Raw genomic sequence first — 70,757 nt, forward strand, 5'->3', positions numbered from 1 at the left:
AGATGGCGTCACTTTGGAAAAAGTTTCCAGATTTTACTGAGCTTCTTGTTTGTTTTCTTTCTTTCCTTTCCTTTTCTTTTCTTTCATTTTTTTTTTTTTTTGGGTGTATTTTTTTAAAGGGGGAGGGGGGTTGAACTATTCGTAACGCCAAGTGGGCGATGTGGCCGGGATCTAAATATACCCCTGTGCAAACAGAACCCCTGAGAGAGCGACACCGAGAGCTCAGGCTATTGTTAACTTTTGGGATTCCAATTAAAGCCTGCAATGTTAAATATTTATTTAATTACTGCAGAGAGAGCAGGAATTCTCTCTGATTACACTAATGGAGTCAGAATAGTGTGGTAAGGGAGAGATTTTCCTCCTGCCCCCCCTTTCCAAATCTAAATAGCTGTAGACAAGCACAGGCTGGAATATGAACATTAAAGGGGGGGAAAAGAATGTTTCAGCTTTGTTTTAGGGGTTATATTTCAGTCGGGTAAGCAAACTATATTGCATGTGTTTTTCCGTATCTACAGCTCACTCCAAACATAACATTCCAGAGGATAAAATCTGTTACAAAATAAAACTGACTTTGTGACAGCTGAACTTCTACGCCGAGTCTAAAAATTATCTAAAAGCGCCTCAAGAATCCTACATGTCATTCCCAAGATGTGGTGAATTGTAATTAGGGCTGTGAACTATTTTGGTGGCAGTGCCTTACATGGGGCCCAGCTGAGCAGCTGGAGCATTTATGATCTTAGTTTTTACCCTTTACTCTGTGACATATGAAGGTGTTTAGACAATAATAATAATAATAATGCTAATTTGTTTCAGATTTGAAAAAAATGAGACCAAGTTTGAAAATGTGTTGTTTGCCTTTTGATTTTTCCTTCCTGTGTTTCCTTTTAAAACATATGTCATAGGGCAGTGCTTAAACAGGGCAAGAAAACTCATTAACAACAGAATAATGAATGAGAAATACCATTATTATTACTGTATTACTATTTTGTGATTTTCTCATCTTACTGGTTTTTCCAAAAACTTTTCATTTTTGTTTTAGGAAATGACCTGGTTCCCTCTTCTCCTAACAAAAAGCAAAGAAAGGGGGAAAAAAAAAAACAACTTATGTGGAAATTTTGGGAAGAGAAAGCAAATAGCTTGCAACACACTGTCCAAAACCTGCACTCCACTATGCCCAAAAGCACTTTAATTTTACAATAGACATAATTATGCTTGTGTATACAGATCTTGATATGGGAGAGGACATTATTAAACCCAACTATTTGGTCATGAGGGTGGGAGAAAAAAAAAAAAAGTGTCCCTAAGTGTGCCACAACATTTAAATGCAAGTTCTAAAGGCCCAGCCTCCTGTAACTTGGTGAGTCTGCCAGAAATACATCCAGAAGGAGAAAGTCAGGTCCTGTGAGTTCCTGCCTGAGAAAGGCTCAGTGCTCTGCACTGCCATCTCTAATTGGTTTGTGTTGGGAAATCCTGGGGTGATAAAAGGGCTGTTAGAAAGTTGGCTTGTGAGTAATTAAGTGTAGGTCTGGCTATTAAAACCTGATTTGTTACTCAGAGGTTACACTCATCTGCTGTGTCTTCTCTCAAGATACAGATAAACTCTGTTCTTTTCACTGGTCTAAGCCAAAAGTATCTGCATAATGAATGGAGAGATGGCAGCTCTGGGTAGGTTCAGCCATACACAGCGGGAAGAATTACCTTTATTGTAACAGGTACAATTATTGCCGTAGAGCACTTCTGTTTCAGACCATTCCTTTTGCCTTCCCTTTTATTTATTTCCATAGGAAATGCTGGAGGATGTGGACCTTTCTTCATGTAAAGTTTCAAATACTGATTTTACCCATAAGCAAAAGCTTCTCTTTCTCAAAAAAACTGAATTTCTGTTTTGCAGCGTCTCTGTTTATTATACTCAACCTTCTCCATAGAGTGGGTGTAACCAGGAGAAGAATTTGGCCCATGATGTGAGCTAAATTTTCAGTGCTTCCACTATTTAGAGCTCCGTTGTGCTAAAAATAGCTTTCCTGTGGTTTTGGCCACGGAGCCACAAATGCAAGTTTTCAGAGCAGAGTTATTGTGGATGTTGGTCCCTACTGTTGCTGCAAGGAATGAAACTCCAGCTCATGACTGTCAGCAGATGGTTATGTGGAGTGTGAGGCTGAATGTTAGATCTCCTCACTGTCCCAAAGTGAGGATGTGTCCCACCCAAAGGCCTGACACATCCACAAGGGACCACGCTCAGAAGGCAGCATTTTGGCTGGGGGGTGAAGAACCCCAGGAAAAACTGGGTCTGTGCAGGAGATAACAGTGGAGAACTCACCCAGAAATCTCCATGTTTGGCTAACAGTGTGGGCTGTAGAACAAATGGAAGGGAAGGCGGAAACCTTTGAGTCAATAAGACACAAGTTTGTTCACGGCTCATTTGGAGCAGAGTTTTCATCGAAGGTAAAAAAGCTCCCGGTGCTCACGTGGTTATGGCACCGTGATGTCAGAGTCATCCTCTTTCTGTCCTGCATTTTCTGTCCCACTTCCATGGTCCAACCTCTCTGTTGTCCACAGGAAATTGGTCTGGTTGTTGCAGACAGCTTTTAGGAGGCAGGAGGTAACGTTTTTCTGAGCTTAGTAGTGGGTGTCAGACTCCAGAAAGTGTTCTCATAATGCGAGGTCATGTTCTGGAAATAGTCAAAACCCACTGATTTAGAGGAATGAGAGCATTCCATGTTTCTGTACTGCTGATGCAATGGGGAGGGCAAGCTGGGGGTGGTCCAGAAAAACAGCAAAGCTGGAGGAATATTCAAAGGCATTGTGCCAGTTAAAATTATTTTCTTTATCATTTCCTCTCTGAGAGCAGTGTAATACTTCGTGTTAATCAGCTGGGACATATTTTCCATTCCTCTGAGAAGGTTTCCACCCCCTGTTCCAAGGAGCAGATCCCATTTAGCAGAACTGTGCCCTGACTGGGCTCTGTCCACAGGTGTCATGGATGATGGTTCATACTCTGATGTGGGCTTTACAACAATTCTCAGGAAAAGGCTTGTCTTACTCATAACTTCACGCACATCTTCCTCTTCCTGCAGTCTCTTTTCCTTTCTTAAGATTTTGCCTTTTTTATATGCATTTCAGGCATTTTTTTCTTCAGCTGTGTGTTCAGTTTTGCATCCTTAGTTGACTCTCAGATCTGTCCAGCTGGATACACCATCCCCAGTATATTGACAATTCTATTCTGTAGAGTGTGAAAAGACATAGTGGAGCTGAACTTACAAAACCTTTTTATAATAATGTCTTTGTTTCCAGCATCCCACAGATGTACCATTATTTAGTTACATGTCTCATCCCATTTATTCTTCCAGTCTGGGAAGAAAAGCTTGCATCTTTAACCTTGCTGGGCATTATACCTTTGGCTTGCCTCCCCTCCCTCCCCTGGTCTAAATTTCACATTAACATCTTCTATCTGTAGCTTCAGGAAACAAGACTAATTCTTTCCTCTCTTTCTCTATACTACTCTGAGGTGCCACACAAGGTACCCAGAAGTGTGGCTGTAGCAATAACAATTTAATTTTAATTTAAACAATTTAATTTAATTTAAACAATTTAAATTTAATTTATTCTCTGAGAATTCAAAGGCTGTCACCAGTGAGTGTGACCTCACAGGAGCCTCCACCCCCGAGGGCCTTGTCCATAAGCACTCTCCATATCTTTCCTCCAGACACTAAACTTTATTTTTATTTTCTTACATATGTGATGCAAGGTACACAATGTTTGTGTTGCCTTCTTGCTGTGAGGCAGCCACTTACCACCCAGTGCTGCTCTCAGCCTGCTGTAAATTGTGGGCTCACTGCAGAGAACCAAATGGCCAGAGCACCTCCCTCTCCGCTTGCTGAACTCTGCTCCAACACAACACTCTTTTTCTGCCTCAAAAATAAATGTAAAGGTATGTATAGTATGTTAGCCCCTCCTTAGCCTTTCCCACCCTGAAACTTTTCAAACAGGGATGGCATGTTCCTCTCTTCACTGCCAAAAAAAAAAAAAAAAATAAAATTCCTTTTGCAGCATTTCCCCCTTCCCCCATTTCTTCTCAGCTGACAGCTGTGAGAGTGGAACTTTCTTCAGCTATCCTATCCATTGCCCCCAATTCTGTTTTTAAGCTAGATTTGGTTTAAATATCCAAGCCATCTTCCACACTACAGGATTTTTTTAACATAAAGTGGCTTTGTAAATGCTTAATGTGGGTAGAGACATGACAACTGTTTTCATATATATATATATATTTCTTTTTAAAATTACATTTCCCCCTCTTCCTCCAGCAATTGAGAAAGCTGATAGGGAACTACATTGAACAATACAGTCATTTTATAAGTCACAGGAAGGCCAAAGTTTCATAATAAAGCAACTTTTTTTCAAAACTGTCTCCTTATAACTGAAACTATCTATTCAGTTTTCAAACTGTTCACTTCTAACCAAACAGAAAATCTCATTAAGAAATATAGGGGTCATATTCAAAACCTGGAGAGTAAAGTGAAAATAGTGGAATTTAAGATACTTGTTGAACTTCCTGTTCTCAAGCATGCAAGGCCTGATACCTTTAGGTAGTTCTTCAGTTGGTTGTTCTGCACTTTGCTCAGACTGGGAGGTTTTCACTCCCTCTGACATAAACACCTACAGTACCTTTATGAGAACTTTACAGCTTTATGAGAAGGCAGTTTTCTGTCCTCATTGCCATCAGCCAGTGCACAAAGGAATGTAAGACAGGTACTTGTGCTTTAGTTGACTTTACAAGGCAGGACCCAAAGTATAAACATGTGCAGTTGCCTCTGCAGAACCCAAACACAATTTAATAATTAAAACATTCAGGGAAAAGGGGAAGGTTAGCTAGTCATTTTTCCATGGATTATCCCAGCTGCTTGTCCATGTGTTGGGAAATCTAGGTTTGATGCTGCTAAAATAGGATTGATGGTTCCATGACTTGTGAAATTTGTGAATTCACAAAATCACGTGATTTCTGGAAAATGTGTTCAGCATGCTTTGAATCTCCCTGTTCTGAACCCTTTTTTGAACCTGATATGCTATTAGAGTGGACCCACTGGAGCGTGGCACTAGAGATCCAAGGGATGGAAATCATGTGTGAACAGGTAGTGGTGAAAGTGGTGCTCATTTTCCTGTGACCTTACGGATAAACAGACCTGAATCAGCAGATAGCAAAGTTCTTCGTCCTTTATCTGTGCCATTGACTACAAGGAGATAACTTGACTTCAGACATTAGGGGTTTGCCCATTCAACATTAGTCTGTGACAAAATGGCATGAAAAAAAAAAGGAAGATTATTTTTTGGCTGGTGTATCGTAGTTCTTGCTATCACACTCCAAAATAGTCGTCTGTGTTTTGTGTTTAAGAATCAGTGGGTTCTGTGGAGGGTGTGCTGCAAGCACATCTAAATCGTTTTAAATCGAGAATGTTTTGGAAAACTTAGGTTTTTTTGGAAAACTTAAAGTTTTCCTTGTCCTCTCCCATACTCCTGCATGCACACCTTCAGCTTTCCTCATCCCTGGAACTCCAAGCCCTCTGCAGCAGGAAGCACATGGGAGCTCTGCGTTGTAGATTCACCCACAGTGCACAACTGTTTTGTAACTCCTCAATCAGAGAACATTTTGTTTTGCAGAGACATGATGGCTGGCACATGAACAACACCTAAAATGCCTGCTGCCAATTTGTTGTTTGTTACTTGGTTTATTAATTAAGTTACACAAAAGATTTGGAGAAAGGCCAACAGTTGTGTTTCTTTTTTTTTCTTTCTTTTTTTTTTTTTGGTCCCATATTTTGGACTGCCTGGCCAAAGCAGAACAATTGCTGGGGCAGAGATACAGAGGAGTCCTCAAAGGTTAGCTCTGTTCTGGGACTAAATTACACTAAATTACACCAAAGCCTTGCTCCTTCACTGCTGCCATGAACTTTAGTAGAGATATCCTGTTGGGCTATTAATTGACCTCCTAAGAACCTCTGTTTACATCAAAAATGATGAGCCACGTAGTTTTGAACCAGAAGAAAAAGCTCAAATATATTTGAAATTGAAATTTCAGCTTGGCTTACTGGATATTTTTCCATATTTCTCTCAACTCCACATTGCTTTTTCTTCATATATTTTTTTCTTTTTGGTAGATTTTTTTACCCTTAATTTACACAAATAAAAGATGGGATTTCATGTGGTTTCTTTTTAGCTTAATTATATACGTATTTGTATATATACATATATATCTATATATATATAAATCACTTTCCATTATGCTTTCTTGTTTCTATTTTTTCCAAAAGGAATGTGATAGCAAGATTCAGTTGGCATTCCAGATGCAATTGGCATGCCAGATTTCTAACTGCTACAAGATGGTGTGGTAACAGAGACACAAATTTATGTAGAAATGATGATTTTTGCCCCATATATCTGTTCCTACACAATTTTATTTTGCCAGAGGAAGAAACTCTTTTATAGGAATTTCAGTAGTGGATCAAACTAGGACCCAGCTTAATTCAGTAGCATGTCTGAAACCAGCTCTGATCAGCCTCCCCTGAGAAAAGCAGCCTTTGGGTCATGAAGTAATCTTCCTGTAGGAAAAGTTTCCTCTTAAAATCACTTTGTGGGCTGAAGTGTGAAATACTTTCCTCTAATTGTGGATGTTCCTGTTGCCCGTGTAAAGCTAAATTTCTCAAAGCCAGCGGAGTTCGGGCCTCAACAATACGTCGTGGTGAGCAATTCCACCTGGTCCTGAACTGAAGAGCAGAGCTGAGCGTGGTTCAGCCTTGCACATTTTGCTCTAAGGCACCTCATCTTTGTAAGGCAAACTAGACTTGGCCAGTCCTTCCTCACCATGAGAGGCCTTTGCATGGACAACTTTTTTTTATTACCGATTTCAATGGAAGTAAGCTCAGTATTCAGATTTAACAGAAATTCATGTGCTTGGAATTCCAAAAGTTGGTTGGATATTGAGGGCAATTTAAAAAAATTAAAACGTTCTGACATCAAGTCGTGGCGTGGAACCCAGTTCTTCTTTAATTTGCCCTCGAATCAATCAATTTACTCGGTTAAAAATGAGAAGAAACCCTGGTGCCTGCACTATGCTTAACCAAGGTCAGGCACTGCTGTTGGAGGTGGTTTTGGCATGGTATTTCTCTGAAATATTTCTTCTGTGCTCTTCAGAAATAACTTTGAGGAAACAGCGCTCTCTTCCACTTCACACGACGAGGACAATGAGAGTTTGTCCCATGCTGGCATTATATACAGTACGAAAATCCTCATCCATGCAATCCTTTCTAGAGCCATTCCTAATGCTGCTGACACATTTCCTTGAAGTTTTAAATGGGGTTTTAGTAACTTATTCTGATATGCAGCCCCCTGAAGGACCTCAGCTACACCAACCCAGTCCCACGAAAGAGGAGGCTCAGAGGGGACCTTATGACTCTTTACAATTCCAGGAAAGGAGGTCGTAGCCAGATGGGGCTCGGACTCTTCTCCCAGATAAAAGGTGACAAGACAGGAGGACATAGTCTTTAAGCTGCACCAGGGGAGGTTTAGGTTGGACATTAGGAGGAATTTCTTCACAGGAGGGGTGATTAGACATTGGAAAGGGCTGCCCAGGGAGGTGGTGGAGTCACCATCCCTGGAGGTGTCTGAGTGCTCAGTGCCATGGTCTATTTGACATGGTGGTGTTGGGTCACAGGTTGGACTGGGTGATTTCAGAGTTCTGTTCTAACCTAATTAATTCTGTGAAAACAACCCCCGAGCTGTGGGCCAGGGCCGGTTTGAGCCGCTGGTCGGGCAGCAGCGCCCGCCATCGCAGCGCGGCCTTGGGGGGCTTTTTTCCCCCTCCGCTGTGTGGTACGTTACTCTCTGGACGCCGAACCCCGCACGCTCATTTGTTTACTCATTTATTTATATCCATTTATTGACTTCGCTCCCTTTCACACCGCCCGGGCGCCCACTTCCCCACGGCCACCCCTCACTTTCCCCACACGGGGCCCGGGCCCGGCCCTTTTCCCGCTTCCTCCTCCCGCCGCCGCCGCGGCGCGCGCGCGGCCCCGCCCCGCGCGCACATCCGGGTCCCGGCGCTGGCCCCGCCGGCCCCGCCGCCGCCGCTCCCGGCCCCGCTCCCGGCCCGTCCCGTCCCGGCCCCGCGCACAAGTTCGGCCGCAGGAGCAGCGCCAGCGGCGGCCGCGGCCCAGCCCCTCACCGACACCGCGCCCGGGGAGGCCGCTGCTCCGCGCCCGGTGGGTCGGGGGCTTGAGGTGTGTGGGGGGGGGGTGCGGGCCGCGGGGTTCCGGAGCGGGGCGGGGGGAACGGGCCGGGCCTGTGGGGACGCGGGGCCGAGGCCTCGCCGCGGGGCCGCCGGGACAGGGTGGTGCGGGGGCGGGCAGGGGCAGCGAGGGGACGGTGAGCGGCGTGTGGGGGAAGGAGCAGCGCCGTGAGGGAGAGAGCGGAGCGCGGGGCCGCCCGCGGGGAGCGCGGACACGCGTGGGGACGGTGCGGGCACCGCGGGGCTTGTGCCTTAGTTTTTGCTGCTGGTTTTTTTTTGTTGTTTTTTTGTTATTATTATTATTTTATTTTATTTTATTTTTTTGAGACGAGAGCTAGCTCTTGGCTGAAGCCAGGCCTGGCCGAGCGAGAGGAGAGCAACAATCCCGCCCGGCTGGTAAAGGGGCGGGAGGCGATGTGAGGGCACACAAACACAGACTCCTCGCACTCACACACACGCACACTTGTCCACCGTGTCCCTCCTCGCCTGACAGATGCCTGACAACAGATGCGCAGCCTCCGTGATTTAGGACAGCGATTTTTATTTATATTATTTATTTTTTTTTTGTCTTCTGCGGGTTGTAAAACTTAATAGAGGAAATATGGTCTTGCGGTTAAAAGCACAAGACTGGAAATCAAGTGATCTGTGCCAGTTGTGGGGTTTCTCGTGTGACTTTAAGGTGATTGAATAGTATGTCACAGTAGATGAAGGGAAGAACTGATTTAGTAGTAGTGTGGAATATATTGTTGAATAGGTTCAGTAATAGTTGTTGAATCTTTTGGTGGAATCTGTAGGGATTTAGAGATTCTACTCAGTGAGTCACTGGGGCCCACTGCTTTAACAAAACCTCCAAGGAATAACTGTCAAAATTTGCATCAGCAAAATTTTGTCTGTCATGGGAAATTAGATTGTCAGTGTGTGATGGTTCTGCATGAAATCTCTTGCTGGTTTTCATTCCTGTATTAATTTCAGATAATTAACCTTCCATGGGTGGTTTTAAAATCCTGAAAACTGGAATGAGCATTGTTCTTACGTGTGTCAGTTATGGAAGTTCTGGACAGAATGTCCTCCTCCTGAGCAATCACAGAATTTGATTGAAGAGGAGTAAAGGAAAGGGTGCAAACAGTTGCAGTCATGTGCCTGTGCTCATCAAAAGCTGTAATGCTTTATGAAGTTGGCAGCTGGTGGTAGTGGAAGTTAATAGAAGCAGCAAATAACTTAATTGACGATGTTTCATAATTAGTGTGTTGTAACTTTTGAGAGTGCTCTGTCTGTGTTGGATTTAATGTCTTAATCCCTACCGTTTGATAGTGGTTTACTCCTACCTCTGATATTAAAATATTGTTCACTTGGCCTTGAAATTGCTGCTAAGGGCCTAATGCCACTTATATCTGCAAACCAAAACCCCAGCAAACCATGTGCTCACTGGGTTTGCCTTTGTCAAACCCTTCTTTTCCTTTCAGATGTGGAGGAAATACTTTTGAGGGAGGAATGTTCTTTTTTTTTTTTTTTTCCTAAAGAGAACTTTCCCAGTGGAAGCCCAGATGGACAGTGGTGATGGGGCTGAGAAACGGGAAAGGAGGAAGAGAGAAGCTTCCTCTGCATTTCTTTCTCTGGATGACAAAAGCTCCCAACGGCAGGGCAGGGCCTGCTGCTGTGTACAGCTGTGGTGGGTGGGGTTTTTATTTGGAGGTTTGGAGTTTTAACCTCTTATGGAACTTGAAGGAACTGTAACTGTGGACCCTCTGCTGTTTGGTACTTGTTATGAAGTCAGGTTTTTAGTCTTGCACCTAGAGTGGGTGGTCTGTGCAGAGTTCTGGTGATCACAGAATATTATTTGAGCTGGAAGAAGTTCTGTCTCCCAAGATGAAGTGCTTGTGCTCAGTTAAGCGACTTTTGGGGTTTATGTGAATGTTCTTTGCAAATTATGTTGTGGTCTTTATAATTTCAGAAGACACTTTTAATTCCAGAAAAATGTCATGTATATTTTCTTTTTAGTTGTCTTAAGAAAATGCTGAGAACTCTTTTGTTGTTGCTCTTGGCTGAATTACATACCTGCAGAAATACTGCTGTCCTATATCATCTTTTACTGCCAGTTAAGGCCTTGTTTTTCATTTTCTTTATGTTTGTTTGGGTTTTTTAATTAAAGGACAAGTTCTTGTAGTATCTCTGCTAGATTGACTGAAATGAATTTTAATCTGTTAATGTTTCTTTAAAGATCTTTATATGGTTTTTTGATATGAACAGGTAAGGAGCTCACGCCCAGAACGAAAAGATTTGTTCCCTTGTGAGCTGAGAGCACTTTAGATATCCCCATGGCTAATGATAAACAGCTCATTAAAACCAAGCTGAACAGTAATTTAAGACTTTTGCAGTTGCCTTTAGTCACAGTGCAAGTTCCTGCACAGTTTTCTGGAAGCCTTTTTAGCCCTGTTCCTGTGACCACGTCGAGAAGCTTGGCTGGCCCTGGAGCGTGGGTTGGCAGGGGCAGGACGGTGCCTGCCAAGGCTGTATCCCCACTGACCTACCACCAGGGCTGAGCCTGCCAGCACTGTCATCCCTGACAGAGGATCTTTGTCAGAGTCCCTGCTACTGATACAGCAGCTATGAAGTAGTGTCTCTGAATTCTGGGTCAGTGCATGTCACAAACTGACAAATTTAGAATACTTTGCCGTTCATTCATTCTGTGCACGGGGGGAAAAAAAACCTCGCTGAGTTACTATTGTCAGCGTTCCCTCCAATCCTGCAGCTTTTGTGAACTTGTCACAGGCTTGTTGCAATTCACTTGGAGTGGAATTGTACACACACACACACACACACACACACATCTTTATTTTTCTTCCTCTTTTAAAGCTTTATGAGAGTGTCCCTTCTTTCAGGTTATGCTTTTTGTTGCCAAGTTATAGTATGTAGGATCTTAGTCTTTAATGAGGGCCTTGCACACGAACATCAAGATTTATGGAAGGCTTTGTCCAGCTTATTAATTTTTTAGCATACTTTAGGGTTTGTGAAAAGTATAATTTTCCCATTTTTTTCCTCCAGCTGTAGTAGAGGTCGTTCTTAATCACCCACTTGCTTGTCCATGTGCACCAACCTCCCAGTGGAGGTGTAGGCTTTTGTTGCTGCGTTTGGTGAAAATTAGCAGTGCTCTTCTGTATAACTTTAATTAAGAAATGGATGATAACTTTTGGTTAAAGTAGGTCTTAAATAATCTTATAAACATGAGGCAGTTTCAGGGCTGACTGCTGTGGATGGTGGCATTTTCCAGCATAATGCTCCTGTTGGAAAGTGCCAGTTAGCTGAAACAGAAGTGTGAGAAAATGCACAGTTGTGACAAAACACTTAAGGGAGAGGGATTTTCGTTCAAAGACAGAATTTGTAGTTTTTGAGAACTTGTACAAAAGCTAATTGCTCAGTAATTAGAGCAGCTGCAGGGACCAGGGCCATGGGAGCGCTGGATCTTTGTGTTCTCAGCGGGGATGTTTGAAGAAATAGATACTAACTTTTTTTAGGCTTTGGAGGTTTTGGTGTTTTCTCCCTCCCCCTGTATCACAGTTAAACTCAAGTTTTGCCATGATGCAGAGCAAATTCAGAACTCTCTGTTCTTTGGATATAATTTTTCTGAGCTTTTCTTGGCATCAGATGGAAGTGAGGGTGCTTTGGAAATGCAGCGGAGCTTTATTTGTGAACTCTTTGACTGGACCTTGTCCTCTTTTGTGATATAAATCATTGTCACTGGGATTGTTTTTTTTAACAGTAATTTTTGAGAAGATGTTAAGAAAAACCAGAAACATCACTTTGCTATCTGAGCTACATGGCTTTTGTTTCCACTTCTTGCATGTATATTGTATCTCTTGCTGCTTTTGCTTGGCCTCAGAGTTTTGTTAGGTTTCTTGTAAGAGAGTGCTGGTTAAATACTTCTCAGCTGACAGAGCTAAATGCTTCAGGCTTTTGTTCTGTTATTTTTTTAAGCTGTGTTAGATGGTGGACAGATGTGGAAATGAAAAGAAAAAGTATTGTGTGAGAAAGGCCTGTCTGAAATTGTCATTATATTTTTCTGTTTGGAGGGCAGTCATGGTTAGTAAAAGTTTGGAAGATACCAGACAGTTCTTTTCTGTTCTTGTTTACATGTATTATTAGTTAGACCATATTGCCTTACAAGGCATGTTTGAAGCACAGAAATCTAGTGCTGGTATAAAAGCACTTACCATAGATTCTGGCCAACTGAATGTACATTTAGCTATGCAGGCCTAGTTCTGATGAAAATACCACAAGTTCCTTTTTGATATACTTTATAAAATCTCCTTTCATCTTTTACTTAGCCTTGAGGGGAGGAGGGAAATAAAAAAGCTGTATCATTGATGATATTCCTCATGGCTGAGATGTTGCAACTGAAGAAAACTCTTTTCTGTGGATTGGCTGGGGCATGTAGGCCCTTCAAGTTATTAACCAAGTTCTTTAACCAAAGTGTAATCTTAGGGTTTATTTTATCCTTGATGTGTTTGGAGAAACTGTGGAGTTAACTTTTCTTCTATATTTGTTCTCAAGAAAAGGCTCATTGCAGGGGACTGCAGTGTAAGAAACTGATAATAAAACCCAAGCACAGTCCTGCACAGTTCCTCTCAGGAAATCTGTAAGGAAAGAAGGATTTTTAATAAAACCAGGTGAAATTGATGTGTGAGGTTGTAGTTTTAAAGAAAGTATTTATAAGTGTATATGGCATAATGTGCTGTAACACACTGCAGTTGAGTTTCTGAGCTCTCTGGATGAATATGTAGTATGTAAATATGTGTATGGAGTCAAAGGACTTGAGCATTTCTGAGCTTGATGGGGCAATAAAGTTAAGCACAAGAGCTGAGTGCAGAACAGCTTTAGCTGCAGATCTGCAGCAGCTCTAATGAACTGCCAGTTGTGTTGCTGGTTATAAGTGGTGCTTTGTTTATGGGATGAAATCGAGTCTCAAAGCAGCTTCTAATCATCAGCAGCGAAGTTCCTTATTTCAGTTGGGTATGATGCTACAGGAGGCTTCCTGAATTTGCAAACAAGTCAATTAAGCAGGAAAAGAATAGAGCCTGTCGTTGTGCAGCACAAGCTGAGTCCTGGCAGTGGGAAGGGATGAGGACCATGCAGTTGTTACCCATTTATCCTTGGGGATAAACTGTGGGAGCATTGTTCATTGCCAGGCTGTTTGGGGTGATGGTTTGCTTGGTTAGTGGTACTTCAAATTTAAATTTTGCAGGTGGGAAATTAGTTTGGAATCAACGGCAGAACGTGTTACACAAAAAGTGCCTCTCATTAAAATAGTTACACCATATGTAATGTTACATTATTTGTTCTTGCTCTTTTAGCCAAAAGAAGATTCCTTGATACAGAATCAAATGAATCTATTAAACTTGCCAGTTTAATGGAGTTAGCTAAGAAAGTTTCACAAGAACCACCAAAAGGTAGTGGAGTTACTTAGTATTTGTGATGGCAGGCGAAAGGTGATATATTTGTCCTGTCTTCACAAATCAAATGCAACTTGTAAGTTCTGCTGTTGGCCAACTGTTTATATCTGGCTGGCTGAGGTATTAAGAAGGGGTTCAAACAATGGACTTGTTCACACAACTGGTTTCCTTCCATTTGCTGTAGTCATTAACAAGACCTTTCAATGTATAAATAATGCATGCCCCAAAGTCTCATTTTGATACAGTGATTACTTCCTTTTATACTTGCCCATTAAAAGCCCCCTCTTGCTACTCCGTGCAATTCATTACAGTCCCTCTTTAAAGAGTGTTTGTAACTATTTTTTTTAAAGTACCAGCATGTTTTTAGTTGATGTTCTCCCCTAGCTCAGCTGAAAAGTTATTTAATAAAAGAAGGTAATGCATAATGGGCCCTCTGCTTCTTAAGGAAATTTAAGAAAGCTTTTTTTTCCCCCCCTGAAAGTCGTTCCCAGCTGTGTGTAGAGGTGCAGCAATAGGAGTAATTTGTGCAGCACTGAATGAAAATGTGACTCTTTAAAGCATTTGTTTCTGTGCTCAGACCTTACAGTGATGCACTGTTGTGCTGCAATCACAGCTCATAACAGGGGCTTTTAAAGCCTCGGAAGAAATTGATTGTAAATATAGATATTCTGGGGAGGCTCTTCCTGGCAGATGGCAGGATTACTTAGAAACCTTTGGCAAATGAGATGCTGAAATTACAGCAAATGCAAGTAAATGTTCTAAATGTGGTTTGTGCCTCCCATTCAGAAATTTAAAAACCCTACATGAATTGCAGTTTCTACATCAAAATGTTAAGTTCCTACATAAATACCTGAACCTGCTGCTTTGTGGCCTTAAATAGCTCATGATTCATGAAGCTTTTTAATTCTACCTTGTTTTCTTAAGAAAAAGCAAAAGCTGGAAAGCTTCAGAATTTTTGCCTTCCAGAATGAACTTCTGAAAGGTGTGTAATGAGATAAATTCAGTGTCATTTGCGCTTCTCAAAGTATTTTGTTGCAGGGTTTCTTTTCTGCCCTTGCTTTTCATGAACAGGTAAAAATACTCTTCAGTAGAAGTCTTGAAAGCTCATGGGGGGGCAAAATAGAGTTACAGTAAATATTACAATATTTTAAACTTCAGCAGTCTAGTTCTTCAGTGGTTACAGCCCAAGTATGTGTGTAGAAACTTTTTTTTTGAAGAAGTTGAAACAGTTTTGATCAAATCTGTTATGATGCTTCTGGAACACTTTTTGCTTTCCTTGATAGGCCCTCAGACAAATGTAAAGCTTTTAGAGTTAATTATGTTACTTACTCCAAACAGATTGTTTGTAAAATCATAGTTTATAGGACAGAGTCATTTATCAAAATTCCCTTGACACTTGCCCTACAAATACTAGTTACTGCAAAACATCATTTTAGTAGAACTGTTCCAACTTCCTTTGCTTTGAGTTAGTTGTTTATTCCACGGACATACTTGTGGGTAAATGATGTTGAAATTATATGCAGCCACTAAAATTGCTTTCCTAGTTGATGCACTGCATTCAGAATACTACAAAGTAAAATATCCAGTTATAGATGATCATAGAACAGACTTGTAGGTCTGTAAACTTGATTGCTTGATATAGATGGGATAGATCAGGGTGGCAGCACCAAGAGGAGTTTCTTAAAATCTCCTTTGAGCTCAGCTTAACTATAGGAATTTCTAGTGCATCTTCTCCCTTGATGATGCTTTAGGTTCTTTGAAAGCATAGCTGAGAAACAAAAATAGAACTTTTGAATTGTCTTCTTTCTGCTCTGAGACTCCAGGTGGGTTCATTTCCTTTTTTAGGGCTGTGAGCAATTGCTGTTATCTTGAGATATTGAAGGTACAAGGCTTGAAAGTGAGTTGCAACTGTAAACAACTTTTACTTTTTAGAACAGTAAACTTTTATCCTCAGTAAAAGAACAAATTTAGTCTGAGTTCTTGGCCAAGTTTCTCTCTCTTTATGTATTTCCTGTTGCTTTGAAGGGTGCAAAGGTTCTTCTGTGTAGTAGTTCTGGGGAACTAAATTAGACTTTAAGTGCAGACACGTCTGTATTTCTGAAGAAATAAGGTGATACATAATTGATTGAGACTTTTTTCAGTTCCTTCCAGGGACTTACTGAAGCAGTGGGAGACTTCTATTTTCCTAATTTCTTTTTTTTTTCCAGTTTGTTTTTGCATGGGAAGCTTAGGAAGAAAGGTCTTCAAACAGTTGTTCTGTTTGTTTTGGTTTTCCCACTTTTTCTCCATCTTACTCAAACCAAGCTGAATAATCAAAGAGGTACCAATGGGATTAAGCTACAGTGTGAAATAAATGGATTTTTTCCTGTCAAGAGACACCAAGTGTCCTTAGGTTTGTTCCCTGCTTTCCTCACCTTCTAACTCCCAGAAGAAAAAATATCTGTGGTACATAAATGCCTTGCCTAGGGATGTTTGCTGTATCTTTGCTACTTAGTATATGTTTCTGTTATATAAAAGTATCTGTCCAGGTGTCTGAGCGAGCTTGTAAATGTGCCCAGACACTCGGAAAAGCCTTATCAGATGACTTTTAGTGAATCAAAGATGGGAGGAAGAAAGATCTTCTTGATTAAAGGTCGCAGCCTAAGAGAACCAGCACAGAGGTGCTTAAATCTTGCTTCCCACCACCACCCCCCCCCCCTTGTGTCTCATGTGCAGATTTGGTGTCTGGGCATGTGGTAGGTGCTCTAATTCCCGGTGGTTTATCAAAAGCTGAGAGACAATGTTGTTTGGCAGTCTCTGTAGCAGGAGAGGAAGCATCTTTTGTTATTGACATCCTTTCTCTTAGACCAGCTCTTGCTTTTTGCCAGCTGCTCATTGTCTGTACTTGCTTATTTAGTATTCACAAGGGATTTTACAAGTTCTTATCAGTTCGTTGCCACAGCACATCATTTCCTCTTGTCATCGGTAAATTGGTGGGGGGAGGATTTGCTCTGGAGCTGGGGAGTGGTAAAACACCATTCATGAGCTGCCCTGGGCTCTTCTGCTCCTCTCCTTTCTGACTTTGTAGTAAAGGTCACATTTCTAGTCCTTACTCTGTCATGCCTTCCCCCTCCCCTCTTTTTCTGGGGAAAAGAAAACAATGTTTTTTTTCTTTTGCCAAAGGCTAAAAATATCCTGCTCTTCAAATATTCTTCTTAAAAGATATAAGGAAGTGCAGCATAAAAATAGCTCCAGCAAAAAAAAAAAAGGGTTGACCACCTTTCTGAGTGGCTGGGGAAGGGTTGGTTGGAGCTTTTTATTGGGTTTTTCTTTTAGTTGTGTTTGGTTTTCTCTATCTACAGCTTCTTCCTAATTTTTTTAATACTCTTCAAAAACAAGACGTAACTAATTAGGGTTAAAGCAAGAAAAAGCAGATGCTGTAGGATTTTCTCCTTTTGGGAAATAAAGGTCCATCTGAGAATGCACTACTGGCCTTGGAACTGCTCCCTCTTCCCTGTCCCTTCATAGCAAGTTTAGTCTTTTAGTGAGGCAGCATGACAGGGATAGACTGTTAGTTTTAAAGCATATTCCTCAAGCTTGTCTTCTAAAGGAAAGTCATGGATTTAAGGAACAGTAACATGAACTATGCTGTCCCTATCATCCCTTGTTGGTCCTTTTCCCCACTAATCATTAATGTAAGAATTAGAGACTCTGATCTTTTTTTGGGGGGTGAGGTCCTAGTACTTCTGGGTTTTTGTTTTGAGACAAAATCAGGTACAATGCTGAAACAGAGAGTCTTTTACTATCTGCCTTTTTGTTTTACTTGTTTTCTAATCCCTTGTTAACTTATCTTTTTAACAGAACTAAATTAGGGGAATCAGCCACCATTTTTGATGTGAAGACTTCATCTCTGACATCTCTATGGTCATTTGGCAGCCTCCAAGAAATAACACAGCTCAGCAGTGGCAGTAACTGCCTTCGGTATACACTGACAATTATTTGGGAAAAACAAAGAAAACCCCAACAGCCCAAACTCACCAAACCTTCTGAAGACTTTGTGTCCAATGACGTCAATGGCCAGTTTGTTCTCCTTTACTAGCCCAGCTGTAAAGCGTCTGTTGGGCTGGAAACAAGGAGACGAAGAGGAAAAATGGGCAGAAAAAGCTGTTGACGCTTTGGTAAAAAAGCTGAAAAAGAAAAAGGGTGCTATGGAAGAGCTGGAGAAAGCCCTGAGCAGCCCAGGCCAGCCCAGCAAGTGTGTCACCATCCCCCGCTCCTTGGATGGGCGGCTCCAGGTGTCCCACAGGAAGGGCCTTCCCCACGTCATTTACTGCCGCGTCTGGCGCTGGCCTGATCTCCAGAGCCATCACGAGCTGAAGCCCTTGGATATTTGTGAATTTCCTTTTGGATCGAAACAGAAGGAAGTCTGCATCAATCCATACCACTACAAGAGGGTGGAGAGCCCAGGTACCTGGAAAATTACTGTCTTACAACTGCACAAAATCTTCTGTAACCGCTTACTGGTCGCTCCCTCCTCCAGTCCCGTGGAACTGATTGGAACTGGTGTGTGAGGGAGTTTGGGAGAGGAAGTTCAAAGGGTACATTGCTGGTGTGGTTTTGGGGAGGTGTGTTGTCCATTCTTTGGGATTAATCTCTTCAGCCTGCTACCCTTAAAGTTAGTAGCAAAGTCCTCATTTGTAGCAAAACAGAAAGCAGTGATAAAAAGACTTCAGTTTTGTTGACAAACTTCTTTAAAAATCTCAGTCCTTGCAAGAAAGTTGGTGATGTTATTTTACTATTTCATTCGTGAGTGACATGACTTGAGGAGATAAAAAAAAAGAAATAAAATTCTTGCATGGTAGAGTTCCCCACTTGAATTCCAATCAGCAGAGAGCAGAGATGAATAGAGCCAAGAGTGATCAGAGCAAGGTTTGTACCAAATTTGTGTCAGGTAACAAGCCTGCTGTTTAGGAATTCTGCCATGGGAGGAGGGAAGTAGGGTTAGGATTGCAAGTGGGAAACATGAAGGATGTTGCTGTGGACAGCAGAGTGAAAAGTTGCTTCTGTTGTTCCACAGAGTGGTTGTAACTCTACTGCAAACTGCAGTGCTCAGACTGCAGCACTGGAATTCCAGACTCCAGCAGCCCTGGGTTTAAAAGTTAAAACTCCAGCTTAGCAATACTTTTATATTGCAGTATAGATTTTGTTTGCCTTCAGTGAAAGGGGCAATATGTAACTATATAGTTTGGCTGTGGTAATACAGACTGTATTTCCATTTTCACTGGTTTACTCCTGCACACAGACAGTGAGTTTTGCACTTCTGCATCAGTACTTCAGTACGTGCCACATGGTTTGTTTTGTTGGTTTCTTGTTTTTAAAAAGAAAGATCATCTTCCAGTTGCATGAGATATATGTGTGGTTTTGTGATTTTTGCAAGAGTAAAGTTTGAGTCTTTCATGAAGCATAATTTAAAAAGTAAAGGAGAGAGGACAGGGTAAAGGCATGTCACATTAACCCCCTGCTCCTCTTTCCACCCCACTAGTGTTGAATTATCATGATGACCAGAACAGAACATCATTTGGATCTCCTTCTAGCTCAGTTTTTAATGTGAATTCACCTGGTTTTCCTCTGCGTTTTTTCCAGTTCTACCTCCAGTGTTAGTGCCTCGACATAGTGAATTCAACCCCCAGCACAGCCTCCTGGTTCAGTTCAGGAACCTCAGCCACAACGAGCCCCACATGCCACACAACGCCACGTTCCCTGACTCCTTCCAGCAGCCCAACAACACTCCATTCTCCATCTCCCCAAACAGCCCCTACCCCCCTTCTCCAGCCAGCAGCACTTACCCCAGCTCCCCAGCCAGCTCGGGGCCAGCCAGTCCCTTCCAGCTCCCAGGTAAGTCCAGCCTGAATGTCAGTTCAATAAAAAGAATTGAAATGTCCTGTGCTCTTGGGATTTATTACCTCAGGGCTTTGTGATATTTGCAATAAATTGCTTTTTCTGTTTGTATTTCAGGGAGTTTTCTTCTTAGTTTTGTCACTGGTCAGACTTAATTATTGTAGCTTTATTTTTCCAAATGTTTTTTTGTCGTGGATATAATAATGGTAAATTATTTTGCACAGCTTCAGTATAGAATAACTGATACATACTTTAAAAGAATGTCTAGCAATGAAATGAAAGCAGATATAAGAGGCAGAGCAAGAGGTTTATTGATGTCTTTCTCTGAATACAGTGGTGTTTAACTGGAAAAAAGTAGCAAATCTTTGTTAGAAACAGATGGGACTAAATTGATTCTCTTTAGCTGATTTGGGTGAAAAAAGGGGAAAACAATTAATAGGGGCAAAGGAAAGAAGTCTTACTGATTGTCTGGCTATTGGTGTGATTATAAAGCCAAGAAGTTAATTGATTAATGATTTTAATCATGAGGCTCAGTGGCCTCATCTTTGTTGTTTCTGATTGCTCAGTTCCCCCAAAAGAGTGTCCCAGTCAGGGGGATCTCTTGGCTGAGTACTGGGATCACTGGGATGGATGCATTAATGGGGCACAGTTGTGTGCTGCTGGAAGAACACAGAGATCCCCACTTTTATAATGACCTCAGCCTACAAAAGCAGAAAAAAAAACCCAAAACTGCTATAGGCCTTCTTTCTGCTACAGCAAATAAAGTTATTTCTTCTACCACTTTATTTTTGAACATGGAGAAAAGGGGAGGCAAGAAAACTAATGCTTGTGTGGCAAAAAGTGGGAACCACAGTCATCTTTCCCAGCTGCAGGAGTGCAGTTATTAAACTAAAAAAAAGGGGCAAAAAGAAAAAAGTACATTTTTTTTAAGGTATCCAATCTTGTTGTTAGTGCCATACGTAAAACTTCAGCTACTGAACGAGTTTACTGTAAAGACAGCTGGCTGTTTTCAGATCACTTTGAAAATGGGTCCAAATTTTTTAACATCTCTTGTTCAAGAGGGTTTGGGGGTTTTTTTGTATGTTTACAACAGTACAATGAATAAATATTCTAAATTGTTGAGGTTTACTCTTATTTTTTCCACCTCTGTAGCTGATACTCCACCTCCTGCCTATATGCCCCCTGATGATCAAATGGGGCAGGATAATTCCCAGTCTATGGACACAAGCAATACAATGATCCCTCAAATCATGCCAAATATATCCACCAGAGGTGAGTTGTGGGGTCTGGGGTAAAATTACATAGTTTGGCTTCTTGCAGCTCACGACCAAACTGAATGAATAACTTCAAATGGGCCAGTAAACCTCGCTGGTAAGTCATTCAAGGCAAACTGGGGCTGTAGCAGAGAAAACTGAGAAATAAAACTTGCCTGGCTTATTTTCATCTCTTGTTTTCAAAGCCTGAGGGCTTCCAACGAGTTGAACTCTTTTTCGTTTCTTTTCTGCCACCTTTGACTGTTGCTGGAATTATATGTGAAATAAGGCTCTGAAAATTTGGGTCCCAAAATAGCCATTATAACAGATTTTTTTAAAAGTGGGCAGGAGAATCATGTTTCACCTGTTATCCCAGTGTTTTTGTGTGCGTGTAGGGGGGTTGTTTAGTTTAATATCAGACTTAAAATTGGAAAATAATTGTAAAATCAGCAGACTAGCTAAAATGCATGAAGATAAAAATCATGAAGATGTTAAACAGGATAGTCCTTGCCCATCCTAAGTGTCAGCTAAGCTTTTACTTATCTGGTGATGTTTTGGGAGGTAAAATGTTCTTTCTGTTTGCTTCTTTTCAGATGTCCAACCCGTTGCCTATGAAGAACCCAAACACTGGTGTTCCATCGTGTATTATGAGTTAAATAATCGTGTTGGGGAGGCCTTTCATGCATCTTCCACAAGTGTCTTGGTAGATGGGTTTACAGATCCCTCCAACAACAAGAACAGGTTCTGCTTAGGGCTGCTCTCGAATGTAAATCGCAACTCGACCATCGAGAACACTCGGCGGCACATTGGCAAAGGTAAAGCTGGGCTTAGGAAACCAAGGCCTTGGCTTTGTTTCACCCTCTCTGCACTGCAGCAGGGGTTGTTCTCAGATGAGAATACCAGAGGTGATCTGAGCTCTGATACATTATTTACCTCTGCAGAATCAGAAGACAACTTCTTTGGGCATGGTTTAATTCTAATTAGTCAGGAATTGCAGACATTTTTCTTTGGCGCTAATTTAAAAGACTAAGTTTTACCTCTTCCTTGCCAAACAAGATTATCATTTACCCTAACAAACAAGCCCCCATGACAATGTACCTAGAGCTCTTGTGTTTCAGCACCAAGAAACCTTGCAGGACTCCTGCTATTCTGCATTCTCTCTCCTCCTTAAATCATATTCTTCATCCCACTGTACAGTATATCAAAGATTGTTTTATTTTGTTGTTGCAAGGCATTACCTGCTGTCTGTGTTCAAATATCTTGGTGAGTTGGCAGCAGGACTTTGAAGTGCTAATGCAAAACTGCAAGGGCTCATTTGTCTGAGTGAATCCATGGGGTGTGTTTGTGTGTGGGAGGGATTCCTGGAGACAGCAGGTTTTGCAAGATCTTCTAGTTTTCCTGTGCTGTTTGGCTGATAGCACATAGAGATGCACAGTTTTCATCTGTGATGGAATGTGCTTGGATTATCTTAAATTGCAGTGCTCCTTTTCTTAATATCTTCTCTTTTGTGACCAAGTCAGTCCTGAGAAGAGAACCCTGTTTCTATTGTGCCTGAGATCATTTGGTAAAGTTGGTCTTGAGTTTTGCTTGATGAAAATTCATCCTGTCCCTTAACAGTCTTTTTAAATTAGAAACTTCTATAAATATGGCAAAATTTTGCAGATAATTTGGAGACCACAAGTTCTATTGATGTGTGTTGGAAACTTGGCTCTGCAATGCAGTTATCCAAGACAATTTATAAATAAAACAATGTTATAAAGGAGAACAACTGATTCCTGAGGTGTGAGTGGTTTGTCAGGTTCTTTTGTTTGGGCTCCCCCCTCTCAGTGGTACTGGCAGAGGAATCCTGTGCATCTTCCCAAGGTCAGGAATGTAACCAGGATCCATCAGCATGTTGTAGGGTGGTATTGGCTGCAATGAGCTTTGAAATGTCTACATCTCTAATAGAAATTATGGAACTTCAACTTTGCTTTGTGGTAATTGTTCTGACAACAGTTAAGACTGTTTAGGGATAAAATACCATGTTTGATTTTTAAGGTCTGTAAAGCCTGATGGTAATTAAGTCGAGCAACTAATTGGACTTGCCTCTCCTTTGGCTTGATAAGATGCTGTGAAAATCAGAGCATGGATGTACTTCCTCATTCATGTCTGACCCTTCTCCCAGGACACACTTATTTCTGTTGGAATTGCCATAGGCAGAAGCTACCAGTTGTATAAAACTGGAGTTTTAAAAGGCACATAAATTCTCTAGAAAAAACAACTTGAAATAGCAGTTGAAAGAAATGTGGCAGTAGGTTTTTCATTCTATTTTGTAACTAGTCAGAGAAGGACATCTAGTGGCTGGTGTATCATGAGCCTACTGTATTTTGAAATGGGAAAGTAAGTTATAGTGTGAGCAAAAGAGCTTTTCTGAAAAGCTCAGGCAGAAAGTTTACTTTAAAAAAAATAGGATTTACTACAACCACCTCAAAATCAGAGACAACGAACTAATTTGCCATGTTTTTATCATTGTTTTCAAGGAGTTCATCTCTACTATGTTGGTGGAGAAGTCTATGCTGAGTGTTTGAGTGATAGCAGCATATTTGTACAGAGCAGGAACTGCAACTACCACCATGGCTTTCATCCAACAACTGTGTGCAAGATTCCCAGTGGATGCAGTCTGAAAATATTTAACAATCAGGAGTTTGCTCAGCTTTTAGCTCAGTCTGTCAACCATGGATTTGAAGCAGTATATGAGCTCACCAAAATGTGCACCATTCGAATGAGTTTTGTAAAGGTAAGTTATTTTGAGGGCAATTTAAGTTAATTGTGGGTTTGGGTATTTAGGAGTAATTCCATCAGCACTGTAGCAAAGCTGTCCTGACCTGATGTGGGTCTTTTCAATGATCAGTGTATTGAAAGTGCTTAATTTGGGGAGAGGGAAATCAGTGCAAGAAAGGAAAAGCACAGATTGCTGTATTGAATGTTGGCTAGGTATTTAATTACTTCAGTATCCAGGACAGGGATTTAATCATTGTGGTTGCTGTAATTTTATTAAAGGAGATTTGAGCTCGTGCTCTAAATTTGAAGGAACAAAGTGAATAACAGGTCCATTAAAAGACCGTGAGTAGAAAGGAGTAGAATTGATTGCAGAAAATATTCAACTCCTTCCAATTGATTAATATTATTTTAAAAAAACGATTATGGAAAAAAGGCTTGATTTGAGTTTATGATGTCAAGCTGTGCTATTGTCTCACAGGAGTTTTCTCAGCATTGTTTAATGAAGATATTGTCATACTGTCCCTCTCGGATTTACTGTGGAGTTCTAGGGGTTTTTTTGCATCTTGTCCAAAAGATGTCATGTTGATTTTGTCAATTAGGATAAATACTGCTCAGTTTGAGAGTGTGGAGGATAAGGGAGCAGGAGGTTGAAGCAGAAGAGAGATGTGGCCATGCCAGGAGCCCTCCTGGAGTGGGCAGAGAGCTCCCCAGGAGCCCGTGTGGTCACTCCAGCTCTGCAGCGGGCAGTTCAGGCTCCCAGCTGCCCTTCCCTCCTGCTCCTGCCCAGCCTCAGGTTTTTTCCTTTAGATAAGAAGTGTTCCTAAATTGTGAATTACCTTCAGATAAGTATCTTAGGTCCTGATTCCCTGCTTGTTGTTAGTGTTATTTTAGAAGAGAGCCGTGTCCTGCAGTTGCTGGCTAACCCTGTGTTCCCCCTGCAGGGCTGGGGAGCCGAGTACCATCGACAGGACGTCACGAGCACCCCGTGCTGGATAGAGATCCACCTCCACGGGCCCCTCCAGTGGCTGGATAAAGTACTTACCCAAATGGGTTCTCCTCTGAATCCCATCTCATCTGTCTCATAGTGCTGACATTCTATCTCCAGCCTTATTTTTAGCGAACTTATTCTAATTCTAGAGCAACTTCCAGTGGATACTGTGAGCTATATGGAGAATGGATCTTATGGTTTAATTGTGTTGGTTTTTTTTTTTAAATCCCTCTGTGACCAATTCCATTGTGTATAGCTAATCAGTTTTACATTTCAAATTGTTCTTGTGATGCTTAAGTGACAGTTGAGCCCTAAGGGAAAAAATAGTCTATTGAGAAATTCAGAACACTTTTTCCCCTCCTTCCCCTAGAACTTAAACAGACATATGTCTTAACTGGAAAATCTTTTTGTCCTGTAGGGACAAGAATCATGGAGACTGACTTCAGAAAATAAATACATATCATAGTTTGGGATTTTTTTTTAATGTTTATGAAACTGTTTGAACATGTGCAGCTCCAGCTTGCAAGCTGTATTTTTAGCATAGTGGTTTAAACATCTTAAGGTTGACATCTGTCATAAGCAAAATTAGACTTTATTATGGCTAATTTGCCTCAGATTGAACAATGTGATTTTTTTTTTTAAGTGTACACATGAATATACTTTTTACAAATATTGGAGTGGTGTAAAAACACTTGTATTTTCTATTGGAAAATGCTGTCATAAACACACTGTATATTAATGCAGAATAGCAGTTCTTAGCCTTTTCCCACTTTGGTTTTGTAACATCTCTTTTAACCACCATTTAAAATAGTAATTGATACAAGGTAAACATCTTGCACGTTTCTGGAGTAGTAATTCTTGGTTTGCTTTGATTTACACTCATGCAGTTTGGATTTGGTTGCCAAGGCTGTCTCTTTTTAGGTACCCTTCTCTTTTTTAACATAAACACTACTATTTGTAAATGGCAGTGCTTACTACTTTTTGGAAGGAATAAGTTTTTTGTTTTCTTTTTGGTGTTCTAGCTGTTTATTTTACCTGTCTGGAATTGATCTGTGTAGGCCTTTTTAATCTCTCAGTAGACATTACACAGTATTAGTGATTACACTGTATTTAATTCACTTTCAGTATGAGTTTGAGTCTCTTTGAAGACTGTGAGTGGCTTAGCAAATGAGTTACTGAATGCAGAAGCTTTTACTTCCAGATAATTTAATGCAGACCTGTTGGTAATGACCAAAAGTAATCCCTTCTTTGTAGCCTGCATGAAAGGATGGTCTCACTCCTGGCCCTCATGGCAGGGGTTCAATCAGAAGACTTGTAACTGTAGTTGGCAGCTTTGTGGGACTGAAGCACTGCATTAATATGATGATGAAATTCCTCCCATGTAAGGAATCACAGAATCATGGAATGCTCAGGGGTTGGAATGGCCCTCAAAGATCATCTAGTGCCAAGCCCAGGGACATCTCCCTCTAGAACAGGTCACTCAAGGCCTTACCCAGCCTACCTTGAACACAACTGGGGTTGGAGCAGCCACAGCCTCCCTGGGCAACCTGTGCCAGTGCCTTGCCACCCTCACAGGAAAAAATTTCTTCCTGATATCTGAGCTAAATTTTCCCTCTTCCAGTTTGTACCCATTACTGCCTGTCCTGTCACTGCAGTTCCTGACAACGAGTCCCTCTCTGGTTCCCTGGAGGCCCCTTCAGACACTGGGAGGTGCTGTGAGGTCCCCACACAACCTTCTCCTCTGCAGGCTGAACAGCCCCAGCTTTCTCAGCTGTCTTCACAGGGGAGGTGCTCCAGTCCTCAAGTCCTTCTCCCAGGGCTACTCCAAATCCCTTCTGCACTCGAGCTGTAGGTGTGTCTGGGATTGCCCTGACCTGGGTGTAAGATCTCGGTGAACTTCAGGAAGTTTGCATCAGTGAGCTTTGGTGGAGAATTCAAACACTGTACTAAACACTAAAAGAAATCAGCTAAATAACTTATGCCTGTTTTCCCCCTTTTTATGATAAAAAAGGAGGCTGAAATACTCTAAGAGAATTAGAAGTGAATTATATACAAAATATCTTTGCATGCAGAAAAAACCTCTTGTATTTTTTAACTTCTCACCTTCCTTTTTCTCTTTCCTGAATATCTCTTCAGCAAAGGGTTCAGTGTTTGGAGGAGAGGCTGAAAACTCTAATATGCAAATAATTATGGAAAGATGTGTTGCAGTTAATTACTGCAATCCTGAGACATTGATTGCTTACACAAGTTCTTGTGTCTTCTATTGAATGACATTTTCTGCTCAGATGTGGAAATCATGCATCGTATGGTACCTGCGTAACAAAATGATCTTAAAGGATTCAAATTGTTTACGTGTCCTTAAAATGTTTCTTCTGAAATGCCTTAAAGGAATAAACTGTAACACTTCTGCAGAACCCTAATGTTCTCCTGTACAGGAATTTCTGTATTACTTGGTGTTTTGGGGGGGGTTTTTTGTGTTTTGGGTTTTTTTTAAACAGTTTCTCAAGTGTGTTTGAAAACCAACAAGTGCATCTTCAGGAAAAGGGGAGGAACATTATTTGCTGTTTACCTTTGGGGTCTTCTCTTTCATTCTTTGGAGCTGCAACCCACAGACAGTTCTTTTGATTGAATAAGATGCCAAGTCAGTTGGCCACAGAATCCAGCTTGTTTTCTTCTCCTCGGGGCCTGACTTTTGTCAAGTAGCTGAATATGTATATTTGACACTACAGAGTATTATTTTTCTTGACTAGCTTTTGTAATAAATGCCATGGCACGTTGAATTAAGGAAAGATTGCAATTGTAGGTACAAGATTTTACTTTATCCAAGATGTTTTTCACCTGGCTTCATCTCTGTTCACATGTGTGCTTTTATGTGGCCAACTGAGTGACTCAAGAATGGGTGCTGAGGTGGGTGTTTGTGAGCCAGAGCTGGTGCTTAGTGCTGGTGTTGTGGTTTGATTGGCTGCCCGTGCACTGAACCATAATTTCTGCAATAATATCCAGTTAACCCACTTCTGATGCTGTCATTAAGTGCTAAAGTGCTCTGGCATTTTTTCTGCTTGTGTCCATGTTCTGGAACTGCAATATCTGCAATGCTGGGATAGCCTCGTGGCTGCTGGTTTGGCAGGGCAGGAGCAGGGGCAAACCCAGGAAGATTTGTCTGCCTTCTGCTTCTCTGTTCCTTTTAAGCAGAGCTTTTTGGGTGCTTTCTAGTGAGCAAATTTTGTGTGCAGCTGGTTCATGGTGTTCCTAATCCTGTTTAGTTCATCTGTGCTGCTGATACAAAATGAGATATCGGTGCACAGATGGATTGGATGGAGAGTTTTTTGACCCCAACGATATGTCAAGTCCAGGGAGAGCAGGGAGTGCTGCTGCTGGGGCAGCATCCTGTCTATAAATCACTTCTGTACCCAGATGGAGGGATGGAGAAATTAAATCAACCAGTAGTGTGGTAGTGGAAGAAGGAGCCTTTCCAGTGTAGCCCAGCTTGGATTGGGTGTTACCCTTCAGTGAAAACTGATTTGGCTTTTTTAGTGTATTTTCTTCTTTTTGGGCATCTCCTTTGCACCAACCACAGCATTGACTGGCAGCTTTGGCAACACCAGCAGAGCCTGGAGCAGGCTGACACCCATCCTTGCTGGGATTGCTCTTGCAGTCCCTGGGATAAGAGCTTGGATCTTGCTCCTTGGGCACCTCAGTGCTGGCAGTCAATCAGTGCCTTGTGTTTTACACCCATTTAACTGCATCAGGCTGGAAGGGCTGACAGTGGCTTAGAGTATCTGTAGGACCAAACCACAATTTTCTAGTGTGCCTGATGAGAGACAAATTAACAGCCCAGTAGGCAAAACAATGATTCAACTTGTGTTACAATTTGGGGTAGAATTGTTTAAATTATTGGAATTCTTCTAGTTTTTGCTTGAAGCAAAATGATGATTTTTTTTTTCCCCCCACAGTATTAAAATGTGAAAGTTGTCAGTTCTTGGGTGTGAGATTAACTTGGATCCTTGCACTATAACTCTAGAGGACATTCAAATGTGTCAGGCTTCCTCCCTAGTCTGAAATAATAATTTTTTCAGGATATTGTTTTACTTGCTCAAATTGCTAATGATGGTTTCTAGAAAAACAAACAAACAAAAACCCCAAAACCAAAACGTTTTCTAAATGTTTTGCTTCAAACAGCAGAGGTGACTAACTTTTTTTTCTGTAGTTGTGAAGTTTCTGCTTAGGAAGGTTTCCCCATTCTGAATTCAAATCAATAGACCAAACCATCAGATTTACAACAATATGTTGCTTTTTTGTGCTGCTCCATAAACCTGCTTCTGTGTTCGTTGCAAGCATAACCTTTATGCTTTTGTTTACATTGTAGGAAACACAGTTCTAGCAATGAGGTTTGTTGTTTTGTTGTTGTTTTTTTTTTCATTTAACTCTAAACATCTTTTTATTTTGTTAATTTTAAAATGATTAGGTTTTGCTATGTTATGTTTTTAAAGATATTTTTTGCATACTGCTGCTCATATTTCAATAAACGAAACAGAAAACCCACAGATTTTATTGGTCTTATTTATCTGTAACTCTGTATGTCTCAAGTGTTTTCCAAGGGTTAATTTATCACTTGTAACTCCTGCTGCTGATGCCTCTTCGTGTACATAGAACTCCTTATACTGTGATATTTTAAAATACTTTTCTGGAGCTTTTTGGTAATGCGAAAGCTGCTTGGAAGCAGAGACTAAATTATTTCATTACCTTATTTAAGAGCTGTTCTTGTAGAATGCAGCCAGCCCAAATGGTGTCAATTTCTTGGGATTTATAAAAACTTTTTTGGGAGTACAAAAAAATGTTTATCTGTAAGACTTCAGCAACAATTTGATAAATATGTTGGGGGTGGTTGGGGTTTTTTTTAACCATAACATTTTTTTTAACAACTCATCATTTCTGGATGTGTCAAGCTTTGAACTGCTGAGCAACAGCCTTTCATTGAAATGAAACTCAATCTCATGAAACTCAAGGACTTATAACAATAAAGTATAAATTTAGGAGCAGTTCAGTGAGCCGTGTATTGGCTTATTTTTTAAGATTGAGGGGAAGAAAACTTTTCCCTTGTTTGTCAGGATACTGCAGAAACAGAGGTTGAAAAGTGATTAGGGGTTTGCATTTATTAAATCTCTTTGTTTTGGCAGGATGAGTACAAAACCACTGAATCCCAATTCCACAGTGACAGATGGTTTGTTTAGTATAAAACTGAAATGAAAGTGTTGGTACAACTTCAGCTGGTCTGGGCTTCCTGCTTTGGGATTTAATTTGCCCACCTGCAGTAATACTCTCAAATTCTTTCATATTCTCAATAATGAGCTTTTTTCCTCTGAACATGAGGATCCAATCACTCAGGTAATAATTTATTTTCTTAATTTCTCTCTTGATGCTGTTTTGTATCAGTATCCCCTGTACTGTTTTGATGAATTTGCTTCCAAAACAATGATTGCCATGTAAAGTCCCCAGATTTCCTGGGACAGTATAACCTGAATAACAGACTAATTTGTGAGCAAGATCTGAAAATAAGTCTTGCAGTGGCTTGTTGGCTTTCCAGCAGCTCTATATGGACTTTAATCAATAGCTTTCTATACAAGTAAAAAGCAAGGAAACAAAAACCCTTGGTTATTAAAAGTTTTAAGTCGCTGTTTTATAGAAATGAAGAGGTTTTTGCTAATCTTGCTGGGGAATGTAGAGGTTTAGTAGCAACTCTGTGAGCAGCAAAAGTAACCTCTGAAATTCTTCATTCATGGGTTTTTTTTCAGAGGAAAAAAAAAGCTTTTGGGTGAAACAGCCCTTTTCCACCCCCTCTCTGACCTACACTGTTAAATGAGGCAGAGGCTACTTCTGCTCATAAAAAAAGCAGATATCCCCCTGGCATTTAAAGTAATTGAACATTGGATGTTCTGTACCCTGTGCCAAGAGTCATCTTCCTTTCTTGTCCTGGAGTGCTTCCTTCTCTGATTTCCCAGGAGATCCTACTCCTCTGGGAAAACAGCTTCACAGAGATTAGGAAAATTTGGGAAATTCCTTTTACTACAGATGCTCTGGTCAGAGGCCGCTGGTGATGGGAGGGTGAAGTCAGTGCTCTAAGTCAGCCTTTTTCCAAAGGCCTCTCCCAAACTATGCACTTGGTGTGGAAATCCTGGTTCCATTTAACATGCCAAATCCAGCCTTTTGGCCTGGGTGATTTTAGGGCTTGTGTTTCAGACACTGCCAGCATTAAAAAAACCATTGGACTGCACTCAGTGATGGTGCTGGCTCTGCTTTCCCTCGGAATCCGAAATCTCTGGGCTTCCCCTTGTGCTGTGGGAACAGCAGAAGTCAAACCAGACTCTGTGCCAGCCATTTGTCATGGGTAGGCTGAAACAGGCAGTCTGGCTTTTTCTTTGTCCCCTAGTTCTATATTTAGCAGGATTTTCCTCTAAAAACAGCCTGAGAGGTCTCCAAAGTCCATCCACATTGTCAAAGGACTAGATCACAAAATACTGAATAAGAGGCCTCCAGCTGATGGAATTCCAGTGGTACATTCCCATGAAAAGAGGAAGGAAACCTTAATAAAAGACAGTCAAACCTGTGCAATACCCATGACAGGTGCTTCAGGGTTTTACAATTTCCAAGTGGTTTCATCAGGTCCTTTTTGAATATCCTGTTGTTCTTACCTGCCTTATGGGGCCACAGGTTCAAGTATTTCTCTAAGCAACATTCTGCACCTCTGGTTGAGTCCAAATCCAAGGGAAGCTCTGGTTTGGGATTCTCTTAATCCTCCTGTTCTCTAATCCTGAAGGTAAGTCTGCAGTTCCATCAGCTGGTAAAAGTGGTTGTAGGGCAGGGGGGCGGTGCATTAAAAACAAACACTGCAGCCACTGGCAGCACAGAACGTTGGAGTTCCAAAAATCCCACCCAGTCTAAAAGTTTCATTCCAAACATCTGGAGGTGGGAAATCTATCCCAGCAGAGAGGCCTTGCCAGGTAAGATAAATATATGTATTTTTCAGTGCTACCCCAAGTTTGTGCTGGAGTGATCATCACCTGCTTTCCTAAGGATGGCAAGGAGCCACATCCCGGCAGTGTCCCGAGTGGGACGGTCACACCTGATCCAGGACAAGCAGTTGCTCTCGGCCAATCCCACAGTGAGTGGTTCTGGGGGGACATCTCTGTTAAAAATACTGAAAGTCGTCACTTTAGTGTGAGAAACGAAGACACAAATCTATAGAAAATCATATAAACAGCGTATTAAATTCTCTTTTATCCAGAATTTTGATTGCTAGCCACAGTGTTTTCCTTAAATGTACATGGCTGGGAAGGGTGGGTCATCTCCATTCTGTGTTCCTGCTCCTTGCAGGGCTCCTCCTTTTTCCCATAAGACATAGAAAAAAAACCCCCAAACTCTTTAAATTAGCAGCTCTTTTGTCCCAAGGCCAGTTTTATTTTGTTCTCTATAAACACCTTTTATCCCCATTCTCTTTTTGAGAAATAACCGTGACAGAAGCGATTTCCAGGACTAAATAACAAGTGCTTTGTAATTCAGCCACTCCTGCAAAGTCTCATTTTCTGAAGGGTTTTAGGTGGAGAATCTGCTGTCAGCAAACTCCTGAGCCTCTCCAGACAGCTTCGAGCTGTGTGGGTGACTTCAACTTCAGACACAAAATAGACAAAATGGGCTCTTTTCTGTACAAGCCAAATGGAGACCAGTTTTTCTGAGATTTGAGGTGTCTGGTGGACAGTCTCACTCACAGATTTTTATAGAAAAAATTCTCCTTAAGTTTCCTATAAGAAATTAGAGGTAAATACAGTATATTAAACATGAGAGTGCAAGCTTAGGAGTGAACAGGTTGTGTCCATGAAGATAATTCACCAGTGGTACTTTATGCACTGCCTGGGCAGGGGCTCAGCCCTGCAGGGAGGAATTTGGTGCTACCTGGAGGGCAAAAATGAGGGAAAGAGGAAGAAAACAACTTGCAAAGATGTGACTGTAATTTGCTGTGTGGGAGACTTTATGGATTAACGTATTGAAACCAAACCTCTCTGCTTGTACCTGTAGTTTCTGGAAGAAACAACCTCTTAAAGACAAATGTGCTGTGAACACAAACCAGATCTCTCTTCCTTTCCTCTTCTCAGTCTGATCTATCTGCCAGCATTTAAAATGTTTCAAATATCAGGTAGATAAAGCTCCTGGCTCCCTAAAGGTGTAGGAGAACAGGCCCATGGGCAGAGCATGGAGGGCACTGTGCCTTGGCACAGCAGAACTGAGCCCCTTGCCCAGCACATCCACTGGGATCAGGTCTGGCCATGCTATGCTGATGTGGAATATTTAGCTTTTAGGATTTATTCTTTTGCCTTACTGTGCAGTTTGACTGACTTGTGAGTCCTCCAGGTGAGTCCTTTCCAGGCATCATGTGATGATCCTGTGGTGTGGGGTGTAAAAAAACCCCCTCAGCTCTTGGTTTTTGTTTGGGGGAAAGGGAAGTGCAGGAGGAAAAATGCCAATAGAGAAGCCCAGCTAGAATAGGAAATGTGAGAAGATGGGTCTTGCTGGGTCCCCAAAGTGTTAACAAACCTAGTATTCAGGCAGAGCAATGGGATGAGTGAGCTCCTGGTTATGGGATTCTCTCTCAGAGGAGCATTGTGCTGGTGGCTTCTCCTTGGTTACTCAGTGCCAGTGCTGCACTGGATGGATCCAAAACCATCCATGGACTAAGAGATTAGAGCCAACAGAATGAAATATAAGGATATTAATAATCCATTGGCATGGTGGCATCAGATGCAAAAGATCTTAGTGCTTCCAGGTGGAAGTGATGGGTTGTTTCCCTGGCCAGGAGGAGAGTTAGGACCTTATTTACCAGGCAGGTCTTGACTCAGCAGAGCACTGGGTATTTTAAGTGTGCTGATGCTCCTCAAAGTGTTACAGGAGCTGCTCAGCTTTTGAAAGCAAAGCAAGTCATCAAGAGTTTCTCTGAACTGGGGCCAGCCTGCCCTGTGTCCCAAATTTCTGCTGCTTTACTCATCCCTCCTGTTTCGGTGTGTTACCCACCTCTGGGCTGCCCTGAGGAGAAGCCACCAGGAGGAGGGAGGGCTGTGAACGTGGAGAGGCTCTTTGGGAAGGCACTTGGAGAAAGTGGGATTTGCTAAAAGACCCTGGGAATGGTGTGGTTGTGTCAGGAGCAGGGTGTGACTGGCAGAAGGGATGGAGAATCCACGTGGGACCCCGTGGGTGTCCTGCACTTCATGAACCAGCCCCAGCAAGGGAAGGAATCCCTCTGGGTTCCTCTGGTGTGCTGGGGGTTGGAAATGGGGGGTTATTTTTGGTCAGCTTGAATTCTGAGCCTGGTGAAGCAGAATTTGTCACGTGTTTTCTATATGTGTGTTTCCCACATTGGTTAAAAGTTGTGGCTGCCCCATCCCTGGGAGTGTTCAAGGCCAGGTTGGAGCAACCTGGTGTAGTGGAAGGTGGGGTGAGATGGTCTCTAAGGTCCCTTCCAACCCAAACCATTCTGGGATTCTCTGATTCTGAATGTCATTAATAGAATTTCTTCTACAATAGAAATAATTCTGGATATTGATGAGAGCAGCACAGAGAGCATAAAAGCTTTCCCAGAAAACCAGCTAACACTCTCAGTACGACAGGTTCTTCTGGAGTATTGCTCCAGTCAGACTGTGGAGAAAAATGGGATTATTCCAGAGTTATTTTTGAACATTTAAATAAAGGGTGCAACACAACATGTGCTCTGTCAGGTTCTGAGGCTTTTGCCAGCAGAAATTCTTAGCCCTACCTCGTTTATGGCTGAGAGCTGAAAACAAGCTGTTGTTGCTTAAAAATAAATAAGAAATGCCTGATTTGATAAAACTTGATTTATTCAAAAAGGGCTGAGAGAAACACACTTGAATTTATTCTTGCTTTCTACATTAGAGCAACTGCCCGGAATTACACCAGTTAAATTTGATTCAGAGGAAATATTGGCCACCTGTAAAGGAATAAAATATTAAAACCTGTTATTTAGTAGTTTAACTTGAGCAAAATAAACCATGGTAACCAAGACAATGACATGGAACTCTTATTAACTGTGCAATTTCTGTGTAAAAAAAAAAGCTTGCAGACTCCTGTATATACACATTTTGTCTCTGTGCTTGAGTGCAGGCCTTATGAGTGTGTAATTGCATTGTAAAATCTCCTCTTCTGGATGAAATAAGTTATGTACATATACATATATACACACACAGCTCCTCTGTTGCACTCTGCAGGTTAAGACTGTATTTAGGGACACAGCATCTTATACCATTTGAACCCCATTCCACTGACAGATGGAATATACCCCAAACTGGAGCTAAATTAGAGTTTAGGACTCGTTGTTTCTGAATAGCTGCAATTCTGTTGTGTTTTGAGCCAAAAAAAAAAAAAAAGGGAAAAAAAAGAAAAGCCCTTAGCCCACTGTTTGTGGGAATTACAGATGCTGTTCTGGGGTTCATGCAGCTTGACCTGGAATTGTGCTGTAACTGCAGGTTTACAAGGAATCAGCCTCTATAAAACAGCGTGTCAGCTGCCAGGGTTAAGCAGAAGCTTTTAGAACAAAATCAGGTTTTTAATAATTTAAAAATGGTGGTGTTGAATCAGGCTGTTGCCATATTGATAACTCATGCTTCTAATTTATATAAAGAACAAGGAGTGGGGATACTGTGCAGTAAAGCAAATATCCCTCTAAAGCTGTGGTTTATGGCTTTCAGAAGTTCTCTACTTGGTGTGCTGAACTCAGAGCACTCTGCTCTCCCCTTTCATTAGTTTGCATGGTACTAATGATATTCATTTTCCCTCCCCACTTCTCCCCATCCTGATTATTTTGGTTTCATGCCGTGGCAAACGATTTCCTTTGTAGCTTATGAGAGTTGAAAACAAATTCCTTAAGTATTAAGTGTTTCACACAACTGGTAACTTAAAACCCGATGGATGATGCATTCAGACATCGAAAACACCCTTAACAGAATAACAATCAAAAGTCTAAATAAACGTTTTTCATTTTCTCCCCCTGCCTGGCAGGCCTCCCACGGCATCACCATGCAGCTCCAGCAGCAGTTGGGAGAAATGAGTCTGGAAAGTAAACTCATCTCCTCAGCGTGGGGCTGGGAGGTAAATCCACTCTGTTTGTTCCATTTGACGCTGTAGTTTCATAAACACGGGGAACAAGCTCCACCAGATGCCCAAATCAGAGATTGTTGTTAATACAATTATCCTTGTATGGCCACTGAATGGGTGGATGATGACATTTGCATACATATAGAGCTTAATCTGGAATCACGGGGCAGTTTTTTTTTTGGTTTTTTTTTTTTTTTTTTTTTTTGTTTTTTTTTTTTTTTTTTGCCCAAAACCGTATAAGTTTGCTAAAGCATTCTCTGCATAACAGAGCTTTTTATTTACAGCTACTTGGATTGGCAGACAGCTTATTTTTCAGCCGTGCCCTCCTCTGCCGGGGGTCACATCCGTTCGCTGGCACATGGCACTGACTCCTCGTGTCACAGCGAGCGCGGTGCCCGCTCCTGCCGGGCTGGGAGGTGTCAGACAGCTTGTGTCCTCCACGGGCTCCTCGCTTCCCTGAGCGATCTGTCGTAAGGAAGAGTGGCAAAGAAAGAATTTTTCAGCTGGCAGTTGATGAAGAGCACAATGAATGTCACGGTCAAGAGCAGAAAGAAAAACAGAATGATGTAAGTCACCAGGTCTGGCTTATTTATTTCCCCTTCTTTCAACGCCCTGGCTGTCGACATGTAAAGAGCAGAGGAGCTCACGGGTCTCGGGGTGCTGCCCAGGTAGGGAGTATTGGTCTGAATGATTAGATGAGCTTCAGTGGCACTGGTTGAATTTAGCAATTCACTATACATGTTCTTGCTTAAATTTCCTCCACGGCAGAAGTAAAGCAGGAGGGCAAACGCAGTCAGCCTTTGGCATGGGAAAGAAATAATGGTCCTGCTTGCAAAAGGCTGCAAACCGGCCACATGTTGTCTAAAAGCAAATTAATTCACTTGCACGCCTCGGTGGCTTTCTTTGAAATCTTCTTGGCTCATATTTACAGCATTCATCCACAAATACGAATCAAAAATCATACAGGTACCTCGTGTCCTGGCCCTGGTTCCCCCAGCACGCCTCCTTTGGGGGGGAGAGGCACTGGCTCATCTGCTGGTCAGCCGGGACGTGCTGGGAGCGCTGGGAATCTGCTGGGAGCCCCTGGGATGTGCTGGGAGCCCTTGGGATGTGCTGGGAGCCCCGTGCCACTGCTCCACCTGCATGGGGCTGGGGAGAGCCTCTTCCAGCAGAGGAGCCCCGGCTCGGGCTGGCAGCTCTCACTGTCCGTGCAGGGGAGGCACGACGGCTTTCCAGCTGATTTTCGGGAGCGGGATGCTCATAAATCCAGGGTTAAATGGCATCTGCGGGGAGAGGCAGCTGCCGCCTTGAGATCCTGCTGGATTTGCCGTCGCAGTTCCTGCCTCGGGAGGCTCCGTGCTGCTGAAATCCCGGCGCTGGGAAGCATTAGTTGACTTTCTTAATCCCGGAGCCGGCGGGAAGAGGCTGAGCTTTCTACTTCAGCTTTCCAGGCACTCCTTTCAATTGCTCTGAGAAAAAGAAATTTAAAAATAGTAATAATAATAATTGAGCGATGTCCCTTTGTTCAGAAAAAAAAAAGAAACACCAAAAAAAGCCTCCCTGGGAATGGGAGAGGGTCAGTTCTTTGGGAAGCTCCTCTGTGCCCTCGGCTCAGCCCAGCTCCGAGGTGGGAGCGTGCAGGGCTCTGTCCAACATGACTTTCCCCCCTCCAGGAGCTCCAGCGCAGCGTCGCTTCCCTCCGTGGGAAGGGGAGAAGTGCGTGGTGGTGCCGACCAGCTCCGCAGCCCGTGGTGCATCTGGCAGTGACACGATGCTAAAAAGGAAGAGATCTTCGGATAAATTCCCGTGAGTGCCTGAGGCTCTGGCTGGAGGTTTTGAGCTGGGGGAGGGTAGCAGAGAACGGGACAAAAAGAAGAAAATTGCCTCAAAACCTTCCTTTCTTCCTCAGACCTTTATTATTAAAATCTAGAGTAATCAATGTCTTCTTTTTTTGTTTCCCCTCCTTCTCCACGATCCCCAGCACCCTCTCCAGCCTGACAATTACCATGTTAATTCTTTTTTTTTTTTTTTCCAGCAAATTGCTTTATGCTGCTATTAACTGCTGGCTGCTTGCCAGCTCCTCTCACATCTCCCATGCATCAGATAAGCGCCGTTAATACTTTTATTTTAACTGCATTGCAACTTGAAAAAGGGGAGCTGGAGGCAAGAGGAGCGAGGGAAAGAGGAAAAACTGGGCAGAGGAAAGGGTGAAACACCATCTCCAACCCCACAGTGTGGAGGCTGATCCCAGCAAACACTAAAGCTGCTTAGGATGAGCTATTGCAGCCAACAGCCCCAGTGGTTTAACATTTCACTTAATGTAATAAAAGTTTCTGCCGGGAGAGAGGGGGAATGAAGAGAAATCTTCTGGTCACTTAGATTTGAATCAAATCAAGTCAAATCCCTGCCACACCTTCTGAGGCCCTGGCCAGTGTGTTCCTCATCTCCTGCCGAGCTCCAGGTGCTCCAGGTAAAGCCCTTGTGCCTCCAGCAGCTCTGCTGGGGTGGTTGGAAGCTGTCACATCTCTGTCATAACCCTGTTCATATCCTCCTGCATCCACCCTCAGGAAAACCATTACCTACCTGTTTATCTCCAAGTCCTGGGGACCTTTCAATTCACAAGATTTTACTCTAAGGAAGGTTTTCCTGATTTTTGTTTCTCTCTCTCTCTTTCCCCCCTTTTTTCAGCCCAAGTGCTCTAATTCTTCCAGGATGGAAGGGGGAGCTTTTCCTGCCTTTACCCAGTGCTCCTCCTGGGGACACATCTCCTGCCTGCAGAGCCACAGTAGTTACTCTTATTTACTCTGTGTGGGTTCAAAGAACAGGATACCCAGGCAGGCAGCCATGGGGGCTGGAAAAATCAACAGAGCCATAAAAAAGCTAATAGAGTTTGCAACTGTCATGTTGCAATGTCTGCTTTCATGTCTCCTTGAAGTAAGAGAGTCTATGAGCAGCAGCACCACAAGGCTGGGTGTCTTCCCAGCACCATCCCATCTTCAGCTCTCTCCTCCCTGAACTGTTTCTTGAGCATAACCAAACTCTGCATCCTTTTTTATTTATGTCCTTTATTGTTTTTATTAGCCTGTAGGGAAAAAAAGGAAACCAGAAGGCATTTGGGGCTGAATCCTACAAATAGTGTGGGTGGTCTTAATTTGCAGGTTCTCTGCAAATGTTACCAACTCTGTAACAGGGGGTAAAATACTACGAAGATGCACATGAATGTCATAGTCAGTGGTGTGTTTTGTCCCTGCACAGAAATGTGTGGTTTTTGGCAGTCCCAGGGTGCTCCACTCGATGGCTCGGAGTCAAACTGGGCAGAGGTGGAGAAGGAAGGGCTCTGCCCGGGGCTCCTTGGCACCATTCACCTCCCTCCCACGCCTGTGGGGAGCGTTCCCCTGAGCTGTTGGAGGTGTCCCTGCAGGTGGGTGACACAGTCACGAGTATGGGACGGGTTCCTGGCTAATGGGAGAGGGCAAAGGGGCTGTTTGCTCTGCCAGGGCAGTGCCTATAGACACGGGGTGCCCCTCTGACACTCCTCTTCCCACCCCTCCTCACAGGCGGGTTGCTCACAGAACCAGAATCTTTAGGTTTCCCTTTTGCTCCTCCCAAGTGGTATCCCTCGTTCTGCCCCAGATTTCTGCCCCAAAGATACAGTGGTTCAGCTCCAGGGCCAGCACTGCAAATTGAGGATTGTTGCTGATGGTCCTGGTCCAGACGCCCGACGTGGGGATAAATCCTCTGGGTGTTTTCCAGGCGCCTCGTGTGCAGCCAGGGAGCTCTGGGAGCACAGAACTCCTCCTGCTTTTTTGGCTGCCTGGCTGGCACTCACATAGAAACTGATGGGAAGCCTTGGGAGGAAATCAGATGTGTTTTCTGCAGCACTGTATCCAGGCTTAATCTCAAAACAGCTAAATTGCCATAAATAACACCTTAATTGCAAAAATAAGAGCTGATCCTTTCCCTTTGTTCTCCTTAATTTGGAAGAACATTTAAAGTCTTCTGTTCCTTGTAATTTTTCCTCATTAACTTATTTCTTATTTAGTAGTTTTGTTGTTGTCATTCCTTGTTTTCTTTTTTTAAATTCTTTCCCAAGGCTTGTTTTGGGACTTAATGGGCTTGTTTTGTTGGATTTTATGTGCACTGGCAGTAGCACTGTGAGGACAAACACAGAGCCTCTGACACTGGCTGGAGTTTAATGATAATAAACCTTGGAGTGTTGCAACTTCCTGGAGTGTTGGGAAGCTGGATCAGTGGGGTGGCATCTCAGGGACAATCCTGGGGCTGGAAAGGCTTCTGCTTCTGCAAACCCTGGACAATCCAGGGTTTGTCTTCTGCCTCTCTGGGTTTGTCTTCTCTCAGCTGCATTCAAGGCCAGGAACTTTTGTCTCAGCTATGTTGGACCTTAAGGAGTTTATTGATGGTTGTGGTGATTCAGTGGCAGTCCTGGTTCAGTCATAGTGTGAAATAAATAATGACACAAACTGTACAGAGAAAGGAGGGAGAGCAGAGCTGTGACCCTCAGCCCCATCTGCTGTCACTCTCTGGCCTGGCAGGATGATCATATTTGCTTAAAATCCTTCAGCCACCATCAAACCTGACATGAACCGGGAGTTGCTCTGTGTTCCTGCACTCTGTGAAAGGCAGGAGCCTTTCCCCATTCCAGGCTGGTAAATAATGCATGATCCCTCTCTCCTACGCTTACACAACCCCCACCACGATAAATATCAACCCAGGGAAATGAAAGTGCAAAGAAACATTATCTTTCTCAGTAATGCAACCATTTACAATCTGTGTTACGATCCTCCTGCTCTGCAGAGTGAGCAGCAGTCAGGGGGATGTTTCTATTAGCACACCAGAATGCAACAAATCACGGGCTGGAACTTTCCAGTGCCGCATAAAAGCAGCTTAAAACCTTATAAAGGAAAGAAAATGAAGATAATATACAGGGGTTATTTCCTCTTTTTAATCACTCCAAAGGAAAATACTTATTTCCAGGTGCCTGAGATTCAGTTATTAAGGGCCGTACTTTGAAGTGCAGGGCCATAAAATTTAACACCAGACACCTAATGTGGGGATCTTGCCTTTGGTGCTTAAATGTGGGGCAGGATGCCTGAAGAAATTGGCTCAAGTGCAGAGAAGTCTTGAAAATGTTTTGTTTCAGAAGAGCTTGCGTGTGCTGTTTAAAACTAACTCCTACCATTAGGTTTCTTGGGACATGTTTGCACCAGCTGAAGCAGGAGCATTGAGGAAGTTTCCAGAGAAGTCTGAGGCAGTGGGGTTGGAACTAGATGGTCTTAAGGTCCCTTCCAACCCCAAACATCCTATGATTCTATAACAGGGAGCTTGTGTGTGTTTGATCAGTGCTGTGTCCAAATCCTTTGTTCTTCTCTCAGTGCTGAGGAAAGTCGTGATTCATCGAGGAATGTTCCATTGCAGGATGGGGAACAAGCATCCCACACCTCCTGCCATCCCAGTGAGCTTTACCACTGCTCAAGTGGACGTAGGGAAATGACTCTGGCTGGTTTTGGGAGCATCCCAGGCCCCCTGCCCTGCCATCCCTGCTCCAGCACACTGGGCAGCTCCACGCAGCTTCCAAGGGGTTTTGCAGGGAGAGGAGCTTCACCCATAGGGAAAAGGCCTTGTGTGGAGTCATGTGGATTCCCTCTGTCCTGACAAAATCTCTCATTTTGCCTTTCCAGCAGCTTTCCTGGTGTGTACAGAAGGCAAAGCACAACCTGATGGTTTAATGCAGCTGGGAGTGTGTGGGTGGGCCCCCAGTGATGCTCCAGGGGAGGCAGCTTCAGCACACCCACACATGGAGAACATGAGCAGGAGGGTGTTTGGGAAGGGAAAGGAAAAGGTGTAATTGTAGAGAATGGTTGTCTTTGGTACCTCCTTTACACTTAAACTGATTTCTAGTCACACAACCCTGATTTGTGAACTGAGCTGGGAGCAAAAGGGGACACGGATGCTGTGCTGGGCTCTGTGGCAGGAGAAAGGCTTCACCCACCCCCAGGGGTGTGTCAGCTCTTGGACAGACACGTTCTGTGCTCTGAGGGCTGCCTGCATGTGTCGGCTCAGGACTGTTAGTCCTGTCCCTGTTTCTGGCCCAGCCTGTTGCTCTCCAGGGAGGTGTGTCCAAGGACAGGTCTGTGCATTAACCAGGCTGTGTGTGCTGTTCACAGTGTCTGTGTTCCCACTGTTTAACCCCAGTTGTTGGGGGTTGAATTTGAATTAAGAAAAGAAAGGATGAAGTGTTCCAGCTCACTATGAGGTTTCAGTCTTGAATACATTTTGCTTTTGGTGCCAGCAGTCCCTTACCAACTTGCAACATGAATAAAAGGCAATGTCTGTCCTGTCCTGAACAGACTCTCTGGGGTTCAGAAGCGGATTTGGGAAGGCTGTGAAAAACTGTGCTTTTCATTTGCCTCCTATTCATGTCTCTTCTCAAAGGGAATGAAGTGAGTTTGTCTCCAGGCTGCTGCACAAAACCCATCCCACCTGCATGTGTAGCCCTCTTCCTGTTTCACTGGTGTGCTGTAAAACTTCATGTTTAACCAGAGTATTGGCTTCATTGCAGGGAATTCAGAACAGAAGGAGCCTGGGGGTCCCTGTCATCTTTTGAAGTGTTGAACTCTCAGGTAGGAACCCCTTGGTACTGCCCTCCTTCTCCCCACCTTAACTTTGCTGGTGTTTGGGATGAGCCAAGGATTGCTCGTGAAGCTTCACAGGGTTCTTTTATTGTCAGTCTTTTATTGTCAGTTATTTAGGGCTTCTTGCTTGTCCAACTCACCTGTCTGGTGTCAGAAATTTTCCTCCCCCCTTGCTGGACTCTGGGAATGGTCTGTCAGTGGTGGGAAGTCGTGGCTGTGTCTGTCAGACAGCAGATGACAGGCTGGGGAGATGGGATTCCTCTTGCTTCTCTGGTTATCGATTTTTGCTTCATTTTTCTCAGGGCTGGCATTAATTGTAAGTTTTGAGGGTGATCAACACAAAGCAATAAGGTGAGTTATTAAACCAGGGTGATCCCCTGGAAATTTCTTTCATAGCCCAGGGGTGCTCCTGCCTCCTTGCAGACCTGGGTATCTCTGATCATGTTCTGAGCAACAAGATGTTTATCCTGCAACCTCCTTCTTGGTTTGAAAAACAGATCTGATAATATTTCCTTACCCTGCAGGGATCCAGAGGATTAATTAGGGGAGGTGGCAAGATGCTCTGATGTGCTTAAAAAATTAAAAAAAAAAAAAAAAAGACTAAAGAACCATCTAAAACAGGGTGGAAGAGGGAGATGAAACCTGGGAGCGATGGAGCTGAAATCTTAATAAGGCATTGACACTCTCTGGACAGTTGAACCTTCATCCATTGAAGTGCCAGTCTCTCAGAGTGACTGGCTACTGCATCAAAATATATTTCCACCTATGACTGTGACAAAAATTAGAGGAAAATTGAACATAGTGTTCCCCAGCAGGGCCAGGGAACTGGGGAGTTTAATTGTTTGTGTGCTGCTTGATAAAGAAAAAGCAGTTTTGTGATTTCTAATTTGATATTCAGAACAGTCTGACTTGACAGATCACGTTGTTTGTTTTTAACTCAAAGGTCTTTTGTGTGTTAAGGTAAAAACCTTCTCTAAAACACACAGAGCATCTCTGGAAGCAGGTGGTCTGCCCACAGCAGGGGATGGTCAGTCCTCAGCAAAGCCAAAGTTTCCATCAGCTGAACTCTTGTTTTTCTCATTAACTGAAGTAAGACATCTGTAAGATGGCAGAACAAAAGAATTTGTTTCTTTCTTTTTTTTTCTTTATTAAATCCTCAATTGAGAAAAGCGACATCATCCCTGTTTTTCTGCTCTCCAAAATCACCTGCAGGTGCACAAGGATGGGGTAAAGTTGCCGTTTCTGTTCTTACAGCAGAGCTCATCTGAAAGATTTTCACTGTTCACCGAAGATATTCACCCAAAAATGGAGGAAAAAGGCTCCTAGACCTGTACATCAGATTTTTGTCTGGTTATTCCTTGTTCTGTGGCGGAGTCTGAATCCTGGAGAAGAATTTGACATATATTATCAGCACTCTATATTTTGGATCCATTTAATTACATAAGTGACAACACCACATCCCTGCCTGGAGCAGACCCAGCCTTGAGCCAGGTGAAATCAGTCCATTTTTCTGGTGATCCAGATTTCTGAGTCTTCTCCCCACAAAACCAGGAGCACCCTCTCCTTGTTTCTGTAGGAGGTTGCTGGTCAGACCTTTGTGGAAAACCAGAAGAAGGGAGAAAGTCCAGGGAGAGATGGGAAAAGAGATCCATGCGTGGCAAGCCTGGCTGGAATGTCTGCCAGAGGGGAATCCACTCTTCCTCATCTCCTTGGTTGGCAAAGCTTAACCTTGAGAGTCTCCTTCATCCTCTTCAGTAGCTCCGACAGCTCCGTGTCCTTGGCTCTCACTGCCTGAGAGATAATTGTAATTAGTGTTAATCAAGGCAAGTGTCCTCCCACAGTTGTCACATGGGATGGGAGTGCAGCCTCCTGGAGCAGCCCTTGCTCTGGGAAGCCTTGGAGAAGTGCTCCATCATAGGGTTTTGGCTCATCCATGAGCACGTGGCCGTGGATTCTCACTGGGCACCCCCGGGGAAGCTGCAAAATGCCCTTGGCAAAGATGGTCTGAGACTTGTGCTTGTTGAATCTACCTGGGAAGAAAATCCATCAGCACGTGACAAAGGTAATTTTAATAACCTAAAATCTTGTTGCTCATGGAGCAGCTGCTCTTCCATGGAGCAAACAAATCGGTTTTAATTTCGTTGCCACGACTTCATGGAAAAAAACTTGGAAAACCCAGTACCAGCTAGAGAAACAACATCATATTTTGTACATCTGTACCAGTGCTCATAAAAGGCAAAATGCGTGAAACAGAAAGAGAATAGAAATATTTGCAACTAATTTGCCCCCTTAGTAAAGTAAAACTTCAGCTGACTTTTAACTTTGCAGAGGAAAGCCGGGTTAGCAAATGATGGTTCTTTTGAGATAATGGAAGATGATGTTACTCAGTCGTGTTCCTTGCCTAGATGGAGGCAAATATATCCCTGCTGTATTTTAATTAGTTCCCAACCTATGCTGCTGAGGAGTACAGTACAGAATTGTTATTAAAATTCATGCTTTACGATCAGAACAGTTCTGAGAACAGCAAAGTAAAGAGCTTTAAACTTTGGTTAATAGTGGAATTATCTAATTCCTGCTATCACTTAATCCATTGCTAAGTTTTTAAGTAGAAAGGTGGTGATCATTAAGTGAAATTGTTGCATTAAGATCGTAAAGAAAAAGGCTGTGATCCTTCTCAAAGGTTACATCAGGCCAGCCATTAATTATGAATGCTCATTAATTATAATGGATTTTCTGCCACAAAATCCCTTTAAACTGAACTTTTGAATGGAATTTCAGTAGGGCAAGTGTGACAAATACGGGAGGATTGCCCCTTTTAACAGGCTAGGGCTTTCTCTCTGGTGGAATCTGCATTGAAACTAAAGCAAAATGACTAATGAAGTTAAGAAACTCATTCTTCAGAAGATCAAAGTCATAAAATTCTGTTAATTCCCTTTGAGACAAGGCTATCAATTATAGCAAAGAGATTTTCCCCTGTATCTTTTTGTTGCATTTTAAAACTCCCTAATTGTTCCCCAAGACAATCTTCCTCTGTGTTTTGCTGTAAACTAATTTGCTGAAGTGTCAGGAACCTAAAAAATGTATCTCTGGGATAAAACCCTGTCATATATTCTTCTTATGAACTGAAGTAACACCCTATTCCTCCTCAATAGAACCCAGCACAGGCTGTTTGGTTTGACAGAGAGTTCTGCTGGCATCCAGTTACGCAAGATCCACGTTCATAGAAAGAGGGGGATAAATTTGGTATTTTTGTTCAGCCTTTAAACTTCTCCTCCTCTCCAAGCTGCCTCCATCTTCTCTTCTTGTGGTTCAGGCCTCTTTGCTGATTTTTTATGGGGTAAAATTTCAGCTGAATGTGTTAAAATCACCCTTCCCAAGTGTATTTTTGTGTCCCCATCCAGTTTTGGGAAGCCCTGGAAAGGAGGGAGTGCCAGAGACATTTAACCACATGGTTGCAATACAACTAAATTTGGCTGGAGTTTTTATCTCCTTTCAACTGCAGATTTTAACTCCTCCAGTGCCAGGTTATTCCTAGACCTGCTGCCAGCCCTTTTCACTGTCTTGAGCTGCATTTGGCTCCAATATCCCAGATCTGTGGGGTCCCCACTCTGGAGCCTAGAAAGGGCTCATCTCTTCAGTTACTGAAGTATTTTTTTACCTTCGATATTTTAGAAAAAAAAAAATAAATCATAGGATGAAATTTTCCATCAATATTTTTTAATGGTTATTTAGAGAATGAAGTGTTTGGACATGCTTGAAAATACTGCTGGGCACCTCTTTGCATGTGTAGGTGCCTAAATATCTGAGAAAAGCAGCCATCTGGTGTCTCTGGACTTGGATCCTCAGAAAACATGGAGGCTACTGAAACAAAGAGAATTTAGGCACATGCATTTCTTTTGATGATTTGCTCAACTCTTAATGCCTCTGTCTCTAATGTGTAGAGGAAGAATTCACAAAAGGCTTTGAAAGGCTCTGATGCCTTTGTACTATGTGTCTTACAGATAATGTTATGGAAAATTAGCAGGAAAACCCATATGTTTTATACAAGTACTCTGCCCTCCACTTTCAGCATCCCTTAGAGCTCTTACTTTATAAAATAAATAATTCCCTACCTGGTGCCTAAATGGCATTGCTGATTACTTCAAAGTCAATTAATTTCTGAAATAATTTTGAGCTGCCTCAAATTGCTTCTCCTCTTTAAATATTTATTTCCTTCCATCCTTTTTTTGAGTAGAATTTCAGATTTGGACTTTTAATTTCCGTGAAACTCCTGGGTTGGCTGTAAGGGAGGATTTGGCCTCAGCATGTGGAATACAAACCATTCTGGTGTTGGAAATCCTGATTTGTGCACCCCTTATCCTGGTGCAAAGGACAGAAGCTTTATATTTTCTGGACTGTGCATGGTGTCAGTGCTGCAAAGCAACACAAAATCCTGTCATTCAGAGCAGGAGACCTTATTTTGCCAGATTTTGGAGGAAGTTGTCCCTGAGATCCAGGTAACTCCCAGTGGGTGGCTGCCAGCAGCGTTTTGGGGTTCTGTGTGTTTGGTCACTACATTAAATGGACACTGAGAAATGCTGGCAGAAAAACACCCCCACACCCAGAATTTGTTCCAGCATCTACAGGGGAAAGTGTGGGATAGGGAATCAAAAAATTTCTATTAATTTGAATGCTGAATCTTTAAATATAGGGCAATGTCTTGATTCTGAATCTGTTACATGACTTTCTTCCTGCAGTGTTGACAGTCTTTAATGCCAAAATTAATGAGATCCTCATTGATGCTGAGCCAATTCCCTGACTTGCACGTTGTCAATCAGGTAGAAATCCAAAATCACCCACTCCCTAAACCATTTCATGTCTCTAACCCCATCAGGAGCACATGACACATCTTGTGGATCATGTAGAATAAAATCAGATATTCTCTCCTTTTCACTCTGATGGGGAAAAAAAAAAGCCCCACAGTTCTCAACTGTGTAATAGTTTCCTATAAAATAAATTACTTTATCTGTCTGAATACTGTCACACTTCTGTTCTCCAGTGATCTACTTCTCCCATCTGTGTGCATAACTGTAATCTTCCCTACACCTACTCTATGTATGCTCAAGTGTCAAAATCCAGCCTCAATCATTCCTGTCATTAGTCTCTTGTTCCTGGTGGGATAACGGGCAAAACACCTCAGCTCCTCAGGCTTCTTGGCATGATTTCTGGGCTCACCGTGCAGAGTTTACATGAGCCATCAGAAACACGACGTGGCTGAGTTTTGGGTTGGTTTTTGTCACCTGAAGTTTTCCCCCTGTGAGCCGACAGGGTGTTTTCCTTGCTGAGTGTCTCGTTTCCATCCTGACTGACGCTGCAGGGAAGCGTAACTTCGGGAGACATCCACATTCCCCAATCCTCTGAAAGTTGACTCGCTGTTTCTTATTGAGTAATTCTCCGTGACTCATCCTTTGTTCCCCGATACAATTTTCCTCACTCATTGGCAGAGCATTGTTCAGACAATTGAGCTCACTCAAATCCCCATCTTTTGTAGCGAGGCGGTGCAATCACTTCCCTCTTCCACTGAGCCCTTGCAGGAACAATGAGGTGACCCATAAGTTACCACGATCTTGTTTGCCTTAAAATACAGATTATCCTTGGCTAAACAAAATAACTGCAGGCAAAAAAAAAAAAAAAAAAAAAAAAAAAAAAAAAAAGAAACCCTCTTGGAAGCTCTGCATCTTCGTGGTTTGACGTGACAACGTGCCTCTCCTGCTGAGCCGTGACCTACTTTGCTCACAAAATGCTCTCATTACCTTCCCCCAAGCGTGAGGCTGTGGGAGCCTCAGGAATTCTGCACCTCGGGACCCGCGGTGTCAGTCACTCACTAACAGCCCTGCGATGGTTTCCTTGTGAATCAGAGTGTCAGGGATGCTCTGCTTGTCCTGTCTCATGTAAATAACCCCTCTTCTCCTACAGCTCTTTGTATCACTCCTTGTCTCTGCTCCAGATTCCAGGCTGCCTTCAGCATCCAGCCCTCAAATTCACAGCTGGGTAAATTTTGCCTTCTCGTGAGAGATTTTGATAATTTTTGGACTGATTTATGTGTCAGCTCAATTAAAATGTTTTGCTCTGGTAGTTCAAAACATCCCACTCTCTCTCTCTTTTTTTTTTTTTTTCTTCTTTCCTTTTTTATTATTTAAAAGGAATCCTTTTTCTCTGCCCAATCTATTATGTGCATCAAAACTTGGTAGGATGCCTGCTCTTGGGGAAAGAGGAAACAAGAGTTTAAGCATCAACAGCTGTGGGAATGACCCACAACATATGGAACATTTGGTGATTATCCAGTCTATATTGTGTAAGGCATAAAATCATGCAGTTCTACTAAAACATGTAAGTAGAGAGGAGGAAAATGATGGCAAATGACTGGTTGCAAAGATGAAGATCCTTAACTGCATGTTCATATTTTCTGGATCTTTAACAAACGCCTAAAAATTTGCTTGTTGAATTCGAGTTTGTTCCACAGCAGAGACTTGGCTTTGAAGGGTGTTTATTGATAAAAGAGGAGATGTTTTCATCATAAATATTCACAGCTGAGAGTGATTTGCAAACGTGTGAGTGCAGGGATTGGCTGTCAGAGGAAGCCTGTGCTGGGATTTCTGTGCTCCTGTTGGAGTCAGGAGACAGAAGGGTGAGCTGTGGACTTTCCAAACTCTCCCACCCTCCCTGCGTGGTGTTGGATGTCCAAATGAGGCAGGTATTTATTCTTCCAGAGGGGTGAAGTCGTCAGAGCTGAGGGAACTTACAGCAGGGAGATGTGTAGAGTTATGAACTGAAGAGGTCTCAGCAACAAAGAATTAGGTCGGTCTGTCCTACCAGTGATGGGTGTTGGGTTGGACACTACAGTGCAGGGAGTGGGATGGGACAAGTGTGCAGAAGATTTAACATGGACCTGTTTCCACTCTCACAATTTTGGTGAGGATTTCTATTCTTTAAAGAACCTGAAGGTTTCTTGACCTGTCTTAGAAACCTGCTCTGCAGCCACAAACACGTGTTCCAATTCTCATGACTCACATGACTTGAGTTCATCCACCAGGTTGTGCATTTGCAGCTCACAAAAGCCTTGAAAGGTCCCTTCTAACCCAAAGCATTCTATGTAATGCTTGTATTGTAGTTAAATAAGATGTGTACAGAAGTGAAGGTGTTTTTAGACCCTGTGTTTCACAACACAGCCCAAATGGTGAATCCTGGAGTGTTCTGCTCCAATAAAGCACAGCCTCCTGTGTCTGAAATGATTAGAAGTCAATAATTCTCAAACTCTTTACTTAGTACTTGTGAATTCATTTTGTGTTATGCTTTTTGCCTGCTTGTGGTATTGCTGTACTGGGATTTACAGAACTCATCCTTGTGCAGAGAAAGAAGCTGTCTGGGCTGTGTCTTCTAGGAATAAAAGGCTGTACTTGGGTTAATACATATTTTATTATTCACAGTTGCAAACATTCTCCTGCTGAAGCTCAGCAGCTGTGCTTTCTGAAATTAATGCCTGAATCAATGATGAAAATTGTCTTTCAAATTATGAGGAAAAACACCTAACCCAGCACTGCCCTTCCCCAAGGAACCCCCAAACAACTGCAAGGGGTGGGAGACAGTGTAGGAGGAGGAGGGTGTGTGGGAGGTGAGGAACTTCTTCCCATCGTCATCCAGGGCCATATTGACCTTCAAGAAAAATCGTTCCTCCAGCAGCCAGTAAAAACAAAAAAAATCATTTGCATCAAAAACTTTGGGCTTAGATAAAAGGTTTTAGTTGCTCTTTAAAAAAAAGATATGTGAAATTACCTCTCAAAATGCTGTGGATTTGCTTTTCAGGGATACAATTTTGATTCTATTGAATTTTTTGACATATGGTTATGTAAAGCATCTAAGAGCAAACTATCCATTTACACCTTTCAGAAGGCAGTGACTTGAGGAGTTAATGTGGGATTATTTTTAGTGTGTATTCAAGTTTATTCATGCTGAAAGGTGGTACTTATCTTTTGTAATTTTAGAGTAGCTATTTGAATAAAAACATGAGTGTAGTTCTATTTTAACTGTCATGTGACATCTGGGAGCTGGTTCAAACCTCTCCCTCTTGGCGAGGTGAAAATCTCAGCACCTTTTTTCTTTCCAACATCTCAAGGGTACACACAGTACCCGTGCATGTGTTTGGACCTATGTAAATGCATCAAATATGAGTAATCTCCTCTGCACTGAGAAAATATTATACCAGAAACAACAAAAGCATCCATTGGCCAGAAAAAAGTGCAATTTTCGGTGTTCTTTGTAGGAAAAAGCTTGTTGAAGTTAAATTACCCCTTTGAGTACAAATATTCCATGTTAAACTGTCACTAGAGACACTGTTAGATAAAAATCTGTGGCTGATGTTTTCCCTAGAGCCGGGTAAATATTTCTCTTAGCCAACTAACTGAGCCCTTTTTCAAGTTCAGAGATGATCTGTGCAGAGGTTGCAAGTTTCTCATGTTTTGGGGTCACTCTTTTATATAAACCTTCTGCTGCTTCTTCTCTCTAAAGGAACAGTGAAAAACAAGGGCTCTGCGAATTTAGTGTGGCATTTTGGTGGAAGGAGTTTAAGTGTTTGCCCAAGAGGACGTGCAGGGCTTGGGCTGGGACAGGGCTGAGGCAAAGGCAGAAAGGTCAGCAAAATGTTATTTTGGCAAAATTTTATTTGTTCCAAGTTTGATTTACAGGAAGGGGAATATAAAGCTCTTCCTTAGAAATAGCTGTGGGTCTGACACACGGGAGAGCTTTGCAGTAAAAACACTAATTGAGTCACGATGATAATGAGTTATGCAATGCCAAGGGATCCTTGCTGCCTTTGTGGTATTCAAGATAATCTGGGTTGCTCCTATCCATTGATAGGTCTGTGCTGTACCATCTTGCAGAAGATAATATATAGAAATATTCACAGAATAATGCCTTTCATAGTCTCTTTCACAAGCAAACACACCATGAAAGTATTTGTATTACTGGGTTTGTTGACAATGATGTTCGAAGAGTCATTTTATGGTGTATTTCTTCTCCTGATCTATATTTCTATTCAGTGCATTTTGAAAGTATTTTGCAGCTCTGAGTCCTAATGAACCAGCCCTGGATGTGCCTGTTTCCTTGATGAAAAGCTCTCCAAACTCTCACACAGCACTGGGCAGTTGATGGCACGGAGCTCTGTCCATCAGTGCAGAGCAGATTCCTGGCACTGCCTCAGGATGGGACCGACTCACAGGAGCAAGAGAGAGTGTTTGACTCTCCCCTCACAGCAGGGAACTGTAACAGCCCTGTTGCTGTGGGATCACACTGTTTTGGTTGTGTTTTGGTGTTGGAGCAGCCACGGCAGAACTGGGGGCTCTGACGGAGGAGGTTGGACCCCACGACTGCCTGGCTCCTTCCTAAGGGCTGTACCCACCTCCCAGTGGGATCCCAGTCCCTACACGTGCCTTGAGGTCTTCCCAGCACATGGTCTGACCCCCAGCAGAGTGGGTGTCTCCTTCAGCATTCCTAAAACCTGAAACATCCCTCAATTCCAGCTGGGATATCCAGGCTGAACCCACTGCTGGCTGCAGTTTTGGTGGCAGGGCAGAGAGGAGCTTTGGATTTTGCTTGTATGTGCTGCTGATTTTCACACTGAGAGTGTAAATCTTCTCCTAATCCTTTGCCTGAATGGAATATTCCCATGTTGCTCTGTATTGTGCCTGTCTTCCTCAGGAAGGTGTCAGTGCCATCCCTCCTGCCCCTTCACTGTCCAAAGGTGCCATTTCATCCTCAAGCAGAAAGTTTGAACAAAAGGGTTCCTTATCCTGCAGCCTCTGTCACTCAGCCCAGTGGTTTGTATACACCAAGAGCCAGAGAAAGATCCCAGTAATCTGAGTACCTGCACCTTTCATCCCTCCTTGAGGGCATGTCTTCTCCTTTCCAGCCATCCCATCCCATCCCATCCCATCCCATCCCATCCCATCCCATCCCATCCCATCCCATCCCATCCCACCCCGTGTACCCACCTGTGTCCTTGCCGAGAGCCCATTCCTGACCTGCTGTGCTGCCACTTGATTCCCAGCAGGGACAGCAGAGCTCAGCACCAGCCAGAGCATTATTATTTACCCCTGGGCCCTCCTTATTTTGTTAATCTGTTCACTGCCTTAGTAAATGATGAATTGGGGCAATCTCCTCTCTTCCCTTCCCACCTGCATCCTTCCTTTCCCTCAAGGGCTGCGTCGCTGCTCCTGCATCACCACTCACAAGAACTGCTCTGCTCCCACTGCTGGGCTCTGCAGTCAGTTCTTCTGCATTTCTGAGGCAGAGTTTTGAGTGGAATTGCTCAAATCTGGAGAAACACCCACCTGAATCAGCCCTGTTTGTTCCCTGGTGTTTTATTCTTTTGTTCGACTTATCTTTAAATCTGTTTGGTGACAAGTGACGTGGTGAGACGGGTCCAAAAAGCCAATATCAATGTGTCCCCAGCTGCAGCCCTGTTGCAGCATGTGAATTATGCACACACTGCGAAACAGGCCCCCACTGGCCCCTCTGCTCCTTGCTGCTGGCAATTTTCAGTCTATCAGCAGTGAAAGCAAGGCAGGAGCTTGTGCCTGACCCTGTTACAAAAGTCTTAATACAAAAATTCATGTTTTTATCCTGTGTGGGCTCCAAGGACATGGCACTTGGCAGGAGCTGCTGGCAGCAGGTGGATGGCAGCTCTGGAGCCTTGGAGAGCTGTGTTGCTTTGTTTTTGAGCTTCAAGAAAGCAGGAGAACAGCCCAACTTCTGCTTTTGCAGTGAGAAGGATAGGAAGTTCCTGGCAGCGCCTGGATGTTTCTAAATTGATTCTTACTCCCTCTGCCTTTTAAGTCTCATGTAAAATAAATTGGTATAACTTGTTTGTGAATTAACATAAGGTGGCTTTAGAGATATGAAAGGCCTTTGCCAGGCTTAATCCATTTACAGCTTGTGAGCAAATAATTTAATTAGTGGGAAATAGTTATACTAAGTGCATGCAAAGACTGTTAGCCAGGATCTTACTCCAAGCTGTGGCAGCCCTGGAGAGCCTGGAGTGGCCTGATACAGGCTGAAAGCCCATGATGGGTGATGGGTTGGATCCTTCCTTGGATACTTTCACTCCTCTATGAAAAACCCAAACACCTGAGAAGTTTTAGGGCAAACAGAACTGATGGTTTTATTCACATGCCTCCTTGGCAAACTAATTAAAATGAGGAAAAAAACCCAGCTCTCCTTTTTGTTTTTTTTAATCTCTGTATCTGGCTTTATTTGTACAATCCATCAGGAGGTATCTCACCACCGACATTATTTAAGCTGAAACGGGAGACTCGCTATGAGTCTTAAAAATTCACAAGATAAACAGATTTTGACATTTCATTTGTTGTAGCCGGTGAAAGAATAAATCACCGAGCAAACACCACGCAGAAAACAGTTAAGCAAAGAAGAAATCAGCGTTCTTTCTATGGGAACTTAAACCAGGACCATATATTTTGCGTGCTGTGTTTATTTTTGTGCTGGCTGAGATGAAGTGTGCAGTTTGTATTGTTTGCTCAGGGAATAATTTAAGCAGAGCTAAGAACGGAGCATCTGTCGGTCAGTAAACAACGTAAGATATTTTTTATTAAACACAGCCCAGCCCTCCCCCTTTGCATCCCCTTTGCTGCTGAGAACAGGAATTATGTCCAGGAGAAGGCCCAGGCTGAGCTGTGCAGGGAGAAATGGCTGCTTTGTTTTGGAGCTGAGCAGGCACCGGAATGATTTGCGCTGTGAGGAGGAGAAATGAGGGGTAGAGCAAACACAGCTGGGCTCCAGAAAAAGTAATGAATGTCAAATAAGCCAATGCCTGAGGTACCATCCTCCAGAAGAAAGCAGGAGTGGGATTGGGCTGGCTGGATAATAGGTTTTCCATCGGTTTACTCGGGCTCGTCGCTTGGCTGAGCTGATGTTGGTGCAAAAAGGACAATCACATTCAGAGATCTGCCCTCACCTGCTGAAATCCAGGAATGGCCAGTGCAAAGGTGTGGGAAAAGGTATTCCCTAGGGGGAACACATGGGCAACACTCAGGAAACACAGCTGGATGTGCTATCAAAGGGCAGTTTGGGGCTGTTGGGACTTCACCCTCTTCATCAGACAGTGCTTGGAGCTGCCTCCTCCTGCCCTGACCTCCTTGTGCCAGAAAACACCTTGGCCTCCGTGTTTGTGACAAATCAAACACTGTGGTTAAGATTTTAAAAGCGCTTTCTGTAAAATCTACTAAGTGTTGAGAGATTCTGTTACAAAAAATGAGTAAGCCTGATGGAGGTGAACATACTGTGATTATTTATTTTTCTTTAAATTTGAAGCTTTTTAAGTGTTAATAGTGAAAACCACACTCATGTAAGTGTTATTCAAAGGAACGCTTGGTATAAACCGTGGCATTTTTCCTGTCTTTCCCTGTTTTGCTCTCCTGCCTCTCCATTTATTCACCTGCATCTCTCACCTGCTTCTGACCTGCAGAGAGGAGCTCCCAGGGTGAGCTGGGGGTCCTGTTTGCTGCTGCCCTGCAAATAACAACTGTGATGAGCTGACACAGTCAGCAGATGTTCCCACACAGAGCAGAGATATTTTGATTATTCCTAACGATGCACACGGAACTCTCCAGTTCGGGTACAAATTAATTAATTGAGCCCTTCATTTGATCTAATGGGAGCTGTGGCACAAACAAGAGGGATGAGGCTGGGACTGAGCAGCCTGTGCTGGGATCCAAATATGGAACAGCAAATGCTGGAGATTGTGCTGAGAGATTGGATTTGATTAACTCTGCACTGAGTACTGTGAATTTGGGGGCTGGGTGGGCCAGACCGAAGCAAAGAGGTGGCAGATGGACAAGGGGAACATGATTAATTGAAATATAAGCCTTGTATTAGGTCCTGCTGTGTGTTTTGAAACATAGGACTGAAGGGTGGAAGGAGCAGGAGGTGGTGCAGATGCAGCACTTCTCATTTAGGGTGTGTCGGTGTGGAAGGAATATCCCAAATGGAGCCTGAGTGGGTGCTGATGAAGGTTCAGGAAGACTTGGCAGCGATGTGCTTTGAGAAGGGTTCAGTTTTTAGGGGGTGGGAGAAGCAGGAGGGCTGTTGTGAGGATCAGCTCTGGTTTAGGGGTAAATCTGCTTCTCTCTGGTTGCCTGTCCCTTGCTGGCCTTCAGAAGCACTTGACTGTCCACACTGCTTGCCAAGCTGGGAAGTGAAGCAGGAAAGGAAAGGGGAAACCAAACAAAAGGATAAACAGGATCACAGTCCCCCAGACCCTGGAACAGGCTGAGAAAGAGGGACAGGAAAAGAGGAGCTACAGCAGAAAAGCATTAAATAGAGACCCAGAGGGGCATAATGATAGAGAGAAACTTTTAGATCTGTAAGAAACTGTGAGGACAAGCCTGTTCAATAAAAAGCTGATGACAGGGAACCACAGGGAGAGTATCCACTAAACTACATCATTTACCACTCTGCTTGTTATCACTCATTATGCTGTAGATCCTATTATGTGCTGCTTAATGCGAATCTGGCCCCTGCTGTGTCAGGCACAACACACAAAAAGAGGGAAAAATCATTCCTTGCCCCAAGGAGTTCGTGATGGAGAGTAAGGAGTGTTTCTGTGGAAGATTCAATCACCAGATCAGTGTTGGAGGCTGTGGAAGACAGTGATATGTGGACAGTGTGTTTCTCAGGGTTCACGGTTTTATAACGAAAGAAAATTATATATATAAAAAGCGGAAATTACAGCTGGCTGAGAACACTACAATAAAACCTCAGAGGCAGAGCAGTTTCAGTTTGTTGAAGGGAAATGAATCATTTTAGAAAAGCTGGATTTTTCATTTGATCTTGGATTTTAGTAGGCTACAAATCTTCACCCCTTCTAACTCCTGTGGGATTTGGTGGGATTTGGGCTTTTGTCTGGAACTCAACAAGCCTTGGTAACCACTCTTGCTTTGACATGGTTGCTACTTCTACTGAAGAACCCAAAAATTCAGCAGGTGATAAATGTCAGAAAAGAGAAGAATTCAGGCAAAGTCTTGTGATTCAAAATGATCTCTTTTTTTAAACAGCTTCAGGAAGTCTATGTAACACCATGGCAGCCTGAGGGTAAGGGAGGGGCAAGAAGGATCGGCCAGGAGGGGGCTGTGCCCAGCCCAGGAGTATCCACAGGTTAGTTGAATTTAGGATAAATAAGAGACTTTACTTACAACCCTTGGTAGGGGGAAGCTAGAAGGTGAGTTGTTGGTTTTAAGCAAAAATTGTTTGGTTTGGCTGGCAAAGATCATTGTTTCCTAGTTGTTAATTGGGATATATTTGATGCTGGCAGGGAAGTGAATTTGTGAGGGAATGATTACTGCCAACTGGCATGTAGCTAGAGAAAGATGCATCCCAAGCTTGAGGTGCCCTTAACTACCCCAAACAACTCTGTAAAGCACAAAATTATCCTGAGACCCAAGAGAGAGGAACTTCTAAATTCATCTCCTGGCGAGTGGGGTTGGGTGCTCTTTGCAAGAATGGCAGAGTAAGAGAGAAAGCTCAACAAATTTCAGGGTGTAAATTAAACTCCACAAAGCCTTGTCAAGCTTTTCCACGTGTAAATGTCTGTTTAGTTCATATGTTTAATTGGGCAGATTCAGGAATGTGTGACAGCACAGGACAATGTTCTGCCCTGGGCTCTGTAGGGACTCTCTGCTACAAACTCCTGGAGGGAAATCCAAGCCTTAGCCTCTGCCATTTGTATTTAAAATGTATGTTGGAGTTCAACTACTGAATGGGTGTAGAAAAGGTGCAAAAAAAAACTTTTATGGGAACTTCAAACCACCCCTCTTGGGCCTGGTTAGAAGAAAATACCTGTTCAGGAGGTACAGGCTGAGGTCAAACTAAACCCCAGAGCTTAATTCAGTCACAGGGACGTTGCTCTGACTCAGTTCCCTCAGTTTAGGGTTAACTGGTTTCATTTTGAAGAACAGACCTTATTCCATAGAACTTACCATATTCCATTTATTTCCAGAAATCCCCATCAGCTGCAGAAATTTCCTCCTTTGTTTCACTGCCTTTGACAATAGAAGAGAATTTTCCTCTCTCAGCTGGCAGATTAACCATTATAGTTAGTGCAAAATACTGTCCAACAGGGTTAAGCCATTCCACTTCGATGGCTTTGACTTTGCCATGCCAATTACTAATTTCCATTAAATTCAAAATATGTTTTATGCTGATAAAGCTTCTTAAAGCATTTTCTCTAAAGCTGTATTAAGGAAAGTGATGCTTACATAAGTCCTTTGGAATACCTAATGTACCGTGGCTTTTGCTATAAATATGTGCCAGTTCATTATCTCCACTGAAGTTCACAAGTGGGTAGGTATTGATTACTTTACAGTTCCAAGGGAGAAAACGTGGATACTTGCATACAGCCTGGATAAGATTGCAGAGCAATCTGCTGCTTTCAGCCTGGCCAAGTGGGCGATTATTTTCCTGGATTTCCTACCTTCTGTTTCCTCTTGAGTTTTCGTATTTTTCTGCTTTCATGCTGGGCATTAATTTGCTGCCTGTAAAAGGCACTTTCCTGATAGGATTCGACTGGAAAACTCTCTCCCCCAAGTCCAGAAAGATTTTTAACACCAGGGAAGAACCTTATAAAATGTGAGGGTGGGAAGAATCTTAGAAAAATGGGAAGATGAGGGAGGGGGAACATGACTCCTGGCAGCTGGGTGTGGGTGAGCTGCCCCAGAATGAATCCCTCCTCTGTGGGATAGACTGGATTTAATGGCTTCATCTGCACAGTGGAGCAGCTCCTCACGGAATTTGCCCAAATTTGTACTTGTTGATTGTTGTCTCTGCCTTCTCCCTGGCAGTGCCTGAAGCCTCAGGGTGAAGAGTTGCTGGTCCAGCATCCACAGCGGGCTGAGAATTGCCGGACACGCTGCTCTGGGGACACGCCATCAGCTCTGGGGCACTTTGCTGCTTGGCTTTTCACTGTCATTTTTGTTTTTCCCCACACAGAAATAATTTCCAAAGTCCCATATTCTGTTATGAAAGTCAATCATCTTTCCCTGACAAAAATGATCCAACGCTGTGCACAACCTTTTCACTTCCTCCATGGTCGAGGAGGTTCACATCCAGCCATCCTGGATGTGACCTCCAGTTAATCCTGAAATTTCAGAGTGTAAGGTGTCCCTCATTTCTGAATATCAGAAAGGAATTTGCTCATTAGGGAAAAACCAAGGTCTAGAACATGGGGAACATTTTAAGAAATCAGAAGTGTCATTTTTCTATGCCAAATGATACTTGGCAGTGATAAAATAACATTTCACAGCAGCAGATGTTGTTTGCTGCTGGTGTTGCAAAAGTCTGGAGCTTTGAAGGACTAGAAGAACTTGATGTGTGTTTTCAGCTTCATAAGAGAGAAAGAGGAAAAAGTAAAACATGTGATTCATTACTTAAAATAAGAGAGTGGGTAGGAAGTGAAGGAAGATTACACTCCTGCCTTCAAAAGGAAATATGTCCAAGGACCCATCTGGAATGTCTGAAAGAGCAGGCAGAGTTGATACTGCCAGGTTGCAGCTTTTTGCACTAATTTCCATCAGCACACCTTCATCTGCTTTGAATTTACCTCGTGTCCCTGGGCCCAGTTCACTGTGGGAACTGGGTTAGGCTGAACTGGGAGCAATTAATTGTAACGGGAGCAGGAGGAGTGAACACAAACACTGGTGGCACTGAAAACTCACATCCTGATCGTTCACATCCCGGCTGGTTTCTCAGGGGAGACAAGCCCTGGGGAGCTGACTTTGGTTGTGTGAATCAGGCAGTTCCAGATTCCCTCAGTGTGGTGCTGACTCCATCCAGGATGCCCGTGCAGGAGGGTGATTCCCTGCCCAGCCCAGGTCGGATCAGCTCCAGGTGATTGATGAAATCCTGGGAAATTGCCTGGTCTGGTACAGAACTGCCCCAGAGCAGACTGGAGCAGCAACATTTGCTCATGATGGATGAGCCTTAATTCATTTCTGCTGTGAGAGATTTTGGTGACAAGGTTGCCCTATAAATAATGTTTAAATTGTAATTTTGTTAAATACCCATCTCCTGGAGGAAAAATTATATTGTTGCCTTCTTTCATTATTCCAGGTATTCCGTAACCCATCTTCATGTCCAGTGCTATCATTTATTTTACACAATATATCTGCATTTTTGTGTAATGTCTGTATGAATCTGTGTGTATGTGTATTTATATGTATTTGTTTATCAGGGGAAAGATAATTCACGGAGTGATGCTTGATCCAGCCAAGATCTCCACAGGTCCATCAGAGCCACCACAGCTGTACCTGCTGCAAGATGACATATGGCACCATCCCTGGGGGACAGTGCGTGACATCCTCAGGAATTGTCATCACGGCATTTGCCTTTAAGATTTCCTGTGGCTCACAAGAAATGAAGAGATGCTTCTTCCTGACACACCATGGACAAGAAGTGACTGAAATGAGACATCAGAGGCACCAGTGTGGAGAGGGAAGAGGACAGCCCTGGGAGTGTGTCCCAGTTTCCAGGCAGGATGGAAGCGCAGGGGTGCAGTGCTGTGTGCTCAGCGTGTGCTGTGGCACATGGAACGGGGGAATTCCTGCCTGAATCTCTTCCTAGAAAGCCTCCAAACATGGTTCTGGCCTGATATGGAGCAGAAGAAATACGGACAGATACCTTCCCATCCTGACTCCCTGATTTATTCTGATTCTCTTCAGCAGGACAAGGGGCAAATGAAAAATGGGGGCTGTTGCTGACAGATCCTGTGGCATGTGCAGCACAGGGACTGCTGTTCCCAGAACTGCCTGTCACTTGGATTCTCTGTGTGCTGGTGATGTGAATGGCTTCATTACTGAGTGACTGACCTTTTCCAAGCAGCTTGGCAGCAGCAGAGCTTTCAGCTTGACGGTGCTGGCTCCCAAATGTTACCTGGTGACTGGTTGGGGGAAAGGCAAAGCTGCAAATTACCTTTGGAAATCCTCCTCCTTATTTGGGGAGTGTTTGGCAGAGTAGCTGCAAACTTTTGTCTGTTGATGGTCAAGACTGATGGTTTCCCCAGCAAATGGATGGGACATGACTGGTGTTTGTTTTAAAGGTTTAATTTTTAATAGGGATTTGGCACTTGATTTTAAGAATAGCCCATTGTGGGAAACCTGCATATATTTAAAAATAATTATTCTGCTAAAGACCCTTGCTCTTCTTCTGTAGCCTCATTAGGGATGTGTCATCCAGCAAAAGGCTGGCTGATGTCTCAGATCCAGGCTCCTTCTCTAAAACAAGGAGAAATACTAACTGAAAATCAGGATATAACAGTATAATTTAAAATAAATTAAGAAAAAAAAAGAGATGTATTTCTTAAGTCTTCCTTCAACAATTTGATAGACAGGTTAGGAACTTTTCTGTCTCTGAGCAGCTTTGCTGGAGCATCATGTCCTGCCAAAAGTGGCATCACCTGTTTTACAAGTGGGTGTATTGCAAATGCTGTCTGGAAAAACTGTTCTCAGGGGGGTCATTGGAGGTGTTTCAGGCAGGATGACACCTGGGGGAGCCCAGGGCAGGTTTGGTGAGGAGTCACAAAGCAGCCCAGCTCGTTTGCTGGTTCCTCCCAGCGATGGCTCCAAGGAACAGCCGAGCCCCCCCTGCCCCGGGCGGGTTGGCCCCGGTACCAGCGCTCACCATGGCACCTCCCCTGGGCCAGGCTTGAAGGCAAGTCTCCAGGGGTCATGTCCCCTCGGGGGTTCTGGCAGCTGCAGCACAGGGTACCTTGCAGTGGAGCAAGTCTGTCCACTTTTCCGAGCTCGGGGCGGTGTCTCCCTTTCCCCATCCCTGCAGAGACGGAGGCACGAAGTGCTGGATGGATAACTCCAGAGGAACACCAGGAACTGGCATGAACAATTGCTCAGCACCTCTCTAGAAGCCTCCCCACTGCTCAGAGAACGTGGAGATGCAGGTACTTGGCAGGAAAATATCTCCAGTGGGTACATTATGTGATGATGGCAAAAGTGAGGCAGCCCAGCTACTCCCCAGCCACTGGGAATGTACATTAGTGTGCTTGTCCAGGCAGAGGGAAAGGCAGTGGGCTGGTATTTACAGCCATTAACTAGATTCTCACTGCAAGAGATTACTTACAATTTTACCTCCAGAAAATCCCCTTCCAAACAATCTAAAAACCTTCATGGGGAAGCCAAGGAGTTTATAAGGGCGTGTTCAAGGGGGAATGGCTTCAAACTGAAAGAGAGTAGGTTTAGGTTGGATATTGGGAAGGAATTCTTGGCTGGGTGGGGAGGTCCTGGCACAGGTTGCCCAGAGAAGCTGTGGCTGCTCTATCCCTGGGAGTGTCCAAGGCCAGGTTGGACAGGGCTTGGAGCAACCTGGGCTGGTGGAAGGTGTCCCTGTCCATGGCAGGGGGTGGAACTGGGTGATCTTTAAGGTCCTTTCCAACCCAAACCAGTCTGATTCTACAGTTCTCTGAGGTACTGGTACTAAGAGAAGATCCTTGCAAAGGTTAAACAAGTGAGTTGTCCTCACCTAGGGAGTCAGAGGAACTTCAGGTTGGATCCTACTTGATTTTTGCCCATTGAGGATGCCTGAGACAGACCCTGACACAGACATCCTGTCTGCCCAGAGACTGGGGAAGGACTTGTATCAGTCCCAGGATGTAACTGCACACAGGACTGAGGGCTTGAGCTCCCTGGTTCACTGCAGTTACCTAATGGGAAAACTAATGTGAGAAGTGGGAAGTGTTTTTCCATTTCCAGTTCATTTGGCTTAGTAGTGCATTCCTGCCTCTCTGGAGCTCTGCTGCACATCAGACACTCACTGAGGAGCAAAGAGCACAAGTTTTGGTTGTGCAGGTCCCACCAGGGCCAGGTTAGGAGCCTGGAAAACCACAGGCTGTAGAAGCAGGCTGCCTTAACCTTACCTCTGTAATTAGAGGTGCTGTTTATGTGCAGAGCCAAGTCTGTTGTGGGCCATTTTTCTCAGCTGGAATTAATGAAAGAATCCAGCAGCCTCATTGACAAATCAGGAGTCAGTTCAGTCAGTTTTAATACCAGGCCAGTGGTCTATCACTAATTAAAATAAACATTTGTTATTTGTGTTTGAGATTCTTTCCAAACTACAGTTTGGAAAGGTTTTCAGAGCTGATTTCTTTCCACAGCCTGGGCTGTGTTTGAGACAGACATGAGGAGGATCTGGGAGTGGGAAAGGAAGAGAAGGACGGGGAGGAACAAAAGTTGTTGAAATCAATGTCAGGAATTAGAGAAAGAACAGGCAGGGAGGGAACAGAAAAAGGAACAGAACAAAACCAAAGAAGACAGACAAAACATGATTGATTGGGAGGGAGGGTGGCAAGAGACAGCTGAGTGACTGGCAGGGTGACAGCACAGACATGAAGCTGGGGAAGTGGGGCTGGAGACACTGTCACTGGGGTCTCTGAGGGCTGGGGAAGCGTTTGCCAGGCATGGAGTTGGTGTGGTCTTTGGGGTGCAGATGGCAAAGAGGACCCTGGAGGTCTCCTCCAGCTCTGGTTGTGATCAGGTGTCCCATGGCCCTCCCTGTCTGCCCATCCCATGGCATCCTTCAGCCAGAGGGTCTGCAGGGGGAGACTACAGCTGAGCTAATCCAGAGTGGGATATTCCAATTAATTGGATGGAGGTGGGATCATGCACTGCATGACTGGTGGGCAGGGGCTGTGGCTGCACCATGGACAGCTGCCTCCTCCCTGGAGGTGGGCATGAGGTGTCCTGAGAGAGTGCAGGGCTTGGCACGCTCAGTTCGTTGGAAGACTGGAGATCCTACAACCAGGTGCAGATTTCAAGGACCTACAACCCCCAAAATGGCAGGATATTTCATGCCTTCCAATTTCCACCTGCTCATTCTCGTTCCTGTAAGCCCTGGGACCTCCATGCCCAGGGAATCCCATGTCGTCCATGAACCCATGTCACAACTGAGGAAGTTTCCAAGATTTTCCACAGCTATAGGAAAGCCCTCAGGGATCCCTCAAGATTCCCAGGTGAGTACAGACACAGGCAGAGCCTGAACTCTGTGACCCATATGCCATGTGATAAATGCTTAAATAAATTCCTTGATAGTATTTAACCCCCATGGGGTTTCTAGCTTTTGATGTTGAAGCTGACAGCCAAAAGAGGCAAAGAGACACCACAATATCAAATGTGACATTACTGGTGTGCTGCAAACTGGTGACTTCTCTCAGAGCATTTGCTCAGTTGTCCTGTTTTGGGGAATGTTTTCCTCCTTCCTGTTACTATTTCACACTATAGGGAAATCAAGATCTGCTTCTGAAGCAGATACTGCCTGTTTTCAACAGGGTGTTTATGGAAAGATGCTCAGCACCTCCTCCGTGGTTCTCTGCTCCCCTTGAGCACCAGCACCATGCAGGATGAGGCCCCGTGTTGGCACCAATTCCTGAGGAAACTGTCTCTATAGAAGTGGAGCATCTGTTTCTATTAGCAACAGCAGCTTCTGCATTTAAGAGTGTGTTGGTGCATTTAAGCGCCTCATTATGGAATTGGGTTTGTTTGTGGACTTCGGGAAGTTTGGGGGCTGCAGGGTGAGGGGGGGGCTGCCACAGGAAAGTAGGGGGGAGGTGAGAGAGGGGAGAGCATTATTCCTACATTCACCTGCGTGAGAGCCAGGCATCCTCTCCAAAACTCCTATAAAACCTCCTATAAACCAAGGTGTTTTTTCAGCCAGAGATGTGCTGTGAGCAGCAGGGGTGAGTGTGACTGAGCACTCTGCCCCAGGGACCCCCCAAAAGCCCTGCTGTGTGTCCAGAGAGCTTCTCCCAGCCAGGCAGGACACACTGTGGATAGCAAAGGGGGAGGTACCATGGGAAAGTTCTCGTTCAGAACAACAGGATGCTGCCAGTGTGTTCCTGTAGCTATTCCCCGTAGGTACAGGGAGAAGGAAATGTTTTCTGTCCTGATGACTAAAGCAGAGACTGAAGAGCCACCGGCTTTACCTTTCACTGCCACCGGTGCCGGGCTTAACACGGGCAGGAGGGGTGGGATTGAAGCCAGGCTGCTTGTTCTCTCCAGCATCTACTCTGCCTTGCCGGGATCCTCTCGTCTGCCGCCCTGCATCCGCAGCAGGAAAATAAACCCACACCCTGGAGGGGCTGGATGTGGGAGGGTGAAACACTGCAAAGCAAGAGCAGCTTCAGCAAAGGACAGCTCTTGTTCACAGTGCAACCGGCCCGGCAAAGGGAAAGGCTGAGGCAGCCCCAAAGCAGCCGTGAAAGTGGTTCCCTACTTAGCTGCGGGAATTTTGTTGCACGTCTCAAGGAGGCTTTTTCATTTCCTTTGGAAAATAGGCTGCAATCACCCGGAGAAATGGTGTGTGACAAGATTAGGGCAGGGACCACCGGTGAGAAGAGCATCCAAACTGAGCCAGACTACATGAGCATGTTTCATTAAAGGTGTGAGTATTTTGTTCTGCTGTGATAAAGGACTAAAGTATCAGTGTTTTCCCACCGAAGAAAACAAACCCCTGAAGCTGAGAGGGTGCACGAGGTGAAAATACATTGAGGTTTTCTCAGGCTCTGACTTCCTGGAACACAAGCTTTACTACCAAGCAGAACTTATCATTTTCTGCAACAGAAAAACTAAATTCTTCTCACTGAAAAAGTTATGCTGGAATGACTAAAACTAATCAGGGTTGTTTAGTAGCGAGGTTTAAAAGCTGGGCCAACCTTATAGCAATTCAGCTAAGTAGATTAACATGCATGAGCCTTTAAAGCTGTCAATCCCTTGCACAGGATTTGTGTTGGGCACTTTGGACACTCTTGGCCAGTCCCTCCCAGCTGATATCCCCTGCTCACTCCAGAGCCACTGAGCAGGCAAACTTTTCTGTTCTTGTGCCTTTGTATTTCTGCTGCTTTCCTTGAGAAGGGGGAAGGGAAACACATTTCCATGGTTGCAAACCCGGTCATTCCAAAGGCAAATCAGCTCCCTTTGTGTGTTATTGGGTCAGCTGTGATGAAATGAGGGGCAAAGAATGTGCCTGAGCCCTTCAGCTTTTGAATGTTCTGTGAGAGAAGCATTTAAAGGGCACCAGGAGGTCGGCTGTGATCTTGCTGAAGCAGCTGCAGAAAACATCTCCACTTGATGCTCAGAATTCCTCAGCTGACAATGACCACTGTCATAGCCAAAGCTGACAAAAATTGCATAAAGGCTGTTTCTGCACAATTTTAACAACCTGCATCGGTACAATTGGTGACCAAAACGCCCTGAGCTGAGCCAGGATGGAGGGGATGAGGGGGAAGGTGTGCTGGCAGTGTCTGCTCCTCCAGGTGACACCAAACAGGGCTGGGGTGGAAGGAGGGGATGCAAACAACTTCTTAAATTCCTCCAGGCCAGTCTCCTGTGGAGAAGTCTGGCCAAAGTTTTAAGGTGTTTTAAGGAGTTTTTAAGGTGTTTCAGCCATCTTTTAAAAGTGGTCTGCTGGTGCAAAGCCTGGAGAGAGCAGCCCCTCTGCTGTTTGGGAAGTGGGTGGCAGCTGACTCCCGTGGGATTCCTGGGTCTCTGAGGTTTGCTCAGCAGGCAGCTTAGGGAATGCTTTTTGGTAGGATTGCTGAAAGATCTATCTTTTGCACGATGTTACAAAGCAGTTGAGAAAAATAGGAAATGCTGCTGAGACTGCTCATTGCACTTCTCACGTGCTCTGGCCTCGTTGCTGTTTAAAACTGAATATTTGCTGCTTTTCTCTTCCAGCACTAATATTATGCCTTAGTGCTGCCACGAACATGAGTTTTATCAACAACCTCTCTGATGGGTGCTGTTGATGCTCTGCCCAACACAGCAGGTGGCAGCCAGGAAAACACACTCCTGTGAGCCCCTGCTCCAGGAAATCCCAGCACAGGGCTGTGCCAGTCCCCAGGGTGAGCAGTGGAGGGGCTGCCCTCTCTGCTGGCTGCCTACAACGCTCAGTGAGCTTGGCAGACAATGTTTCAGGTAGGAATACAGCTGGGATCACTCCTCCCAGGTATCCATCTCTAAACACCTTCACCTTCCACAAGTGAGAGGGAACTAATGTTGAAACCTGCTTGCCTGGAAATGAGCTTTTCCTGAGCAGCCTGATGCTCTGCTTCCTGGATGAATTACTATAAATGAGTTTATAATTATTTACCTAATTGCAAGTGCTTTCACTAATGATTTTGTCAGAATTTACTGGGACTAAAGCAACATCTGAAGCTACAGTAATGAAAATGTAATGCAACAGGATAGCATGATAACGACACCAAAAAGACTCATCTGCATGGGATTAACACCTCAGGATCCCAACTATGGGTGGGTGGTTAGGATAGAGAGGAGCTCTCAGTGCAGGGAACTGCTCTAGAGTTGAAAAGGCAAGGGGCACAGGGAGAAGAGAGATGGTAGGGACATTGTAGAAAAGAGGAGAATGTGGGACACCAGGAGATAAGGACCCTTTTAAGAAGCATGGTCAGGCTCAGGGGCATGGACACTGACAGAAAGAAACCATTTTTTTTCAACTGACAGGCTTTTGTATTTTTTGTATTCAATTACTTTAGTGTTTTTTTTTTTTTTTTTTTTGCAGTGGCAGGTGCTCTGAATAAGACATCCTGGTTTTCTTTGTCTTTCTTCTACAGTGATGTGAGAATTGCAGGGTAGTTCTTGCTGAATAAAGACAGTTTCAGTCTAGAATATGGAGTTATATGGAGAAGGAATAGAGGAACATTTCACTACTGCAGGACACAGCCCATCCCCAGCAGGTAAGGTTGGAGGCTTTTCCTCTGTGGGGTGGATTCAGAGGGAGGATGGAAGGTGCAGAGGTGACACTAAGCAGGCAGTGAGGACACTTGGCCTCTGCCTGAGAGTACTTTTGTTTATAAAGCAGCATCCACTTCCCAGGAAAATATTTTTGATGTTGACTTCAGACATCCTCTCTGGGAGACCGGCCCAGCCCCCTGGCTTGCCCAGCAGACAATAGAAGGAAAACAAGCACAATAGGTGCATGTGCTAAACACTTTAATGAGCACTTCCACACCATTCTCCTGGATTTCCCCACATCCCCATGAGTCAATAAGCACCTCATGCAGCTCTCCAGATAGTGCCTAATAAAGCAGGGCCCAGCCCAAACATCAGCTCTCATTCACTGATGGAGATGGGAGCTGATTTTGTGCCCTGTGTGTTGTCTCGGCGTCATATTCCCAGTAATCCCTGTGCCTGTGTGAGCTTCCCACAACGAGATTACGCTTCAAATGCCTCAGACACAATTATACCCGTTGGTGCAAAAGGCACGGCGGCGATTTTTGCACATGCCCTTAAAAGCCAGAGAACAACAAACCCCCAGCTGATTGATCTGCACCTGCAAAAAGAAAAAAGCCCCTCGAATTTGTTACCCTGTGGCTCTGGAGGATGTGTATCCCTCATTTGGCTCTGGTTCCTGTTGAATAGCAAGTTAATGATAGTGCACAAATCACCAGTGATTATGCCCCGGTCTCCATTGTCACCCAACATAATGTCCTCCTCCAGTGGCACTTTGTGATGGTGCTCTGTGATGCACTGAGCATTCAATAAGGAGTGCTGTAAGTTCTGTATCAGAAAGTCAGCTTTTATGGTAGTTACTTGGGACAATTTTATCTCCTGGAGACAGGGTTTTTAAATTATGACTAATACGTGGTATCCGGGAGTCTTTCATCTCCAGCTCTCTCTCAGGTAGTTAATCCAGATACATTATTCCCAAACCACTCAGTCTTTCTCTTCCAATGCATGCAAGAGAAATTTATTTTTTTATGATTTATATAAATGAAAAATTATCAGACTTCAGAAAATGTTTTTGTTTTTTTTAATATTGTTTACAGGCAGCCAGTAAGAGGATCTGAACCAAGGGATGTGCATCCCAGAGCCTTGCAAAGAGAGAGGAGATATGAGCAGGGAGGACTTAATTCTCATTCATTTAGGCATTAATCAATAAGAAATACACTGGTTTGGGTTGAAATTCTGCCTCCATGTCCAATGATGTAAATCCACCAAGGCCAGCTACTCCAATAAGGTTAATCTGACTCTGAGCTCTGTGTTGGTTGCAGCAGCTCAGGACCTGTTCTGGTCATTCCTGCCTCTCTGCTGACTCTTCCTGACAGCTTATCAACAGCTTCTCTATTACCTGACCCTGTGAAAAGCTCATATAAGAATCTGATTTCATTTAGCATTTTCCATCATGCTCTGGGTTATACTCAATGCTCATTATCTTTGCATGTTTTGCAAGTGTGTGACTGCAAAAATAACTTAGCGTGAGTCTTCAGAATTAGGAGTTGTTGGGAATTTTTCAATGAAATAGCTTTGCAGAAGAAAAAACGTTCTCCAATTGGGAATGCAGCACTGAAACCAACAATTCTCCTGGGAAAGGTGATTGCTCAGTGTGGGAGAGTAGGATACATCTTTCATACTTCCTTTTCCTCTCTCCAGCAAACACCCTAAATCTGCTTTTGCATATCTGGGGTTAATTTCTCAATCAGCTGAACAAGTAAGAGTAATTTTATTATTTAAACAGGGATTTTAGCTTCAGTCTCTCAGACTACCTCCATGGTAATAAAATCAGCAATGCTCCCTGGTCTGGGCACCCCACCCTATCCTTTCTCCTCCCCTCTGGGTGTTGGTTTTCTTGCAGAGGCAACCCAAGGCTGTGAAGAAAGAGCAGTGATGGAGTTTTTCTGCCCTCAGTGGGTGTTGTGATGTATCTGGTGCACCCTCAGCCATGTCCCACAGCTGCTGGCCTGGCCCTGCTGCTGCTGACACAGAGACTTTCCATTAATTTCTGTTTGGGAAAAAAGGAAAAGAAAACATTTTTAGGAAGTTCTTGATTTCATCCCTTTGCCAAATCACTCTTCTGAGTACTTTTGATGGCCAGAAGACTTTGGCAGAACGAGGCTGTTCCTCATTGCCCTTTAGAGCTTTAATCATTGTTTTCCCTGTTCCCATGATGAACTCCAAGTTGTAGCTTGGTTGGCAGCTCAATATCTCTTTAAATTACTACTGGTTTCTCCTGTGTCATTAATATTTTATTTATGTTGTATTAAATTTCGCATCAGTCTCCATGCCAACAGTTCATGCCAGGAGCAGTGTCTGACAGAATAATTTAAATCCTCAGAGATATGAGCAATTTCTTTTTGGATAACATCATGAAGGCAGATTTGTTGTGTCCTTGTTTTGCGGTGTCAGAGAGTCAGGGCTGGACACAGAATGGTTTTGGTTGGAACTGACCTTAAAGATTATCTAGATCCATGGGCTGGGACACCTTCCACTAGCCCAGGTTGCTCCAACCTGGCCTTGGACACTTCCAGGGCTGGGGCAGCCACAGCTTCTCTGGGCAACCTGTGCCAGGGCCTCACCACCCTCAGAGAGAAGAATTTCTTCCCAATATCCAATCTAAACCTACTCTCTTCTAGTTTGAAGCCATCCCCCCTTGTCCTGTAATTACATGCCCCTCTCCAGATTTCTTGTAGCTCCTTCAGATGCTCAGAGGTCACCTCAGACCTTCCTCTTCTCCAAGCTGAACAATCCCAATCCCCTCAGCCTCTCATGTTCCTCCTCTGCCCCTTCCTGCAGTGGCACCAATGTGGAGACAGCTCTTCATGCTGAGAGAGTTGAGGACTGGCACTCCTTTAAGCTGCCACCAAGTGTCACCTATGAGTGACACCAAATCCTCAGGGACAGGCAGAGCCTTTCACTCGACCCGATGAGAATTCTGGGAAAACAGAAGGTTTTGAGCAGAAAATCCCTTTTTCAGGACACTTACAAACTCCTGCTTGTGGAGTTGCACCATTCTGGCTATACCCCTGTTGCTGCCTTCATTCCCATGGAAGTGCAATCCATGTAATTATTTTATTATTTATCTGAACTGTAGGTTCTTATCTGCTTTGCTGCTGGCAAGCAATTCTCTCTGACACTGGACTGGAGAGATAAAGCCACTGAGAAGGAGGACAGCAGCCAGCTTAACTCCCTCTTCACCACGTACAGGGTGGTCACAATTTGAATTTATTAATTTATTTTTGTTATTTCAATATATGACCAGTAAAGAGCAAGGAATGATTCTCAATCCCAGAGGTTCTCCAGAGGGCATGGCTCTGTTGGGACTGCATGACATCCATTCTGTCCTCTCTGGGATGCTCACACCCACCAGAGAAATGCAAAGGCACTAAAAATCCAATGAAAAGTTGAGTAGAAAAAAAAAAGTAAATTATTCAGGTTTAAGTAAGAGAAGAATAAGCAGGAGGAAACAGCCAAAAATGGATGGAGACTCAAGGGAAAGAGCAGCAAAAAAGCAAGA

At 43.6% G+C, this 70,757-nt stretch overlaps 2 protein-coding genes across 4 annotated transcripts; one reads left to right on the forward strand and one right to left on the reverse strand.

Annotated features, from left to right (window-relative positions):
• Positions 1–8,111: 8,111 nt before the first annotated feature.
• On the forward strand, positions 8,112–29,144 carry SMAD5 (SMAD family member 5). 3 transcript variants are annotated; one of them, XM_027747644.2, is made up of 7 exons: positions 8,112–8,249; positions 17,563–18,168; positions 19,345–19,596; positions 20,752–20,871; positions 21,446–21,667; positions 23,372–23,628; positions 24,554–29,144. In XM_027747644.2, the coding sequence occupies exons 2-7, from the start codon at positions 17,766–17,768 to the stop codon at positions 24,695–24,697; spliced, it is 1,398 nt and encodes a 465-aa protein (XP_027603445.1). In that variant the 5' UTR covers positions 8,112–8,249; positions 17,563–17,765; the 3' UTR covers positions 24,698–29,144. The 3 variants fall into 3 exon arrangements, with proteins under 3 accessions (XP_027603445.1, XP_027603446.1, XP_039240800.1); XM_027747645.2 differs by having other exon boundaries at positions 8,112–8,267; positions 24,554–24,712; XM_039384866.1 differs by lacking the exon at positions 8,112–8,249 and adding an exon at positions 12,874–13,719 and having other exon boundaries at positions 24,554–24,712.
• A 5,319-nt stretch (positions 29,145–34,463) lies between these two features.
• Positions 34,464–37,667, reverse strand: SMIM32 (small integral membrane protein 32). Its single transcript, XM_027747702.2, has one exon. The coding sequence runs from the start codon at positions 36,492–36,494 to the stop codon at positions 36,174–36,176; it is 321 nt and encodes a 106-aa protein (XP_027603503.1). The 5' UTR covers positions 36,495–37,667; the 3' UTR covers positions 34,464–36,173.
• Positions 37,668–70,757: the final 33,090 nt, after the last annotated feature.

This window comes from Pipra filicauda, unplaced genomic scaffold, assembly GCF_003945595.2.
Source record: "Pipra filicauda isolate LSUMZ 115617 unplaced genomic scaffold, ASM394559v2 scaffold381_size687511_pilon, whole genome shotgun sequence".
NCBI classification, from domain to species: domain Eukaryota; kingdom Metazoa; phylum Chordata; class Aves; order Passeriformes; family Pipridae; genus Pipra; species Pipra filicauda.

Excerpts from the sequence above, each read along its gene's own strand:
- SMAD5 (XM_027747644.2), top strand. The coding sequence starts at position 17,766 with ATGACGTCAATGGCCAGTTTGTTCTCCTTTACTAGCCCAGCTGTAAAG. Across the intron at positions 18,169-19,344 it reads CAAGAGGGTGGAGAGCCCAG|TTCTACCTCCAGTGTTAGTG; the intron begins GTACCTGGAAAA and ends CGTTTTTTCCAG. Across the intron at positions 23,629-24,553 it reads TTCGAATGAGTTTTGTAAAG|GGCTGGGGAGCCGAGTACCA; the intron begins GTAAGTTATTTT and ends TTCCCCCTGCAG.
- SMIM32 (XM_027747702.2), bottom strand. The coding sequence starts at position 36,494 with ATGTATAGTGAATTGCTAAATTCAACCAGTGCCACTGAAGCTCATCTA.